Here is a 72,089-nt window from a genome sequence, read left to right on the forward strand (position 1 = left end):
ACTCTCCAAATGGTGCCTGAAGAGAAAGACGGGGATGTGCTGCTAAAAGGACAGAGAGCAGAGGCTTCCATAGAATTCCTCGATTGTGACATTGAGTTCCAGGCTAGAGTTATGCAGCTGACTAGGTAGGGAATGAACCACATTAAAGCAGAATGTGCCTCCTTTCTTCAGTGGGAATTGTGCAGGTCAGACTCAGCACTGGTCTGAAGTCTCTTTCTGTCTTTATCTATTTTCTGTGCCTCTTGTTCAGCAAGATGACATGATTCAGGAATGTTTATGCTTCCCAACGCAAGTCTGTTCACATTCACATTCTCAATATGCCGTGTTCATGGAAAAGGATGCTCAATACCAAGAAAATGTCAAAACGACACAATACTGTCTCTAAATACAATGTAATTGTGATCCAAATGACAAATTAATCCATTAAAGAAATGGGGAAAATAGTTGCTCATTTTATATGGAGAATCCTAGGATAATCAAGGGACCCCAAAAGATTGAGATCAAGGTAGGGGCCCACACACAGACTAACCTGAAAACTATTCCACAGTCACAGCAGTCAAAACAGCCTGATACTCATACAATGAAAGGTATGTCGACCAATGGAACAGAATAGAAAAATAACAAATAATCCATCCACACAATAGACAACTGATCTTCACCAAAGGCCAAAGGGATTTTATAAGGGAGAGTGTGACATTCTCTTAAACAATGGGACCGGCACAATTGGATCGTCACCCTCAGAAGCATGAAAGACAACTGAAACCTCAGCTCATGTACAAATAGGTCGAACACAAGATGACCAAAGACCTAATGTCAATCCCAGAGCTATAGAGACCATCGATAAGGAAGCAGGGACACACTTAAGTGGCCCCATTGCAGGACGTTCATACACCGTCAAGCAGAGCAAAGGAAGCACACACAAAGAAGACAGCATAGATGAGGGTGACCTTCTAAAATCAGACATTTATGTGCATCAGGAGAGTAAAAAGGGAACTCAAGCAATGAATAAAAAGCAAAAGGCTCTTGTAATTTTAAGCTGCAGAGTTGTATATTTATTTAATGTACAACAATAGACAACCAGGGAAAATATTATTGCATTTTCCTTGGACATATTTTGTATCATTTCCACCTTTCAGAATTTTGAGAGATACAGTGTACCTTGACTAAGTGATTGACCAAACCTAAACCAGGAGATGGGGGACCGCAAAACAAACACAGAAACCCGAGTCTAGAAGAGCTCAATGCGTTGCTTCTTTGGAGTGCAGGGAGCACTCAGGAGCTCATTGAGAACATGTGTAAAAAACCTGTTAGGAAAGTGATGTGCAGATGGATAATGTCATAAAAGTTGTCACTTAAGGAGACCCCTACTAACCTCTGCTATGAAATTATTTTGAGACAATCATGGCAGTCAAATTCAGAGACAGATGTTACTTGAACTCCTTGAACTCTTGCGCAGCTACATCACGGTCTCAAGCTTAAATCAGTTAGGAAACCACCAAGAGCAGATAGTGAGATGGGAGTTCAGTAAAATGAACAGGATCAAGTGATGCTCTGCCAGTGTGCATATGAAAAGGGAACTGACTCAATGATCTCCAAACGAAAAATGCTACAGTGTCCTGTGCTTGAACCCCCGGATTTTAGTGAAATTCATGTGTATTCGTTTCAAAGCATTTGCTTATTCCCTTCAGCAAATTCTGGCCTGAAGAAGTCCAGGTGACCAATACTGAGTGCTTGGATTTCCCTATTGAAAAATATATATTAATTTGGAGATATAAAGAGATTCTAATTCAGTAAATGAGTGGTGTCAAACCTTAGTCTGGGGAAAATATTTTAAACTTTGTGATTGAGGCAGATAACAAAAGAAATTCCATTTTTGTAAGCTGCTAAGTAACTTGCCCATTCCTCCCTCCCATCTCAGAAAGTTGACTGCTAATTGATCTTCTTGTTCTCCTTCCCCTTATGGGAAATCCTCTGCTGGTGATTAATTTTAGCATGTACTTCCATGTGTTCCTAGGTTCTGGACACTACAATTACTTTGGACTATTCTTCAATATATCATTTGTTCTGATTCAATATTGTTCCCTGTGATGTGATCATCTGAACGGTGTAGTTCATCTTGTTATGGTAACCAGGATATTATAGTCAATTTTGGTATTGTTTCTTTCTGATTAGGAACGTATCGTGTAATGCATACTTGGTCTTCTTGAAGTTACCAGAATGTTATAATCAATGCTGTACCCTGTAAGGCTCCCTAACCCTAAAGAATAGTAACATCAATTTTGCTTTCTGCTTCTATTCATGCTAGCTTAAGTCTTAGACAATGATAACTGAGTTTTTTCCTTTAAAAGATGGACTGAAACGTGGACTTAGGACTTCAACCAAGGACTCACTTTTATAATCTAGCAGTCCAGTTATAAGTGAACAAAGACTCTTCTAAATTATGAAGACATTACCGTGGCTGTCATATATTTGAACCTGCAATATTAACTAGAAAGAATCTGAAGGATTTTCCATTTTAAAACTGCATGGTTAGAGATAGTGTCACAGCTTCAAGAGTCAGAAATATGAACAGTTTTCAAAAATTAGACAATCCTTGAGTTTAGGGAATAAATGTAAGGTGAGATCCATGAGCATTTGTGATGGGGCTGTGTCCAAAACACAAATGGAGAGGTTGTCCTTGGTTGGAGATGCTCACACTTCGATTGAACCAGAACGCCCTGGGCAAGGGACATTTACAAGAGTGTCTGAGCTCATTCTCTAAATTTTGAGGATCAGTTGTATGGATGAACCTAATTTTAGTGGAAAGTGCCTACTGGGTCTCAAGAAAATATCTTTTTGTGGAAGATCTAAATCACTGCACGTGGCTTTTCTTCTTACTCTGATTATTTTCAGAAATGATTATTTTCCATCTACTGCTCTACTGAATCTTTATACTTGAAATCAGGACTCAACTTATTGTGCATCATTTTGGATATTCCAGCAAACAAAGGTGTGTGTGTGTGGGGGGGGGTGTCTGTTCAGAATCTTACTTTTTTAGAGACTACAGAGTTAAAATAGTAACTTGTCTGAAGACCAACTTTTCTTGGTGGCACGTTCTTCCCTGAGACCCTATGGCACTTGAATCTCTTTACTTACATTGAGGTTGACCTCATTCATCAGACTCTGGGATGTAGTGTGGATATTGCTTATAAGAGTGGTGGGATTGGTAAAGACTATGGCCCAAGGTCAGAAATATCCTGGCTAAATAAGATTAGTAGCAGAACAATGCCTACTGGAAACATTCTGTCAGGGGCTTCAGATCATGTGTGCATAAATAAAATGCAAAGCTAGGAGTGGAGACTGTTCTTCAGACACAGCATCTGGTTTACCCTTTTCTGAACTTCAGAATTTTGACTGAACAGAACCCTCAAACTTTCATGAATTTCTGTTGGATGCTGCAGTGATTCTCAGAACCCAGAAATCTGAGGGGATCTCCTCAAGGGTGGAGTGGGTAGGAATTGGAGCTGAATGGCTTCATTGAAGAGTTGGACCTTTGGGACATTATCAATCCTTGGAACAAATTTGGTATTCGTGTTTCTAAAAGATGTTGCTCTCACACAAGGAAAACTACTAAGGACTATGAGGAGGTTAATTAAGAGGTGTCAGGGCGTACAGGAAAAAATGGGTCTTAGAGAGTATTAAGACTGAAGATGCTTTCAACAAACATCATATAGAAACCCAAGGCAGGGCAGGGGCAACGAGGGGCTGGAAGGAAAGAACACTGGGCTCAGAAATTCTGGGCATTCTTTGACCTTTCCACTCACTTCTTGAGAAAAACCTTTCATTATAGATTAACATGCACATGAGTTAAAACAAGCAGTTACCCTACAATGGGCTCAGAAGGAAGATGGGAGTCTGATCTCCATTACTTTCTGCTTATAAGGACAGGGCTCCCTCACATGCAAGTTATCCTTCAGGCACTGAGGTCAAATTCACCACTGACCTGGGAAGGCTATCAGTTCTCTTCAGACATGGGTGTAGGTCTCTTGGGAAAGCCCGGCTGCGGTCTAAAGATGCTATTGCTGTGTGTTCTCCAGTACCTGGTGACAGTTCCCCAAGGCGGGAGATTCAGATATCTGACCTTGGTCTATGGGGATGTTTTTGACCGCAAGTGACCGACAGGGAACATTTGTGTTTGTTTGCCAGTGCAGCTTCAGGAGTCGGGTCCAGGACTGGTGAAGCCTCCCAGAAGCTGTCCCTCACCTGCACTGTTTCTGGTTTCTCCATCACAAGCAGTGGTTACAGCTGGAACTGGATCCGCCAGACCTCGGGGAAGGAGCTGCAGTGGATGGGAAACATATGGTATGATAGTGATACATATTATAACCCGTCCTTCCAAAACTGACTCTCCATCACCAGAGACACATCAAAGAATCAGTTCTCCCTGCAGCTGAGCTCCATGACTGCCGTGCAGGGAGTACAGTGAGGGGGAGTCAGTGTGAGCCCAGACAAAAACCTCCCCTGCAGGGAAGACAGTGGGCAGCAGGGGGCGCGCAGGACCCTCAAAGCACAGACACCCAGCCCTAGACAAGCCCAGATGTATGACAGGGAGAATTTCCTGTTGGAATTCCTCTCTTAGCTCTCAGCGTCCCCAAGGATGGTTTTTCTTTTTCTCTGAATTCTCTCCTCACTGAAGGCTTGAAATAAGGAATTAGCATTTTCTGTTGACAGTACAAATATTAAACCTGACTCTGATCCTTTATTGTCATCAATACGATCCTTTTTTTCTTGACAAACAGGTTAACATGGTCATTCTCATCCTATCTCTTTTTTTCTCTCTTTAAAAAATATTTTATTGGAAGCTCTTACATATATCATAACCTTCCTTCAATCACATGAAAAAGTATTGTACAATTGCTACCACAGTCAGTTTCAAAACATTTTCTTTCATATTTTTACATAGATGGGCTGAAGTCAAGTACTAGAGCTCCACAGAATCTAGACTCTAGATTCTAGAGCATCTCCATATTCAGAGGTTAGACAGTCCAGGACAGGATTTCACTGCAAGAGTTCCCGGAGGAAGACTGTGGGATGGGGAGAAAAGGAGGAGTATGGGAACACCACTAAATGACCCACTTGCTTGAGAAGTAAAGCAATTTATTATTTGCCTGGACAAGATTGCTGTCACAAGACCTCTCAGGACTCAATAATATATAGCTGTGAGCAAGTATTTGCATCAGGAGAATACAAAACAGGCCACACGATAAAGACACACCAATAGTTGGGTGTAATGAAGGTGAACAAATACATAGATAGGGTGCTTCCTCATGCTTCTGCTTCAGCATGTTTCATACCTACCATGTTATCACCAGTCTGCATACCCCACATCCCATTTCTTCTGCTGAAATCTGAGAGATCAGTATCTCTCACTATATATGGCGAGTACATTCAAACAGTAGTGGATGCGCATGATCATGTAAGCACTAGGATAATTCTAGAACCATGTTGAAAGAAAAGGCCAATATTTCTCTAAGAATGTATGATTTCCATTTTAATGCAGAGATCACTACCCCCCCCTCCTTCCCACTCTCCTTTCTGTCTTATGTGTTGTTTTCTGTGAATCTTGATCATCTGGGATATGTAATGCTTAGCCGTTGAAGAGTGCTTACCAAAAGTTGAGCTGAGAGCAGATTGTCTTTGGTTTCTTGAGGAGATGATAGGACAGAAATTAGAATCAAAAGGACGTAGGCATGCACATCATTAACTTCTACAGCATAATGGGCAATGGGTTGTATCTCAGGCATGAGAAATATAGTGCGTCCAGAGTGAAGGGTCTAGGACATCTGGAGAAAAAAACATATATGTTCAGAAGAACTCTGTGGACTGAGAGTTCATGGGAATATAGAGGCATTTTGTAAATAAGTAACGAATTAATTTAGTATTATATGAGTGTTGGCAGAGGGCAGGGGTTCTACTAAAGAATTAAAACTGGGACAAAGGTTGAAAGAAACAGAGCTCCTTTCTTCAGTCTCAAAGTTATCCATGGAACTTAGTACATTGCCCACCTTGCATTCCCTCATAGAAGAATTTGGAACAGAAAGCCTTGGGGCAGAATAGGTAAGTGCCCAACTTCTAACTGTGCTAGTTGCATAATCTGGTGCCAATTTGATGATTAAGAACTTAGGGGTGGAGTCTAGGTTGCCAATTAGGATATAGCAAATAAAGCCTCTGTGTGGACATGGCCTTCCCCTGAGGGTTCTGGGAATTCCTGTATTTCCTCCTTGGAGGCAGGAAGCATTCTCTCTCTGCTCACTCCCTGAGAGATGCTCTACTCACAAGATACATAGCACTGCACTGATAGATCCATGCCCTGGAAACTGGAGGAGCCACATGGAGACCCCTGACAGCACTGAGATGCTTACAACACCATTAGATCCACAAGACTTCCCACCCACTGGCCTGTGCTCTTCCTGTATTTGGCATCATAGCATGTGTTTCGTGAGTCTGAAGAGAACTTTATAGATTGGTATTGGACATATGGGCTAATATCGGGCTTATGAACTTGATCTAGACTGGGCAGGGATGATTCCTTAATGTACAATTACACTTTGATATAACACTCTCTCTTATACACATGTGAGTGTCCATGGATTTCTTTCTCTAGTCTACCATGACTAATACACTAACCAAAAGTTAGGCAATGCAAAGCCACTTGGTATCTCAGTTGGAAAAAGATCTGATGGCCTGCTCCCCTCAGGATCACAGACTAGAAAACCATATGGGGCAGCTCTCTTTCATGAACTGTCACTCTGAGTGTCTCCTAAAGCAATGTAGGGCACTAGGTTAATATATTTATAGTTTCAACAGCACAAAACATTCTTAAATGTTGTAACCTGGATTCTGTCCAGGATACAATTCTGGCTTATTTTTGTTCTTCTTGTTTCATGGAAGAAATATATATTTTTAAAATTGTGAACATCTATTTTACCACTTTATGAAATAGGAAATAAGTTTCATAATTATTTTAATAATAAAATCTCAAAAAGTATAATATTGCAGAGAAATCGGTTGGTCTTTTGATAATTATGAATAAGCCACTGATATCACGCTTTTTGGTAGGTGTACTGCAGTTGTTATTCCACGCATCACAACACCATCTGGTAGAGTACAATAGCTTGCCTCAGTGGAACAGAATCCTAGATTTTTCTAAGGAAAATAGCCTGGTGGATTAGAAATATGAACATTTTCCCAACAAGCAAGTGCATAAACTGCACATCAATGAGACCACTTGAAATAATATTAAACTTAGTATTATGTAATTGGAAAATAAGAAGGCTTGAGGTAAATATGAGTTTCTTTAAAATTTGGGTTTCAAAATAATGGCATTTACTTCTAGTTGAACAATTAGTTTAATTTAAATCACTTTCAATTACTTTGGGGATATATAGATATTCACATAGGATATCATTCCACTAAATTATTTTCAACAGTAATAGACAATGAAAACCAAAACACAAAAAATGATATAAATTATGTTTGTTGATATTTCAATGCAGTGAAATATTCTATAAGTCACTGTTAGGTTAGCTGAATTGAAAATGTTCTCAATAACACACACACACACATGCACATCCATACACATACTTATCTGAGTTACCCAGAGGAATAAACATGGTTATATATATATATATATATATATATATATATATATATATATATATATATATATATACACACACACAAAGATTGATATCAAGAAATAGCTCACATGATAAATGAGGACTCACAAGTACCAAATCCTTGGATTAAGTGGCAGGCTGATGTCTTGTGTGATAAACAACACGAAACAAAGCCTCACTGTCATCAAGCCAATTCTGACTAATAGCATCCCTACAGGACAGGCAGATCTGCTTCTGTGAGCTTCAGGGACTATAACTCTTTAGGGGAACACAAATCTCAGTCTTTCTTCCATGTAGTGGCTGGTGGGTTCAAACTACTGACCTTGAATATGATAGGGGCAGGTGGATGTCAGGCTGCAGGGCAGGTGATAATAATCAGAGATCAAAGTATGAAGTCCTGGTTATTCAGGAACATAGTTGTGAACTGAGGACCATGTATTATCTTTGTTTGCGGTCCTGATGGTTTCTGCTTCCCAAAGTTCTCCTTCAAGTCATGATCTACAGACTCTGAAGAAATTCCATTTCAGGGGAAAGGAAGTACTTTCTAGGCAGAGAGGTAAACTTAGGGCAGAGAGACAGACACATCAGCGGAGAAAAACAAAATCTACTTCATGTTGACATGGAGATATTGCCCGGCACAATAACTCTTAAGTGCACCTGACTCCAAAAGATAGTTTTGGTGCAGACTATTCGCCCACGTTAATGAATGTTTCAAGGTGCATGACAAATAGCACCTTGATTCCGGTTTCATCATGAGTCAATGTTTGGGGACCATTTAATTCCTTTATTCATACTTTGGAATATTTAATATTTTCAACAAGTGTGAATGGACATTTGTAATGATTAAAAATGTGAGCATTCAGGGAACCCTGGGGAGTTGGTGACTCTTTGATGTTTATTGGTCTACTTATCCATTTACCATTATCTGTCATTCTTTATGAAAAAAATCACTGCCATTGAGCCGATGCTGACTCACAGGGCCCCTATAGGGCAGAGTAGAATTGCCCTCGTGAGATTCCAAGACTGGAGCTTGTTAGGGGAGTAGAAAGCCCAGTGTGACTCTGATGTATGGGTGAGGATTTTGAACTGTTGACCTTATGGATCACGACTCAACATGATCCATGGTGGTGTAGTGAGTACGTGTGAGGATGTGTTCTTTAAGGTCAGTAGCTGAAAACCACCAGCTGCTGTGCAGAGAAAGATCAGGCTTTCTATTCCCATAAAAAATTATTCTCCAAAACTCATAGGGGCAGTTCAACCCTGTCCTACAGATTTGTGCTGAGTCTGACTGGACTGAACAGCAGTGAGAGATCTCTCTTTATATCTATTTATTATCTCCACATATCTAACATAAATTATTTATCTGCAGGTGTGTTCACCAATCTATCTTTTATGTTTGACACTATCTAAAAATCTATCCACACCTTGGAGTATAAGTTCATTTACCCTATTCCTAGGAGATTTCCTTGATCCATAACTATATCCGGATGCCTGAATATGTCCTGATGTGGATAAAGAGAACCCTGGACTAGTTGAAGTGAAGAACTCTGAGCCAGAAATGTCTTCTCTCAATGGTACGCTCAGCATCAGTCTCCCCGCAGGGTGAGTCTCTAAGCCAGGGACCTTCCTTCACCTTATTTAACCTCTACATACAAATGCATGTACTACATGCAAACCCCTCTTAGGCAGCCACATGAGAACACTGCACATGTGAACTTAAACTCGGGTTCCTCCTCATCCTGGAGAACAGTTCCTGGGCGTCAGAGACCTCACACACAGGGACATGAAACATGTGGTGGTTTTCCTTTTTCTGGCAGCAACACCTGGAGGTGCATGCTTCAGGGGTTCCCTGTGAAGTCCGGAATTCTACCTCGGAACAAATGGTTCGGTGGGTTCTCCCTGTGCCCAGGGACTCTGTCACAGGAGCAGCTGCAGGAGCCAGGCCCAGGACTAGTGAAGCCCTCACAGACCCTGTCCCTCACCTGCACGGTCTCTGGATTCTCTTCAACCAGCAATCATGTGCACTGGGTCCACCAGACTCAAGGAAAGGGGCTGATGTGGGTTGGTATGATATGGAGTGGGGAGAGCACAAACGGTGCTCCAACTCTCCAGTCCCGAGTCAGCATCACCAGACATATCTCCAAGAGCCAAGATGATTTAAAGCTGAGTTCTGTGAATTATGAAGACACAGCAGTCTATTACTGTGCAAGAGACAGGCATAGTGATGGGAAAACAGTGTGAGCTCAGACAAAAATTCCTTGTGGTAGCCAGCAGGGTGCTGGTGTGTTGGGGTCCCCAGTGCACACTCAGTTTAGTGCCCTGTCTTCTCAGCAGATGCTATGGAAAACAGTTAGGTGTGGGATTCTTCTCAGAAGCTGTGGTTTCCACATCTTGTCACCACCTCCCTGGGGACTCCCAAGCACAGTAACTCTAGGGAAAATTTGAGAGGGAACAATACTTTTTCATGGGGATGGATTTGTTTGTCTTCCACTGATCATCCCAGAGATTATTTTAAAGAAATAGTTCTTGGTGAGACTTTGGTTTGCAGTTCATGGAACTAAAAGGCGTCATTAATGGCAAAGTTTAGAAACAATGCAGAATTGGTTGTAACATTGATCATGTTAAAACTACATCTGGGGTGAGGGGGTAATGGAGGGAAAAAAGAGGAGCTGATAACAAGGGCTCTATAGAAAGTAAATGTCTAGAAAAGAACGATGGCAACATATATACAAATATACCTGATACAGTTGATATATGGATTATAATAAGAGTTGTAAAAGCTCCCAATAAAATTATCTTTTAACAATAAAGAAACTAAATCTTTCCCCAGCTTTCACATATATCATCAATCTTCTCATTTATATGAATACTCATCAATCTATGTTACTGCAATGTCATATTTAGAATAACCTGGGTAATGTTATGTACATTGATATTAACAATCTCACATTGCAGAGGAAATTTATTCTCCCAGAGATACCTTGAAATTCTTGAAGTTTATCTCAATTTGCCAAACCTAGGGAAGTTCTGCTGGCACTAGTAGATAGAATCCAGGGATTCTTATTTTAAAATCACAATAAATATATAACCCCAAATATCAATTATGCTAAGATTGAAAAACTGTACTATATAGCCTTAAAACTTACTACGTAAATACAAATATTCATCTGCAGAGTAAATTACAGTTTATGAAAATTACGCTTATGACCATCTTCACCAAATCAAATTAGAACCCTTAACCTTTTATAAATATTTGGTTATGTTATTAATAAAGTCAAAGTTCCAGTTATTCACACATTCATACATATTTAAGCCTAGCCAAAAAGAGCTATAGTTTATGTAAGAATTACGAAAGTAAGTTCTGCATTCATGTGTTTATTCCAAGTAAAACATGTTTAAACATGCCTCTGCTATCAGGGGATGGCTGTGGCCAAATTTTCTCACTAACACACTTAACTTGGTTTCATTAGGGTGATTTAAAATACATGTTTGTGTGGAAGTCATGAAAGAAAGAAAGAACGACAGACAGACAGACAGAAAGAAAGAAAGAAACTATGTCGACAGAAATTCTGTCTTCTGCACACAAGACAGTTAAAAAATGGATCAAGTGCTATAAGGAAAGTAGTGGAAACTTCACACATGGGTCAAAGAGGGGAAAAGTCAACTGCTACAAATGATGAAACTGGCAGACATGAAGTACTTGTGGAAGAAGACTGTCGAGTTACTATTCAGGAGGTAACTTATGAAGTGGGAATATCACATGGTTCGGTATTTTAAATTTTAAGTGATAATTTTGGTTTCTTGATTGGTGCCAGAAAGCTGTTCACACAGATCAATGAGCTCCAAAAATTGATATTACACAACTGTTTTAAAAGAAAACTGAAGTTAATGAAGCCAGCTTTATGTAATGAAACTTAATTATTGATAATTCTTAGATGTATCACTATGATCCAAAGAGAAAGATACCATGAAAACAGTTCTGAGGGAATCATCTAGGTTGATATTCAAGGCATAAAGTTCAATTCAGAATATGACAGCGGTTTTGTGGATTCTAACAGGTAGGTCTGGAGTGAAATTCTCATAAGACATAGAAAACCTAAGAATATTACTATGAATAAGTTTAAAGAAAATGAAACATGACATTAGTGAGAAAACATCCTAGAATATTGCACAAAGGATCTTTTCTATCTATCGTGACAATACACCAGCTCATTCTTCAAGAGTTGGAAAGGTTGTCCATAGAGGATTTTGTTGACAAACTTTACACCATGGACACTGAAGAGCTGACCTTCCCCTGCATATTTCTGGGTGTTCCCCAAAATCAGAGAACTTTCTTGAGGCTTGTGGAACTATCATTCTGACGTGCTGTCAATCAAGGGGGATAGAATTCTTTGGGGGAAAGTTTAGAAGAATAGCTTTAAATTTTAATTTTTTTCTTTAGAAAAATGTTTAAAATTGTAGAGAAACATATTTTGTGTATATATATATATATATATATATATATATATATATATATATATATACTATATCTCAGAGACGGAGCAATATGGTGACTGAGTAGCACACATGGGAGGGACTCCACAAAGACCAGTGGAAAATAACTTCGAGAGGGATATCCTATACTTCCAGAATGAAGGATTATCAGCATAAAGTAAACACAAATTTAGTAAAAGATCAGTAACCTTTGCTGATAGACTTCACGTTGATATCGACTCGCTGGCTGTGTAAAGATCCCTAAATCTCTAGACCTAATTTTCCCAGTCCAGGAGCTAGCTTGGATGGTGGAGCTGCTGAGATTCAGGGACATAGGTCTACAAGACCAGCATGAGGCTGATACATGCACAAATAACTTGGCTTGCAGAACAAGTCAAGAAAGCTCTAGTAGGATGCCCTGGAAGCCTTAGCTCCCCAATAACAGAGATAGTACAACCTATCTGTGGTAGTCAAAAAATCTGGTGTCAACTTGACACTGTTACGGGTGGAGGGGTAGAGTTTAACCTGTCAATCGGGTTGCAGCTTGATGACCTCATTTAGAGGTCCCATTGAGATTAATATCTCACTGGAGGCCAGACACATACTCTCTGCTTTGTCTTCCTACTGACAAGACATATAGAGCTAGGCTGATGGAGCCAGAGACCTGGAACTGGAGGAGCCACGTGGAGACCCATGCCAGCACTGAGAGGCTTCCACCACCACTGGATCCACAAGACTTTTCACCCATTGGCTTGTGATCTTCCTGTATTCAACATCATTGCATGGCTGCGTGGGTCTAAAGAAGAATTTATGCACTAGTATTGACATGTGGGGTAATACCAGACTTATGGACTTGATCTAGACTGGAATAGGATGTTTTCATAATGTAAAATTGCTCTTTAGTATCAGGTTCTCTCGTACACACAAATGAGTGTTTCAGGATTGTTTCTCTAGTCAACCCGGACTAACACACTACCCAAGAAGTGTGACAATCACTCTACAGTACAGCCTGCAGTGATCACAAATAGTGCTTAGAGTAACTCTCCACAGAAACTGGGGGAGGTGAGTTCCAGGTTAGAGATATGCAGGCAATTAGTTAGGGAATGGACCACATCATAGCAGAATGTGCCTCCCATAGGACTCTCATCTTCAGTAGGAAGTGTGCAGGCCAGACTCAGAACTGGTCCAAAATCTCTTTGTGTCTTTATTTATCTATTTTCAGTCTCTCTTTTTCAGTAAGATGACATGATTCAGGAATGTTCATGCTTCCCAATGCAAATCTGTTCACATTCTCAATATGCCACATTCATGGATAAGGATGCTGGATATAAAGGAAATGTCAATACTACCTAATGAGATATTTAAATACAATTCAATTCCAATCCAAATACCAACTTGATCATTTAAAGAAATGAAAACAGCAACAACAACAAAAACCTATGACTGACTTCATACGGAGAGTCCCAGGATAAGTAAGAGACCCCAAAGAATAAGAACACTGTAGGGGCCTCACAGAAACCAACCTTAAAATTATTACAGCCACAGCCATCAAAACAGTCTGGCACTCATACAATGACAGGCATGCTGACCAATGGAACAGAATAGAAAACAAATAAATAATCCATCCACAAGCAGGCAACTGATCTTCAATAAAGGTCCAAGGGGAATTTATAAGGGACAGCAACATTCTCTTCAACAATGGTGCCAGCACAATTGAATCACAACTCTCGGAAGATGAAAGAGACCTGAAACCTCAGCTCATTAACAAAAACGAACACAAGATGATCAAGGACCTAATGTCAATACCAGAGCCATAGGGTCCATCTATAAGGAAGCAGGGACACATGTAAGTGCCCCATTGCAGGGCACTCATACACTGTCAAACATAGCAAAAGAAGTACACACAAAGAAAACAATATGGATGAGAGTGACCTTCTAAAAATCAGACATTTGTGCATCAAAAGAATAAAAGGGGAACCAAGCAACAAATAAAACAACAACAAAAATTCTTGTAATTTTAGGCTGCAGTGTTGTATGTCTATTTCGTGTACAACTATAGACAACTGGAGCAAATATGATTGAATTTTCCTTGGAGCCATATTTTCATCATTTCCGCCTTTCAGAATTAAGAGAGATGCAGGGCACCTTGATTAAGTGACCGACTAAGCCTAACTCCAGGAGATGGAGGACTGCAAAGCAAACCCAGACCATCTGCGTCTAGAGCTCGATGTGTTGCTGTTTCAGAGTACAGGGAGCACTCAGGAGCTCACTGAGAACATGTGTAGCAACCCTGTTAGGAAAGTGATGTGCAGATGGGTCATGTCATCAAGGTGACATTTAAGGAGACCCCTATGAACCACTGCTATGAAATTATCTGAGACGATCGTTGCAGTCAAACTCAGACATGGAGGTGAGCTGAACTCGTGTGCAGCTACATCATGGTCTCAAGCTTAAATCGGTCAGACAAGCACCAAGGGCAGACGGTGAGATGGGGGCTTGGTAAAATGAACAGGATCAGGTGATGCTCTGCAAGTGCGCATATGAAAAGGGAACTGGCTCAATTATCTCCAAACAAAAAATGCTAGTGTCCTGTGCTTATACCCCTGGATTGTACTGAAATCTATGTGTCTTCATTTCAAAGCAATTGCTTATTCCCTTCAGCAAATTCTGGCCAAAATAAGTCCAGGTGACCAAAACATTGTGCTTGGATTCCCCCATTGTAATATGTATGTGTGTGTGTGTGTATGTATATATATCTATATATATATCTATATATATATATCTATATATCTATATATCTATATATATATATATATATATATTTGGAGATATACAGAGGTTTTAATTCAGTAAATTAATGGTGTCAAAGCTTAGTATGGGGAAAATATTTTAAACTGTGTTATTGAGGCAGACTAGCAAAAAAACTCCATTTTTGTAAGCTTCTAAGTGACTTGGTTTTGTAAGCTGCTAAGTGACTTACCAGTTCCTCCGTCCCATCTCAGAATGTAGACTGCTAGTTGACCTATCCTTTCTCCCTTCCCTTATGGGAAAGTATCTGCTGGTGATTAATTTTAGCATGTACTTCCATGTTCCCAGGTTCTGGACACAATTAGTTTTGACTATTCTTCAATATATCATTTGTTCTGATTCAATATTGCTTCCTTTGATGTTGTAATCTGAACGGTGTAGTTAATCTTATGGTTATGGTAACCAGGATGTTATAGTCAATTTTGGCATTGTTTCTTTTATGATAAGGAATGTACCTGGTAATGCATGGTTGGTTTTTAGTTGCCAGAATGTTATAATCAATGCTGTGCCCTGTAATGCTCCCTAAGCCTAAAGAATAGTAGCATTAGTTTTTCTTTCTGCTTCTGTCCATGCTTGATTACATCTTAGACAAAGGATAAATAAGTTTTCTGCCTTTAGAAGGGTGACTGAAAAAAGAATGACTGAAATGTGGACTTGGGACTGCAAACAACAAATCACTTTTAGATTCTAGCCATCCAGTTATATCCAAATAAAGACTCTTCTAAATTATCAAGACTTTATACTGACTGTCATTTATTCGGAAATGATACATTATGAAGAAAGTATTTGAAGGGGTTTCCGCTTTAAAACAGCATGGCTAGAGATAGTGGCACAGCTTCTAGAGTCAATAATATGAACAGTTTTACAAAAGTAGACTCTCCTTGAGTTTAGGGAATAAATGTAAGGTGAGACCCATGAGTAGTTGTGATGGGGCTGTGTCCAGAGCACAAATGGAGAGGCTATCTTTGGTTGGAGATGCTCCCATTTCAATTGAACCAGAGCCCCCTGGGTAAGGGACATTTACAAGAGTGTCTGCGCTCATTCTCTAAATGTTGAGGATCAGCTGCATGGATGGACCTAAAGTTAATGGAGAGTGCCTGTTGGGTCTCAAGAAACTGTGTTTTGGTTCAAGATCTAAAACACTGTTCTTGGTTCTTCTTCTTATTCTGATTATTTTCACAAACGATTGTTTTCCACCTACTGCTCTTCTGAATCTTTATACTTGAAACCAGGACTCAACTGATTTGACATCATTTTGGGTATTCCAGAAAGCAAAGGGGTGGGTGTGTGTGTGTGTGTGTGCGCGCGTGTCTATTCAGTATCTTGCTTTTTTTTTTAGAGGCTACAGAGTTAAAACATTATCTGTCTTAAGCCCAACTTTTATAGGCCACATGTGCTTCCCTGAGACTCTTTGGCACTTGAATACCTTTCCTTACACTGAGGGTGAACTCGATCATTAGGCTCTGGGATGTGGTGTGTCTATTGCTTCTAAGAGCAGTGGAGTTGTTGATGACCATGACCCAAGGTTGGAAAAACCCTGGTGGATAAGCTTAGTAGCAGGACAATGCCAACTGGAAACATTCTGTCAGAGGCTTAGGGTCAGATGTGCATAAATAAAATGCAAAGCTAGGAGTGGGGCATATCTTTCTACCCAGTGTCTGGTTTAGCCTCTCCTGATCTTCAGAATTTGGACTGACCAGACCCCACCACCACGTGATTCATTCCTTCAAGCGTTCATGAATTTCCAGTGGACGCTGCAGTGATTCTCAGAACCCTGAAGCATGAGGGGATCTCCTCAAGGGTAGAGTGCCTAGAAATTGGAACTGAATGGCATCATAGAAGAGTTGGACCTTTGGGACATTATCAACCCCAACTCCTTGGGACTGATTTGGTGTTAATATTTCTAATAGATATTACTCTCACACATGTATAACTTCTCAGGAATATGAGGATGTTAATTAGGAGGTGTCAGGGTGGACAGGAAAAAAATGGGTCTTGGAGAGTGTGATCTGAAGATGCCTTGGTGTCCAATGGATGTTTTCAACAAACCCTGTCCTGCCCACTCTCTGGGACACAGGACTTATAGAAGTCCAAGGCAGGGCAGGGGCAATGAGGGGCTGGAAGGAGAGAACACTGGGCTCAGACATTCTGGACATTTTTTGTCCTTTACCACACACCTCTTGAGAAAAACCTTTCATTATAGATTAACATGCATATGAGTTAAAGCAAGCAGTTATCCTACAATGGGCTCAGAAGGAAGAGGGGAATCTGGTCTCCAACACTTTCTGCTTATGAGGACAGGGGTCCCTCACATGCAAATTATTCTTCAGGCACCAAGGTAAAATTTACCATTGGGCTGGGAAGGCTATCAGTCCTCTTCAGACAGGGCTGTAGGTCTCTTGGGAAAGCAAAGCTGTGGTCTAAAGATGCTATTGCTGTGTGTTCTCCTGTGCCTGGTGACAGTTCCCCAAGGTGGGGGTCTCAGATATCTGACATGAGTCTATGGGGATGGTTGTGACTTCAAGTGGCTGACTGGGACCATCTGTTTTTGTTTGCAGGGATCCTGTCCCAGGTGCAGCTTCAGGAGTCTGGCCCAGGATTGGTGAAGCCCTCCCAGGAGCTGTCCCTCACGTGCACTATCTCTAGTGTCTCCATCACCAGTGTTTAGAGCTGGAGCTGGTTCTGCCAGCCCTTGGGAAAGGGACTGCAGTGGATGGGAGATATAAGGTATGATGGTAATATATATTATAATCCATTCTTCCAAACCGGACTCTCCATCACCAGAGACACACCGAAGAATCAGTTCTCCCTGCAGCTGAGCTCCGTGACTGCTGAGGACACGGTCGTGTATTACTGTGCAAGGAGCACAGTGAGGGGAAGTCAATGTGAGCCCAGACACAAACATCCCCTGCAGGGAAGACAATGGGCAGCAGGGGGCACAAAGGACCCACAGAGCACAGACACCCAGGTCTAGACAACACAGATGGATGACAGGGAGAATTTCCTGTTGGAATCGGGGTTCCCTCACTTAGCTCTCAGCATCCCCAAGGATGGTGTTTCTTTTCTCTAAATTTTCTCCTCACTGAAAGCTTGAAAGAAGGAACTAGCCTTCTCAGTTCGCAGTACAAATAGTCAACAGATTAACATGGTCATTCTCATCCTATCTCATAATCAGTTTGTTGAAGGGTCAGGTCTCTGGAGATGTCTCTCTGCATTGCTCCCTGTGTGCTGTGGGTAGTGATTGACTAAAGATCTCTAGGTCTGAGAAAATAATTGTGGTGACTTCTGGGGCCAAACTTGTGGCATGTCTTCAGGGATGCTTGCTACCCATTGTCTCTCTTGATGCACAAACAAAGCATATGGAGACCCTCGACACCGGGAACAGGTGCACTGGAGTGGCCTATCTGCTTGGCGGCGTCCTTTGTGAGATTCCTCTTTGGAGTTATAAAGAGTCCACATTCTTTGGAAGGACAGTTTTGATTTTAAAAATAGCAAATGTGTCACAAGAGGAGGAAATTCCAGACTAATATCTAAGAATTCTCTTTAGAATTGAGAATAGTGAGACCTCACATATTTTGAACATGTTATTGGGGAACCAGTCCCGAGAGAAGAACATCCTGTTTAGTACAGTGTCAGCAAAACAGAGGAAAATGCTCAGTTAGATGCACAAACAGAGTGGCTGTAAACATGGTCTCAAACTCAGGAGCAAGTGAGGATGGTTCAAGACGTGGTAGTTTATGTGTTTGCTCTCTGGTACACAGTTATTGTGAGTAAAACTGACTCAAAAACATCGAACAACATCCCTGATGAAGTGAGGTACATAACATTTTAGATTAATTCTAGTTAGCCAAGTAACTACCTAAAATAACAATATATTACAGCTTTTTATATTCAGAAAGTGATAAATTATTTAATATTTAAAATTAAATACATATACCATTCCTTATTAAATTTAACTATATGGCTATCATAATCAGGAAAATAAAGTTTAATAAATAAGTAATAAACATGGTAGACAAATATACTCTCCCTGATACAACATTGGATTTCACATTGGAATGCCAAGTACAAGATCAGCAGTTCAAAATCACCAGCCAATCCAAGAGAGAGCGTTAAGGCTCTAAAAAGATGTGCCGGAATTGTAAATTGTATCATTAAAATCCAAAAGGGGGGATAGTATCAGGGCGTAAATTGTGAGATTATGGTGTGCAGAAAGCTGTGGGTGACACTGAAAACTCAAAACACACTTACAGGAAAAACTCAAAACACACAGAATTTACACCGGTTATAAGCCTCTGGAATTTCCCTCGAACCATAATTGAGGAATGGGAATAACCTGGTGCTCAGATTGAGAGCATTGGAGAAAGGACTTAAGTAAATTAAAATGGCAAATCTGACTTCAATGATTAAAACTTTATCATTTGATCTCCCTTTTGATACCCTTTGTGCTTGGTTTGGTTTTCAATATTTTCTGTGGGTTATTTTTCCAGATACACGTTTATTGCTCTTGTATTTTGTCATTGCTGGTAATCTTTTTGAATCCTGGTTAGGTATTTTTCAAAATTTTTAAACCCCAGGATGGGTGAATCTACAGAGACAATTAGAATTAGGGTTCTGAGGGCTATGGCAGGGGATGTGGCAGGTAAAGGGAAGTTAACATAAAGGATTTCAAGAAGGAAGACAATGTTTTGAAATGGATTGTGGTAGTGATTGTACAACACTGCTTAATAGGACTGAATTATAGAATAGTATGATGTCTGAAATAGATCATAAAATGTTTTTAAGACAATATTAAAGGATCTTAGTTGATAAATGTTTCAGAAAATTTTTATTTTGAACATATTTAAAAATTACTTTTATAAAGCACAGTTGCACATTCAAAGGGGAGTCTAAAATTGATTATCTAATACATATTTCATAGTAAAATGTGTCAATTTCTCAATGAAGGAAAAAGATCTCTGGCAGCTGAAACAACCCTAAGGAGCAGTCTCCTCGGTCCTAGAGGGTCACTGTGAATGTGGGTTCACTTGGTGCCAGTGGGTTATGGAAATTGTGTCTCCAATTTGTATCTTATTTTGGTTGCGTTTCTCCAGTAGTTTGTTTTCTGTGTGTTCTGTATTTTGTTTAACCATATTTATTATTATCAGGAATTGTTCTATTTTTCCATTACCTTGGTCTCCACAGAATTTTCTTCATGGCATTCTTATTTTAATTATGCCCTTTCATCTGTGACATCACTTATGATATCATTTATAATATCTTTATTAAGATGTTAATGGTTTGTGTTGTTTATTTTATAGTTTATTTACTCAATCCTGTCACGGAGAATTTTACAATCGGCCCCACATCAATTATAGAGCATCGCCCCCCTGCCCTGCCATAGGTAAATTGTCTCCAAGAAGATTTATACAATCACAATCTGTCCTAGTGCTCCCTCCCCCCTCCTATCTTCATTAGTTACTCCCCAAATCCTGTTTCCCTCCCGATCTCCCCCTACCTATTCCGATAGACCCTTATAGACGTTATTATCAATATGCATCTGCTCTACCTGTACATCACTGCGGGAAGACTGAACAAAAACAAACAAAAATTCGCTAAGGGGGTAAGGGTAAAAACATAATAGTATAAAGGCAAATGTGTAAGAAGGAAAAGACCACCAAAAATATTCAAAAAGCCAGGGAAGAGGTTTCTGTCATCGAACCAGTAAGAATTGCTTGCGCTCAGAACCAAGTCAAGTCTCATCTGTTTGGCGGTCCCCTGGCCGAGTGTTGAATTCAACCTTGCATAATCAGGATGACCATGGTCTCTGTCTGATAGTAAGGTTGATGGAGACTCTTTTCTGTGACTAGAGCCATCTGCCAGTGGATCCGTCTGACCAGATGCTCTGCAGATGGGTTTGGGGCTCTCACCATCCCCAAAGGCCTCCCCAAATTGGGTGTTCACAATTTGTGCTCTCATGCTTTTCTCCTCACTGTACTGATGGTTTGTAATTGCCATCTTTGGGTCACATGAGCTGCTGTGCTTTCTCAGTGTGGAGTTAGCGGACTCCTTGCTTAGATGGCTGCTTGTTTGAATGCAAGCTTTTAAGACCTCAGACACTGTTCTGATTGATAGTCAGGGACCATCTGGTTTCTTCAACACTTTGCTGAAGCACCCTTATATCAAGTGATCATTTCATTAAGCCGAGGATCAAGCAGGGCCATGATGTAAGAACTGATTGTTCTTAAATTGGGGCTAGGATTTAGTGCAAGCTCCAAACCCATTCCTTGATCTATTCCTTTATTTCCTTTTATTTGATAAAATTAAAATGATTTAACTTGGGAACCACTGTATAGGTCATACAGTTTCAATTCTATCGAAACTGTGCAATTTCTTGCATACTCATACATGTTTTCCAAATGATAGGGTTCCTTCCTAGACTTCTGGAAATCATCTCCCTTTTGTCTCCTCCACTCTTCAAGCACCCACCCTAAACCCTTGTTATACTTTCTTTCTCTGTGGGCTCAACATCCCTAGGTTTCACTTTCTGAAAAATAATAAAACAAATTACACAGCTTCAAAACGGTGAGCCCCAATGGCGGCACACCTCTGAGACACAGTCTAATGTAGATGAGTATAAGCAGACTGCAACAGGACAGCCATCACAGGGTTGCCAGGATAATACGTCTTAACACAGCACACTCGCTGTACCAAGACTTGTTTGACAACCAATAGTACACAGCTCTTGGTACAGCTGTTTTCTTCAACCCCAGACACCATGTGTTTTCCTGCTTAAATCCTCAGGTTAGAGAGTCTGGGGTAGAATCCAGTTCCCCCAGTGGAGTTCCCATTTGGGGATCTCACAGATGCAGCTCTGCAGCATGACTTGTACTCTGAGAGTCAAGATTCGATGTCCACTGTTCTGTGACATCTGGCCTGGCTTCCCAGGTAACCCCAGAGCCCTAAGTCAGCTCTGCTCTCTGAGTGCAAGTCATGAAATACCCTCCCTACCTGTTGATCTCAAGAGCACCTGCAGTCCCTCCTTCCCCCACTTGGCTGTCAGCTCTCCTTTCCCACACCCCAACAGACACGCACTTATGTTCACCTAAAATTGACTGTTCCATCTCCCCTCTTCAGTGCTGTCCACTCCCTATCATCACTAAGCCTCACCCCTTTGAGAGGGCCACCACCCTCTCCAGGGGACCTCACCCCAGATCCATATTGCTATCACTCAGCATCCTGCCCTCTTTCCCCCCACCAATGGATCCCAGCTATCAGGAAGTGCCCTCTGGCCAAATGACCTCCACTATACTTACCTTGACCAGAGGATTTGTGGTTCATTGCCTGGTCCAGCTCTTTCCCAGCCGATCTAGCTCCCAGCCAGAAGACCAGATGGCCTGCAAACTTGAGCTTGTGCCCTTTCTGCCACTTTTCCCAAGTGCAGTGGACTTAGATAGCATTTGTCCTTTTGTGCTTGACTAACTTCACTCAGCCTAATCTCTTCCAGAGCCCTCCACGAGTTGAGGTGTTTCAATGCTGCTTTTTAGGGATTCATATTACTTAATTGTGTGTATCAGAGTTTTTTAAAAATGTATCCACTCTTCTCTTGATGGGAATTTAGGCCGCTTCCAGCTTCGTGCTATTGTGAACTGTGCTGCAATGATCATGGGGGAACACATGTCTGTTCGTCATCGCTTCCTTATTTCTTTGGGGTATATGCCCAGTAATGGTATTGGTGAGTCAGATGGTAGTTCAATTTCCATGTTTTAGGTATCGCCGTATCTCCTTCCATAGTGGCTGTACAGATTTACATGTCTACTAGCAGTGTGCAAGAGTCCCTATCCCACCAGACCCTGTCCACCCTTTATTGTTGTTTTGCTTTGTTTTTAAATTGGGATACAGTACTGGGCTTTAGTTGGTATCACATTCTTGTGTTGATTTCCAATTCCTGGATGACTAATGACCTGGAACATTTCCACATGTGTTTATTAGCCATTTAAGTGTCATCTTGTGTGAATTGTTTGTTCAGGTCTTTTGCCCATCTTATCAAAAGTTTGTTTTTTCCTTGCTATAAGCTTGTAAAATTCTGTGGATCTCAGTAATTACTCTTTTATCTGATGTGTCATTACTAAATACCTTCTTCAGACCTGTGGGCTCTCCTTTTACTCGTTTAATAAATAAACCCTTTTGATTTACACAAGTGTTTTTTTCCATAGGTCCCACTCATCTGTTTTACCTTTTATGGAGTATGTTTCTTTTGCTAATTCTGCCAGCCCATGTAGTCCCTGAACTAGGCCTCCTAGCAATGACCCGATCTTCTGATGATCCTGCTAGCTCTGGATTTTACATATAGGTCTTTAATCCACCTGGAATTTGTTTTGGTGCATGGAATGGGATATCTCATTTCATTCTTTGGCAGGTGGATATCCGGATTTTCCAGCACCATTTGTTGAGGAGGCACCTGCTTCCCATTTAATGTCTTTTGGGCCATTGTAAAAATCAATTGTATGTGGATGTTTTTATTGCTGGGTTTTATCCTGATTCATTGGCCTGAGAATATTGGTCTTAACAAAAAAATCATATGCTGTTGGATTCTATTGGCCAGGACTTTGTTGAGGATTTTTTGCATCTATATTCATGACAGATACTGGTCTGCATTTCCAGAGGTTATTGTGGTTTGGGGCAAAGAAGGAGTATAAACAGTCTACTAGAGTCCCTTATGGACTCTCTGTATTATTTTTAGAAGAGTACACTTTTATTTTTGCTTATAACAGTGATTTCCTATACAGCTCAGAATTATCCGCTGTTTACGCGTGGTCCTGGGGTTTCAATTTTCTAGTACAGCGGATGGCTCGGGAAGGAGGGGTGTACATTCAGAAGTGGATCATGCTAGAGTCTGGGCACCAGTTCTGAAAGGTACCTGGCCTGTAGCAGGAAAACTGCTGGGAAACCTGGAGGTGCCAGGTCCCATTTCTACTAGCAGGGTGAGAAGCTTTGTGATTCCTTTCTCAAAACAAAATAGAAACACCTCCACTGACACCTAGCCCAGCTCCTGGCAGATTCCAAGCACTCCTGTTTCCCCAGTGCTGAGCCTCTCTCCAGGTAGCCTGATCTAATCATCTGCAGGAGGGAGCTGGGCATAGCTAGGAATTATCACCAGTGGGAGCTCTCCTCCCTCTGCGGACCTTGTGGTTCAGCATCAAGCCTCCAGATGCCTCTACAGGCTTCTGTGGGATGCTCCTGAAGTATCAACAGCTCGGCCGGGAGTTGCCACAGCACCTGCAAGGGAAGCAAAGCACAGGAAGGTGCTGTGAACTGGGACGGCATGACTGAGAGCACAGCTGTGCTCTCTGTGGGTAAACCAGTTTAAAGGACACCCGGTATTATATCCCAGTCTCCCAACCCAGCTACCTATCCGCAAATTTGGCGATCCCACAGCAGTAAGCTGTACACAGGGGCGATCCAATACTTAGTTTTCCTTTTAAATACATTTTTTCACTTGCTGTGCTTCAATTGAAAGGTAGATGTATAAAAATAGCCTCATTCTTCCTTCCAACAGTATTCCCCTCTATTGCAGTGTAAGGTCAACTTAACAGCATAATTCTGTTAAACCATTGTCTGTGGTCACCAGCAAAAGCAGTTTACCTACAGACATTGCAACAGTACTTTGCTCACACAGAGAAGAGATGGAGCCGGCTCATGATCAGGAGTGGGTCCCACTCCCCACAATCAGCGGTCTCATTTTGCGGCCAGTGCAGGGATGGTGGTTTATAAGCATCCCTCATTTGTGCTGCTAAAAGAACAGTGTTCCCTCCTCACCAGCAAAGATGACAAAATAGGGCTGTGTTATGGGGAGAATCTACTGGAAGGCAGGGAGTTAGTTTTGTCGTTGTCATCTGTATTCCTTGTAATATGTTTAACAATCAGTTTGGGGAATGCTAGCATGTGTTCAGTCAAAGGTACAAGGGGCAGGCTGTAGGACACCAGACCTAAAGAGTATGTTTGAACACAGAAGCCCTGGAAAGGCAGTTATCCAGCAAGGTCACCACATTCCAGGAGCCAGACTGACATAATTGATCCTAAACACATCTGGCTCAGTCCTGGACTCCAGGGAAGGACAGAAGACTACACTTGGACTGCCTTCTTCCTCAACTTCCAATTCCTATTGGGGTTCATCTTAGATGAATTTTGCAACTGGGGGTAATACTCTTGAGTTTTGTTATGTGTTTTTCTGTTTAACAGTATATGAACCCAGAATGAACGTATAGAGGCAGCAAGACAAACAAGGGTTTCTTGGAGGTACAGTGGGGTAGCGGGTGGGGTAAAAGGGCACCGATATTAAAGAGTTCAAGAAAGAAGAGGATGTTTTCATACTGATTGTGGTAGCAATCAGAAAATACTGCTTGATGTGATTGAACTGTGGAAAGATACGACATCTGTGTTACTCTGGGTAGACTAGAGAAACAAATTCATAGACACTCATTTCCTTGAGAAATAGCTTTATATACAAGAGAAATCAAATATTGAGAAAACATCCCAGCCCAGATCAAGTCCTTAAGTCCAATCTTAGACCATGTGTCCGATACCTATTTTTAAAGTCTTCTTCAGACTCACAAAACACATGCAATGATGCCAAATGCAGGAAAAGCACAGGCCAGTGGGTGGGAAGTCTTTTGGATCCGGTGGCATTGCAAGCATCTAAGTGCTGGCATGGGTCCACGTGGTTTCTCCAGCTCAGGGCATTAGCATACTTCCATGTGTCTTGTAAGCTGCAATGTCTCCCAGGGAGAGAACAGAGAGAAACAGGGACAGAGAAAGAGACTCCGACATCCAAGGAGGAATGCAGGAGTTCCCAGAATCCTCAGAAGGCCATGCCAACACAGAGGCCACATTGGCTATGATCTGATTAACTGACTAGACTCCACCCCTTCACTCTTAATCGTGTCAAACTGACAAATTATATGATGACCACAGCTAACAATAAAATGCTTTGGGCAAAAAACAAACAATAAAATAAAATAATAAACAGACGATTTCATTATGAATTTTTTTCTTGTAAATTCAGTTATTGGTTTATATCATAATCCCTTTTCCTGTTCAATATTTTAAAGTTTTAGAAATGTTGGACTGGCAAGAATTTCCATGAGTTTCCAGCTATGTGTGCAAAACTTTCTGTCATGTATTTGAACGTATTTTTCTCATGAAACATGCAACAAAATACTATTTGCAACATTCTTCTCAGGTGTAGTTCAGTGGCATTAGATTACTGTTTTCAACAATTACAAACACCTGCAAAATTTCCTATCAAACATAACAGAAAACCACCCCCAAAATAGTCTGCCTAGCAGGTTTCCCCATAACGTCGAATAATTAACTAAAATTTTCCTGTTTCAATTATTTTGTATAGAAGCCTGATTTAAATACTTCCCCGTTACTCTCTAAAAAATGCAGCCTAAATCCTGTAGAATATCTCTTTGAGCCAGATTTTTTTACCAGTATTTTATTGTGGTATATATCTCAATATCAAAATCTACATAAATAGCTATGTCTGTAGATCATACTTCCTTTCACTGTATCCAACTCACAGTGTTTGAAACTTGTAGCACTCTCTAACTCTAAAGCTTTTCACACTGAGGGACTAGAGATAAAAATAACCTCAAGGATGGGGAAATAGATCTATGTGTCTATATTTATAGTTTTAGTATTAAGGTGGTGGAAAGACCTTGGGCCTCTACTCAAGCACTTCCTCAATGCATGAATACTTTATTCTACTAAACTGGCATTCTATGGTGCTCACCCTCCCGACACAACTGCTGAAGCCAAAGCAGGTGAACAAGTAAATACGGTTAAGGAAGCTGATGGTGCCCGGCTATCAAAAGAGATAGTGTCTGGGGTCTTAAAGGCTTGAAGGTGAACAAGCGGCCATCTAGCTCAGAAGCAACAAAGCCCACATGGAAGAAGCACACCAGTCCGTGCAATCACGAGGTGTCAAAAGGGATCAGGTATAAGGCATCATAAAAAGAAAAAATCTTACCATAGTGAATGAAGGGAGAAGTGCAGAGTGGAGACTCAAAGCCCTTATGTCGGCCACTGGTGATCCCCTCACAGAGGGGTCTAGGGGAGATGGGTCAGTCAGAGTGCGATGTAGCACCAATGAAGAATACAGCTTTCCCCCAGTTCTTAAATGCTTCCTCCCCCCAACTACCATGATCCCAATTCTACCTTGCAAGTCTGGATAGAGCAGAGGTTGTACACGGGTGCATATAGGAGCTGGAGGCACAGGGAATCCAGGGTGGATGATACCTTAAGGACCAGGGGTGTGAGGGGTGATACTGGGAGAGTAGAGGGTGAGTGGGTTGGAAAGGGGGAACTGATTACAAGGATCTACATGTGACCTCCTCCCTGGGGGACGGACAACAGGAAAGGTGGTGAAGGGAGACCCCGGATAGGGCAAGATATCACAAAATAATAATTTTTAAATTATCAAGGGCTCCTGAGGAAGGCGGGAGCAGGGAGGGGGAAAAAAAAGACCTGATGCAAAGGGCTTAAATGGAGAGCAAATGCTTTGAAAATGATTAGGGTGAAGAATGTACAGATGTGCTTTATACAATTGATGTATTTATATGTATGGATTATAAGAATTATATGAGCCCCTAATAAAATGTTTAAAAAATAATAACCTCAGGGAGAAAGTTGACTTGCAGGGGTGCTAAGGCCCCACAGGAGGGTGGATACAGACTGCAGTTAGAGCTGCTGTGCTGACCACTATGGTAGCTCCACTGCCCGTGTTTGGAAATCTGCAGAGACAACTCCAGGTAATACTCCTGACCAACCGTCTGAATGCTTATGACCAGAGAAAATGTTACTGTGTGCCCCACAGAAGTTGGAAGACAGCGTAAGCCCAGGAAACACCTCTCCTGTATGTGATGGGTTGCTGTCAGCAGGGGGCTCAGAATACCCATCACCCACATAGGGTACTAATCCATGGGAAGAAAAACGACCTTCTTATGATTTCTGTGGGTTCCTGTAACCCCACAAATAAACTTGTTGTTAGGAAACACTTTTATTCCAATATTAAATATAGAATATAACAAAGTGTCTTTTATCCCTTCCCAAATATTCTGGAACGTTATAGGGGAAAGGAGTTTTAGGGATGACATATACTTGTTTCCCTACATGGTCAAAGGAATGACAAGATTCAGGTAGGCTTAGTCTTGATTCCATTGCTTGGTAAGGATAGAGACTGTCTTTAATTTCACCAGATCATCTGTGTACTTCTGATGGTAAAGGATGTAAAGCTACATTCAACTTAAAATCTGCACAGCTGTCCGCATGACTGGTAGAGTGAAGACCTCAGAGAGGGCGGTGTTCTCCCAAGGACTCCACCAGCATCGCTTTTCTAGTGTGAGTGCCAGAGGCAGGGGCCCCATTCAGCCCTTTCTACCTTTACATACCATTCACCTCCCACACGCAAATGCCTGACTAGAACCCAAATGAAACCACAGCACGCATGGACTTAAATTCATATTCCTTCTCACCAGGAGAGCATTTTCTGGGTGTCACGGATCTTATCCACATGAACAAGAAGCATGTGTGGGTTTTCCTCTTTCTGGCAACTCAGGGAGGTGAGTGGTTCAGGGAGTCAGACATGAAGTCTGGGAGTGCAGTATCCGAGCACATGACTCACTGTGTTTCTATCCCCAGCTGTACAGGCCCAGGTGCAGCTACAAGAGTCAGGCCCTGGACTAGTGAGGCCCTCACAGACCCTGTCTCTCACTTGTGCTGTCTCTAGATTCTCTTTAACCAGCTATCATGTAACCTGAGTCCACCAGACTCCAGGAAAGGGTCTGGAGTGGATTGGGATAATATGGGAGAATTGGGGGCACGAAGTATAATCCAGCTCTCCAGTACTGAGTCAGCATCACCAGGGACACTGCCCAGAACCATGTTTATTTAAAAACTGAGCTCTGTGAATCCTGAGATCACAGCCATGTATTACTGTGCAAGATACACAGTGATGGGAGGTCATTGTGAGCACAGACACAAATTTGGTTTCAGCAGAGACAAGGGAATGAAGGCAGTGAGGCTTTACTATCAGAAATTGTGGTTTCCCTACCTTGTCAGCACTTCTCCAGGGACCACTGTGCATAGAGTCTAGGGAACCTTCATGCATCTGACCATGCCTTCTTTTCATTGGAATGGGTTTTGTCTATCTTTCACCAGGCAGATTTCAGAGCACTATGTATTGCTCAGACCTCAGTTTACAATCCAGATACTACCTATTGCCATTTGTTTTCAAAGTTAGAAATATTTAATGCAGTAAAAAAATGATCATGTTGAGTCTCAAATTTTGTCCACACCCTCAGATATATCTTGAATTTTTTCATTCTAATGAATACTCACTAGTGCACATTGTACAATAATTTCCTCTTAGAACACCCTAAAAAATATTGTCTATGCCAATACTAGTGTTAGGAAACAAATAATTATTAACAAATTCTCAAAAAACATGAATTCAAAAGAAAAAGTACAAAGTACAAAGTGAGGTAAAGGTCTTGCTTCATTTTTCTGCAGGTAGATATCCATTTTTTCTGGCACCATTTATTGAAGATGGCATCTGCTTCCCATTTAATATTTTTGGGGCCCTTATCAAAGATAAGTTGCCTGTATGCTGATGTTTTTATTTCTGGGTCTTCGGCTTTTTTACATTGGTCTGAATATCTGTCATTAAGCCAGTACCACTCTGTTCTGACTACAGTAGCCGTAATGTATGTGCAAAGTTCAGGTAGAGCAAGCCTTCCGAATAGCCTGCTTTAAATACTTCCCCTTTCCTCAGTAAAGAAATCAGCCTAAACCCTGTGGAATATCTTTATTGTCTTTGAGCCAGATTTTTTTACCAGTATTTTACTGTGGTATATATCTCAATATCAAAATCTATATAAATAGCTATGTCTGTAGATTATACTTCCTTGAGCTTGTGCCCTTTCTGCTACTTTTTCCAAGTGCAGTGGACTTAGAGGTTAAAATCCTAATGTAGTTTACTGACAGAGAGAAACCAAGGAGGTATTTTCGAAGTCACTATATTGCCAGAGATTTCCTTCTGCGTGACATCACTGGTATGTGATGTCATATGACTACCAGTGGAGAGTTTCCCATCTTGACTGAATTTAAGGCTTTTACATTTTGTAGATTTACGTCAAGAAAACTTAGAAACACAGGTAAAAGTTTGTTACACACTCATTACAGCTACCTGGTAACTATCCTACAAGAAAGCATTGATGAGACATGAGCTCTTCATTTTTTTAAAAAACTTTTTTATGATTCAAAACTTTACAGAGTAAATTGAAGAGAAACCACATGTATGTGGTTGCCACATTCATACATTGATTGCAATTCCCGAGACATACCAACCTTCTTCCCACTTCAGCCCTCCTTGTGTTTTTATATTATTCATCCTTCTTCCCTATTCCTTCTTGTTTTCAAAAGTTCTTATCCATAAGCAAATGCTGTCCTTTTAATTTAGTATCATTGATTGTTCTAAGGAGTGTATACCTCTCAGATGTAATTCTTTCCCTCTGAGCCTGTAAATTGTTGGGCTGAAATCTGAGTCAGAGGAGTGAGTACAGATCCAAGAGTGAAGAGTCACCAGAGGACATAATCTGGGGATTCCAAGTCTACATCAGATCAGTAAGCCTGATCTATTTTATGATTTTGGTTTGTTCCACTTTCTTCTCCCACTCAAATCAGGACCCTCTTTTGTGATCCCTTTAGAGTAATTAGCAGTGGAAGCTGGGCACCATCTAGTTCTTCTTATCTCAGGGTTGTGGAGGTTGAAGCTCACTGTGGTCCATTCATCCTCAGGATGAATTGTTCCCACACATCCTCTCTTTTCTTTATTTTTATTTTATGGTAATTCTGTGCTGTCTCCAGCAGGAGGGGGAGGTAACAAAGAACATGCAAGTGCGGCAGACACAACTGGCAACTAGGTGGGCACTCTACTGGTTGGTACATCTGTTATCCAAAAACACCAGGTTCAGCTCTCTTTCAGGCACTGAAAGCTGGAAGAGCATACATTCTGTGGAAGTCTGGAAAGTCATCTGCCCCCAAAATGGTGGGCCATGTCAGTAGAGGGACAGCAACACAGAACATGGGTACCCATGTGGTAAGCCACAACTGTCCGTTCACACACTTGGCTCAGGACAAACTCCAGCACCTCTTCCTTTGTTTTGAAAACTTTATTACACTAACACCAATGAAAGGTTTTCTTGTTGAAAATTTCTCATGTTTAATGAGATCTGACGTCCACATATAAGATGTTCCATTTGATGTTCCATTTAATTCAAGCAAAGGGCTTCTTTCCTTGTGAAATCTCTGATGTGCTGTAAGGCATTGTGTCTGGCTGAAAGCTTTACCACACTCACCACCTACATAGGGTTTTTCTCCTGTGAATTTATAGATGAGTTTTCAAATTTCCTTCATGAATGAAGTTTTTGCCACATTCACTACTTATATGGGGTTTCTCTCCAGTATGAGTTCGCCGATAAACAGTGAGTCCATCCTTCCTGAGAAAGGCTTTTCCACATTGACTACATGCATGGGATTTCTCACCAGTATGAGTTCACCGATGAACAGTGATAGAAGTCTTCTGGATAAACCCTTTGCCACACTCACCACATACATAGGGTTTTTCTCCTGTGAATTTGTAGATGAGTCTTGAGATTTCCTTTACGAATGAAGCTTTTGCCACATTCACTACATTTATGTGGTTTCTGTCCAGTATGAGTTCGCTGATGAACAGTGAGAGAAGGCTTCTGGATAAAGCCTTTTCCACATTCACCACATACATGGGGTTTCTCTCCAGTATGAGCTCGCTGATGCTCAGTAAGTTTGCCCTTTCTGATAAAAGCTTTTCCACATTCACCACATACATGGGGTTTCTCTCCAGTATGAGTTCGCTGATGAACAGTGAGAGTACACTTCAAGGTAAAGGCTTTTCCACATTCACCACATACATGGGGTTTCTCTCCAGTATGAGTTCGCTGATGAACAGTGAGAGCAGTCTTCTGGATAAAGCCTTTTCCACATTCACCACATACATGGGGTTTCTCTCCAGTATGAGTTCGCTGATGAAGAGTGAGACCATCCTTCCTGAGAAAGGTTTTTCCACATTGACCACATACAAAGGATTTCTCTCCAGTATGAGCTCGCTGATGCTCAGTAAGTTTACCCTTTCTGATAAAAGCTTTTCCACATTCACCACATACATGGGGTTTCTCTCCAGTATGAGTTCGCTGATGAACAGTGAGAAAAGTCTTCCTGATAAAGGCTTTTCCACATTCACCACATACATGGGGTTTCACTCCAGTATGATTTCGCTGATGAACAGTGAGAGAAGCCTTCTGGATAAAGCCTTTGCCACATTCACCACATACATGGGGTTTCTCTCCAGTATGAATTCGCTGATGACCCGTGAGACCATCCTTCCTGAGAAAGGCTTTTCCACATTGACCACATACATGGGATTTCTCTCCAGTATGAGTTTGCTGATGAACAGTAAGCATACACTTCCTGATAAAAGCTTTTCCACATTCACCACATATGTGGGGTTTCTCTCCAGTATGAGTTCGCCGATGAAAAGTGAGAGAACTCTTCTGGTTAAAGCCTTTGCCACATTCACAACATACATGGGGCTTCTCTCCAGTATAAGTTTGCTGATGAGCAGTGAGATCACTCTTCCTGGTGAAGCCTTTCCCATATTCACTGCATACATAGGACATGCCTGCCACATGAGATTCCTGATGTCCCTTGAGGTATGACACACTGTGGAAAGTTTTCCCACATTGCAAACATTTATATAGCTTTTGTCCTTCGTGACTTTTTTGATAATGCTCATTGAGTTTGAACACTTTCTTGTGTTTTTGCCCACGCTGACTGCATTCAGAGTCCTCGATGGAGGTTGTCCCACATTTATCGCCTGCGTGTGGTTTCTCAAGTTCATCAGACTCCTGATGCTGAATGCATTGTGACTTCATGAGCCTGGGTGGTTCACACTCAGGGAATTTTCTTTCAGTACAAAATGGCTCTTGTTCAATTTGGAGAAAAGTTTTCTCATCTTCACTGAGCACAACTGACTTCTGTATTTTGTTGCTTCTGTTCTGATTTAATTCTAGAATGATTAAATCTGATTTTACAATTTTTTCATGTAATTCAAACATCTCATAAGCTTCCTTTGGAGGAAAATTATTTTTATGCTGAGAATAGGTATTAAATTTATAGCATTGTTCTATTCTGTCCATGCATCTTTCACATTGCAAGTGCTCAAGCAAATGATCATCATCTTCCTGGATTTCTATAAAAGAACAGAACATTGACTCTTTTCAACATATTGGTTTACAATACAGCCCTTAAAATACGCATTGATACAAAGTAGATCTTTAGTGACAACCCTCTTATATGAATATAAATAAAACACTATGCTTAATGTTTATAGCCCATTGGATGAAATACAAACATGTAAACAATCCAAATGATAAAAATAGCTATTATAGAAATCAGGTTGGATATGAAAGTGATAAATGGACACAGGTTTGATATTTGCTTAAAGAGGTACATGAATACATACAACAAACATAACAGAAGGAAGACATGAGACCAATAGACCACAGGAGTGATAAGACTTGCTAATTCCAGTTGGTAGAGGTTAGATGTATTCATTGCATCAATCTAACTGAAAAACAATTAAGTACTAGACAAAATTGGGAATGTGAAACATGCTGAATATTCTACTTGGGAGAAAACCATTTTTACAGGTATATATGAAAGGGATTATGGAACAGACACACATTCTTTATGTTTGTGGAGCCTGTATTCTAGCTCACAGCACTCATCTTACAGTGCTGTCCTGTGGTGGCGTGCAGGTTGCTGTGATGCCAGAAGCACTGCCACCCAGTGTTTCAAAGACAAGCAGGGCCATCCATGGTGCACAGGTCTTAGTGGAATCTCCAGAAATAGGGACTGCGAGGAAGACCTGGTGACCAAACATGGACCCCTCAGGTTTGATGGCAATGAAATAACACTGAGGAAATACTAAATCCTCAAAGTACAGTCAACAGTAATGATGTGGATGGAGGAAGAGCTTTGGGGACCTTCAGTACTTGACATGGGATAACTGAAAATGAGAAAAAATAGCTGCAAATATCCTCTAATAATTGGAAAATGGCATACATGCAATATTATAATGAAAAATTTGCAAGTTGTCAAGACAAAACGGAATGGTAAAAAATTGATAGTGTATGTATTATTCAACTTTAATAGACTGGTACTAGCTCTTCTTAACTAGATAATCAAGTGGTTTATAAGGCTGAGATTGACAAATTCAAGAAGATTGGCATCACATTCATTATCCAAAAGAATACTGCAATATCTTCCCTGATGTATAATTTTGTCAGTGGTAGGCTAATATTCATATGCCTGCAAGCAAGACCATTTAGTACAAGTGTTATTTAGTTTTGTGCACCAATTAAAGCAAATGCAGAAGCATTCAGATTTGTAAGTTGGAGAAGAGTCCCAGTCACATTCTCTTAATTAAAAATCATCCCCACAATACCCTCTCATTATAGTGCTACCTTAATGATACTTCATACAAGCATATGACTAATTACTATCTGCCAACAGCTTTAACTACGAAAGCAGACATATTGTTGTTATTGTTCTCCCTGCTCAGGAGACAGTTACTCTACTCCAGCTACCCTCAGCACTGGTCTTAAGTTGCTCATCCAATTATTTCAGGGATCCCCAGGGTAAAGATCCCGCCTACCTTGTTAGGTAGGTAGGTGTCTGCCTGTGTGTGTGTGGGCGGGGGTGGGGGGGGTGAGTGGGGATGGGAGCTGCATGCCCTGAGTTTACATAAACTGGTGAAAGAATACAAAGCATATTTATATCTGCCCTTCAATTACACAACTGTCCCTTAAGACCAATCCAGGGGGCATTAAAGAGACAAAGGGATAGTTGAGTTGATTCCTTGAGTGACAGCAACAAAGGGAACCTGATTGCTTTTAAAGCTAGGCATCTTTCAGCTGAGTAGCAAGAAGTCAGGCGCCTGTAGCAGCTGTACACTAACATCTTACTGGAGGACAGTTCTGGGGAAAACTCTATCTGAAGATTGTGCATTAGCAGTTCAAGCTTTGGAGCTTGTGGAAGTTTTCTTCCAACACTAGTACTGGTCTCCCAAGCCCTATGGTCAGGAGTGTAGAGATAAGGCTGCTCACACTTTCATCCAGGTTCTGTTTTCCACAATAAAGAAATTGAGGGGAGAGGGGTTAAAGGAGAGCTGACATCAAGGAATTTAAGAAGAAAATGTACTGTGGTAGCAATTGTACAGTACTGCTCCATGTAATTGAACTACTGGAAGTTATGATATCTATAAGAGCTCCCAATAAAATATTTTTAAAAATATATTGCAAAATTTACATGAATTTTTCAGCCTGACATTGATCAACCATACAATCATGTACACTGATGAATGTAAAATTTGGGGAAACTATCAGTAGTTGGAAAATGTGATCTTAGTAATAGAGATGACGCGCAAGTTTACTGATAAAATTTTGAGACTACTGATGAATTCATAGCAAATTCCTTATTAAACACTAGAAATGGAAACTACACATATGGATCTTTCGGAATGGAACAAATGAAAATAAAATCAACCACACCTAAAGAAAAAAATGGTGGAGACGCTTATTAGTCAAAACACGCCCATGGGTTAACTATGGAACAGATCATAAATTTCTCAAATCCAAGTAGAAGCTATCCAAAGTAGCTAGAGCACAAAGCTTAGAGACTCTGTAAAGAATAAACTTGGGGAATAAAAGACTGACTGAAGACTAATGACCGAGACCAGATGGGATGTGGGATGACATGAAAGCCAACTTCCATATGGAAACCAAAAGGCTACTCAAAAGACAGAAAAGAAAAGAGAGCAATATTGAATATACTATGCATTGTTTGAATAACTAATAAAATCTATTGGAATATCTTGCAAAAATGTTCTTTACAAGCAGCAACGGTCATCTGTCGTGTATTGGACCTGTTAAGAAGTAGTGGGCCTAAGGAAGGCACACTGTATACTAAGGGATCTATAGCAGACATGTGCGTAATGAAAAAAGCAAGAATACAAGATGTTAAAAATGCCCTTTCCACTTAGAAAATTACTAGAGGTATAGACAACTTAAAATAAAAATCTTACAGGTACAAAAATATTGAAGGTACAGTGCTAAAGTATGTTCTAAGCTGATAACAATTTTCTTGCTAGGAAGACGATTTTAAATACCTAAAAATAACAGAAGTCATAAATGTGTTTTAATAAGAGGAATAAAATATGGAGAAACATGTCTGTTAAAGAATTCCAGCAGAGAAGGCAATTTGACCATCTCTCTAAGAAAACAAAAAAAGAACTGATATCATCTACATGAAGAAAAGTTTAAAGGAACAGGACAACGAATGAGAAAATGGACACCAAAACCTTTAGAGAAACTCCAAGGGGGGAAGCTAAGGAAGCACAAAGGACACCCGTTTATGGTGGGAGCTCAAGATCCAAGACGGTGCTGCATACTGCAAATGGCAATCCATTCTGACTCAGTAGGGGAGGAATGTGCTGTATTCAGAGGACAGTTACAAATTCAGAGTTCTCTGTTTGGAGAGGCATGCAAGAAAGATTTTCATAGTAAAGTGGAAACATAAAAGAAGGGAAAATTTCAGAATGTTAAAGAAAATTATGGAAGCAAATATACAATAGTACAAAACAAGAATATGGAAATCTAATCTCATTAGAGCTACAAGTGTACTTCCCTCAACATCTTGGACAAGTGAACTCTCACATTCAAAGTAGCACTTTCGGACCCCTACCATAGATAGGAGGCCTTCTCCCTGTTCAATCAACTACCCCAGCCAATTCCCCTTAAGGTATTTTGACCACGCATCTGAGAAAATTCCACTATAGTTTGCTTCTAATACCAAACACAGTTCTCTTGTTCCAATTGAGAGAAAGCTTCTGGGGTGACAAGTAGATAACCTGTTATGAGAAATTACAGAATCCTACACACCAACATTAACGTAAAGTTTGCAAAGCATGCACTTTTGTATTTCTAGGAAAATAACGTTCAAAGGAACAAAGTAAATAGTGTTCTCTCAAGGGTAGAAGACCTAACCCACTAACCTAGGATGAGACAATGCAATGAGAATCTACCTCTTTGAGAATACCACAAACACCGCAATGTTTTTAAACACATAAGACAGGAAAAGCCAGTGACGAGGTCAATGACTTGAGACTTCTTCTCACCAATGGAAACCAGGTTGTGATAGTTCTCCAACATCACATCCTTATATAGGGTTTTCTGAGCAGGGTTCAGGAGCTGCCATTCCTCCCGGGTGAACTTCACAGCCACATCGTTGAATGTCAGTGGTTCCTGTAGTAAGGGGAGTTTATTTAATGGAGTATTTTACATTTGAAGATTTTAAAAATATATCTTACAGTAAAGAAAGCAAAACAGTAATAAAAACTATTGTGGTAGCTCATTCCATAATGTGTCATTAACTGAGGACATGGTAGACAATATACTTACCTTATTTCTACATTCACGACCATCGGCCCAGAAAACTAGGCCTATTTTTAGAAAGATCTCCAGTGTTCTGAGAAATAAATGTTTTCAAATATACATTCTCCAGGTCAAATACTGTGCCCCCAACAATAGCTAGCTCTACATTAAGGAGCAGATTTAAAGAAGCTCCCATAGTAGATGAATCATTTCTGTGCCTGGCTACTTAATTATGCCTGAAAGTTATCTGTAGGTCTGAACAATCAGGCTCTAGAGCCAGCCCAACATAAATGCAGGAAATCCCTGGAGAGGGCACAGGGCCGGTTTGAAGTCAACTAACACTACGTCAAGATGGTAACTCAGCATCTTGCTTGTTTATAATCTTACCCGCTTAAGATATGACCCATTAACTATGTACATGCTAACTGCATGACACGAACGCCTTATGGAAAGGTCTGTAAGCTCCATTATATATACCCATTGGAAAATATATTCACTCTCTCAGGCCTGACATGGGAAGAGAGCCCCTGTGTCCGGCTGTCTGCTCTCTGTCTTTTAATATTTCCCACAAGTGCAATGTCACTCCTGAGGATCACTTTTGGAGTGTTGGGGACCCCAGTGTCCGAAAATAATGCACCCACTCATAAAATTAGAATTTTGAGCTCCAGTGACATTATCGGAATGTTCTAGCAATAGCTCAGCATTATAATCACACAAAGTAGATAAACACCTGCTTGTTAGTAAATGGAATTAGGGTTTCTACCGGCATCACCATTATAAGAGGCTTGGTACCTTCAGTGGCAATAAGTATCAGGAACAGGGCAGATGGCGGAGGTCAAACATACCTCACCTCTCCAACATTTTTTGTCAACACTAAAAAAAGTCAGTCCTTCCACACCACTCTGTCTCACTTACGGGTTTGATAATCTGTTGCTGTGGTCACACAACACTCAATAGATCAAAGTGGTCTATTAATGAACAAGGTACAACTCGGGATCAGGAACAAGAAGCCATAACTCAGAACCAAGATCAGAATGTTCATAGACATAATCTCCCTTCCTGAGTGCAGAACAACTTTCTAAGCTCTTAAAGGCCACCTTAGGACAAGCTCCTCTTGACAACCTTAGGACAAATTCTCCTCAGCCACCTTTGGACCGAATTACCTTAACTTTAATTACAAGGTCCTCTTGAACTTGCCATCTTTCACCACATGCTCCCCAAGGGGCCCCTCCTAGTTCTGTTGGGTGGATCTCTGGAGCCTTCCTAATCTTGCCTAGGCAGGGAAGGTGCTAGGTTGGCCCAAGAAGCCATCTTATTAAGAGGGAGAGAGAGAACTGCCTCCAGGCAGGGTTTGAGAGGAGACAGTGAGGCATTATCCTGTCATCTGAGCTGTTGATTTGGGTTTGTTAGCCCCTGCAGCCACACAGTTCAGAAGGAACCCATGGATTAGGGATTTGCAGCTTCCAGAAATTCATGAGCCATTTCTTTGAATGACAACTGTGAGCCGCCTGTGTGAACTTACTTGAGAGCTTCCTCCACTCCATCAGTCAACAGCTTGCTGTGTGACCTTCCCATTTGGGTTCCTCAGCCCCTGCAACCTATTATCTGACCAGATTCAACAACTTCACCTTTGAGGCTGTGGATTGTTGTCTGACCTGATGATCTGGTTCATCAGCCTTCGCAAACACATCAATGAGGAGAAGTTTCCAGAACAGCGGTTCTCAATCTATGGCTCTCAACCCCTTTGGGGGTCGAATGACACTTTCACAGGGGTCGCCAAAGACCATTGGAACACACATATTTCCAATGGTCTTAGGAACCAAGATACCACTCCTCTATCGTTATTCAGGCAAGTCCACTCACATGCAGATACGCCCACATATGAGTACCGGGTGTGAAGACTATTACCCATGGTACACATGCTTCAAAACAAAATTTCATTTTTTGTCATTAGAAAGAAATATTTCACAACATATAATTACATATTGTTTTGTGATTAATCACTATGCTTTAATTACGGTCAATTTGTAACAATGAAAACACATCCTGCTTACATTATGATTAATAACTGTAGCAAAATTATACTTATGAAGTAATAACAAAAATAATTTTATGGTTTGGGGTCACAACGTGAGAAATTGTATTAAAAGGTTGCGGCATTAGGAAGGTTGAGAACCACTGCTCCAGAGTGATACCTGACCTATGGATTTGGGACTCACCAGCTTCCACATCTTGAAGAGGGATTTATTTAATTGATGGCTATTTAGTTTTGTGAGATACAGCAGGGCAAATCATGGAGCATCCTGAAGCTCTACCTCACAGGGAAGGTCTACTGCTGGTCCTGCAAAATGAAATGTAATATTCATGGATCAAGATCTATACCAATGAAGATAATGACCAGGGCACATGGGACACAGTGACAGAGCCACAAAGAGCTTTCCAGCCAAGATCGAGGAACAGGCCGACAAGATCAAGAGGACAATCTCAATAACGAGCTGATATAGATGAATTGATAAAGATGGAACCAAGAAATGAGCCTATATTCAGAAGGCACAATGTCTGAGAGGGACACAGAGAACAGGCCTGCTCTGAAGAAGAGCAAATCTGCCTACATGTTTCCTTAACATGAATCCCAATGTCTATCTTATTGATTCTGTTAGCAAGTTACATTTTGCTACTTAATAAAACTTTTGCCTGTGATTCTGGCCTGTAATTTCTATGTGGCCACTGCAAAAAATAATGATCTGCGAAGGAGAGAACTATGAAAAGATAACTGCTGTCAGAACTGGAAAACCATTGAAGGGAAGATTTACGTTTAAGTTCTGCCTCACATGAATCAGGGCTGATGCTGATGGTTGGTTCGCTCTCCTACATCTCTAATTAGAGGAAGTGAGAAGCCATCAACCATTTTAAAATTAGTATTCCGACAAGGCCCATTCCAGAGGCATTAATGAGAATGCTACAGTTTGGGATATTATTCAACACCACCTTCAGAAAGAAACATTACGGAAACTCACTCAGACAAAAAAACCCATGGAATAATGGACTCTCCTAAAAAAGTGATCTTATTTCTCCTTAAAAACTTAGCATAGTGTTAAATTTGAATGATTCTCATGGGTTGGCCATAAAATAATGAAATATCAGTTGAAAGCTAATATCATCCAAAGAATCCTTAGTGATGTATTATGTTCAATGTCAGTAGTTTAGTGTTATTCCTGTGATCAACATATTCCTAATCTTCTCCATCCCAATGTTGAAGTCAGAGTCAAAGTTCATCTCTAACTTCTACTACTTCAAATTTCCACTTTCCAGTGAACTGAATCAGTACTACACAGGCGTCTACACTTCTAGTAGGTAATACAGAAAAGGAAAAAATGCATCAGAATTACCTGAGTCTTGGTCATTTTCTTTGGTCCTTGTAATACGCCAGGAACTGGGATGTTCTATGTTTGTCTTATCTGTATCAGCTCCAATGATGCTCACGAATTTCAGCCTCTCAGGAGGACATCCCAGAAATAATAATACCCAAACCAGGCACTTCTTCCTTCTTCCTCTAAGCTGCTGGTTGGTGAAAATCTGCAGGCTGATGGGAGGATACAATGTGAGTAGTTTAGGTCCAGATGCTGTAAGTGTTCCTGTCCGTCTTCTTAACACAGTCCCCAATACTGTTAACGGTCTCCTTATTGAGTGACAGAAAACATCTTAATACCATGAGCAATAAAAGCTAAAACTCATAATTTTCAGACCTATGTATAAAAGATGACTTTATAATAAAGAGATTGCGTAATCAAATACACATGTCAAAAATAAGAAACAATAAACCTGGGCCCCTACCTCAAAGCACATGAAATATCAATTCCTTACTGTGTGACTCTCAAGGAGAATGACAAATCAATGAACCTTTATGATGATTGAAATGGGCTATATAAAGAACTATTTAAAACTGAATGCTGTTTTTCTAGAGCTGTTAATTGTACAATCACTTTAGAAACACTTTAAAACTCACCATCGAGTAGAGTTACACATATAAGCAACGATAGGACACAGAAGAACGGTTCTATAGTGTTTCCGAGACTACAGAGCCACTACAGGCAGCTAATGGGTTAGCAGTCCAACACTTAACACTTGTCAAAAACCACAGCTCCATATTAAACACATATATCACCTATTACACTTTGAAATTCATATATATGTGTATATATATATGTAGAAGTATACGTCCCCCCATAATGAGTGCACTTTTGAACTCCAAGACAAGTAACATTTTATTGTAGCACTATTTGCAGTAACCCAATGCAATTAGTTGCCTCTAAGTCTTCCTTGCGATGGCCCCTTAACTCCTTCCAAATGTTTAGGTGGGTGTGTCATCTGACAATGTGAATGAGGAAAAGGAGATCTGGTGGCATAGTGGTTACTGTTGGGCTTCTAACAGCAAGGTCAGCAGTTGGAAACCACCAATTTCTCCTAGAAAGTAAGTTGGGGATTTCTTCTTTCACGAGTGACATGGCTTTCTAGTCCACTGAAGAGTGACAGTCTTGGAAACCAACATGGGGCACTTGTACCCTGTCATACAGGCTCGCTATGAGTCAGTGTTAACTTGATGGCAGTGAGTTTGGTTTTTTTGGTTTAAGAGAATTGTGAAAATTGCCAAACAATAGATTGCTACCCTTGAGACTTGGGGCTATGCAAATAAACTGCCTGAAAACCCAACCTGGAAATGAGTCACATTGGACGTCTGTTAGGTTTAACTGAGGCATTTCTCAGACAGAAATTGGGATCTCACTACCATCAAAAAAAAAAAATTAGAGAGAGCCAGAGAGCCAGGAGTAGGGGCTTTTGGATCTCAGATTCTTGCATTGAAACTCTTCAATGTAGAAGACAGAGAGCTGTGACACAAAAGAGGAAGTGATGGGGAGAAGCAGCAACACAGACATGTTGGCAGCAGAACCAAGAGACTGAGACAGAGCAGTGCAATTCCCAAGGCACGGAACAAGAGAGCTGAGTGCCTCTGGGCAGGAGGTTAATACATGAAGTAGTATACATCTGAGTATTTATCTGGGGAACCAGATCTGCCAACGTACACAGAGGTCTGTGAGGCTAAGGGACAGAGTGGGCACTTATCTGCAGAACTAAAAGACCTTTGTAACACTTGCCCATTCAGGACAGAAGCCAAGGGGCTGCAGGGCCGCACTTTAGCTGCAGGTATGGCTGTCAAGATGCTGTCCCAAAGTTGAACTGTATCTTGAGTCATTTAGGATCCAAATTGTGTGTTAGGGTACAAAAGTTACCCCTATGTCAAATATAATTTAAGGAGAAAATTTACTGAACTTTAAGAGAAAACAAAAGACACACACACACCGGATGGATAAGGGAGACCACTAGCAGGAGGTCAAAATAACACCTGAGGATTCACAGCCTGGACCCTGGATAACAGGGCAAAGAACAAAAGGCATGTCACAGATCATGACTGGTGGCAGATCAATACATCACAGGTACAGGTGGGACTTCAGAAGCAGGAAAGGGACCATGACTAGGACATGTACCTTATTCAATAGAAGAACTTACAAGACTACTCCAGGACCTTTATACAAAGCCAGTCAAGCAAGACTCGACAATGTCCCTTGTTCTGTCCTCAGTAAGGTGACCTCCATCAGGCATACACCGAGGGAGGCGCTAGGAGAGGGCGGCTGCAGAGGAGTGCAGGCAATGTACTTTCTCATGCATTCTCCCGGAGGGGGAGATGATCTATATCCTTGGTTAATGATCAGAGAGAATTTAATGGCGGCTTAATCAAAGTGAGGACCCAGCAAATGGACACTGAGTTATCACTGTCACCAGCAACCCAAACCTAAAACCCCACTGACTGCCATCGAGTGGATTCCGATTATAACGACCCTTTAGGAGCAGTTGGACCTGCCCCGGGTGGGTTCCCGAGACTGTAACTCTTGACAAGAGTAGAAACCCTGCTTTTCTGTCCAGATGTGTCTTGTATTTCTGAACTGCTGACCTTGCAGTCAGCAGCCCAATCTGTAACCAAGGAGGCCACCACTTTTTGCAAATTGGAGCGCTCAGAATTTAAGAAGCTCTAATACAATTATAAACGGTTGTCCACCCAGTGAATTCTGTCGTTCAGGGAGAGGTGCAAAGCCCTCTGGCCCTGATGGGCAGGACAGCCTAGCGATTGTGCGTGGGCGCTCTCCCCGTTGGACCCCAGAAAACATAGCTCCCGCCTGCTGCCCACCGAGCTCCTCTGCTCCGCCTTGCCCTCAGAAGCCCGGGTCCTGACGCCACACGTCTGCGAGTCACTCGCCCTGTTTCAGAGACAGAAACGCACTTGTTCTCCAATCACCGTCGTCCTGACAACTTACACTTACTTCCCAAAGGCTCCACTGCCCCGCTGGTGCGCAGGACCCTTGTCAAACTCCCGCCACAGCTCCCAGCGCGACGGGAACGCAGCGCGAGACTACGGCGGCCGCAAAAGGCCCAAATACACGCACTTCCGGCCCCGCCCTTCACAGACTTGCTGGAGGCCGCCATGCTTAGATCCTATCCGTACAAAATGCAAGCATGTGTGTTACTTTCCGTAAAAGAGTAAAAGGTGTGTGTGTGTGTGTGTGTGTGTGTGTGTGTGTGTGTGTGTGTGTTCGTCCCTCCCCCACTTGTTCTAATTTCATACACCCTATTTGCATAGCCTTACCCATTCTTTTATTGGGAAGGACAAAGCAGAGGACAGAAAGGCCATATAAAAGCAATCCATCACTCCACACGGGTTCATGAGGTTAGTCACTCACTTTCAAATATATATACAATCTTTCTGCTGTGTAATATCAACTAGTTTTGAAATTTTATTGTCTGGGATCATTTAAATGTTGATTTCACAGATTTTCATATATTTTTCAACATATATGTATATATATACACGCACATAAACAATTCTCATTATACTTTACATTTCTCATTATATAGTCATAGCTATAAAACAGGAAGTCTTGGTCATTATCTCTGATGTTCAATTTGGTAGGGTGGTAACACATGTCTAGGTAACACATGAAATGGGAGCAATATAAATAAAAAACTGGGTTGTAAATTTTAAGGTTTGTATTTTTAAATCGTAAAGTAGTGCCATCAAGTTATTGCTAATTTATTTAGGAATAAAAACTCAAAAACATTTAAGGAATTTGTAATAACCTGTGGGGACATATGCATTTATGATATAGTTTAATTATTTGAGTAATTCACAATGGAATAAATTTGCAATCAGCATAAAGGTGATTACTATAAGCTGGAGGTCAGATATACCACTACTGTTCTCCAACTCCTTCACTATTTCTAAACTCAACAGTTCCCTATACTTCACTCCCTGCTCAGCTGGGTTTGACAACCCCATCCACTAGCTGTACAGACTCACACCACACTCACAGGTATGTAGTTAATTGGAGGCTGGAAACGGGTTATACATTGGGATGAAAATTAATTTGAAATCAGGGGCTCAAGTGGTAAGAGAATCCTTTGAAAATGATCATGGTGGCATTTGTGTAAATGTGCTTGACACATTTGAGGAACATATGGATTGTGATAAGAGATGTAAGAGCCCCCAAAAAAGGTATTTTTTAAAAGAAAAATAATAATTTGAAAGTAACAAGATACAAATTGTATGTAGTTTGCTAACCAGGGGAGCTTTCGAAGCAGATAAACTTGGAACAGAAATATTCTCTGTTGATACAATTCTTGATCAGAGCATTGGACAGTTTTCTACCAGTGGGGTCTCTCTGCTGCTCACTGGTCTAACTCCAGGTTGGTACAGCATTTCTGCATTCGGTCTCTGCACTAGCAAACTCTCTACTGCTGTGTGACCTACCTCACAGGCAGTGGATAGCAGATTTCTCAGCCCTTACCTGCTATCTACATTGGGTAGCTCAGGTGCCAGAATCCCTGCCATCAGATTCTCTGCTACTAACAGGCCTGGAAGATCTTCTAGTCAGACCTCTCCACTGTACTACCTCTTGACTCATTACCTTTCTGCAATCACAGGATCAGATCCTAAACAAATGTTTACAGACACGGTATCACATTTGTGACCATTCTGCTTACACACGTATCTGCGTTATATTCAACCTACTTCCCAGCCAGCATGCTTTCTGTCATTCAAATGACTCAACCACAGCCATCACCCATTTGTTGTTGTTACCTGCCATCCAGTTGGTTACAACCCCATAGCGAACTGTACACAACAGAACAAAACACAGCACGGTCCTGCACTTTCTTAACAAATGTTCCCATGCTTCAGCCCATTGTTGTAGACACTGTCAGTCCAGTTCCTTGAAGGCCTTCTTCTTTCCATACCCCTTCACTTCACTCCAAGTTATACAGTCCCCAGTACTTTCAACTTTCCTCTTCAGGACCACAATTCAAATGGATAGATTTTTTGGGTCTTCCTTATTCAATGCCAAACTTTTAAAACTCACACATGCAAATCATTCTCAAGGCACTAGGTTAAAATTTCACTCTTGGGCACTGAAGGTTGTCAGTTCTCTTCAGAACTCTAGGTCTCTTGGCAAAGCAGAGCTGTGGTCTAAAGATGATATTGCTCTGTTCTCCTGTGCCAGGTGACAGTTCCCTAAGGTGGGAGATTCAGATATCTGACCTGGGTCTATAGGGATGGTTGTAACTGCAAGTAATTGACAGAGACCAATTATCTTTATTTACAGGAGTGCAGCCTCAGCAGTCGAGACCAGGACTGGTGAAGCCCTCCTAAAAGCAGTCCCTCACCTACACTGTCTCAGTTTTCTCCATCACCAGTATTTCCTGCTGGAACTGGATCTGCCAGACCTCAGAAAAGGGACTGCAGCGGATGTGAGTAATATGCTATGAGGGTAGTACAAGTTATAACCCATCCTTCCAAAGCCAACTCTCCATCACCAGAGACACACTATTAGGAATCAGTTCTTCCTGCAGCTGAACTCCATCAAAACTCAGGACACAGCCATGAATTACTGTGCAAGGAGCACAGTGAGGGGATGTCAGTGTAAGCTCAGACACAAACCTCCACTGAAGGGGAGACACGGGCAGCAGGGGGCGCACAGGACCCACTGAGCACAGACACAAAGCCATAGACAGGCACAGGTGAATGACAGGGAGGATTACGTGTTAGAATTAAGGCTTCCTCTCTTAGCTCTCAGCATCCCCTGGACTGTTTTTCTCTAAATTTCTCCTCACTGCAAGCTTGATAGGACAAACTAGCATTCTCTGTTTGCAGTCCAAATATTAAAAGTGACCCTGACCCTTCATTGGCATTCCATATGATCAATTTTCCTTCTTAGCATATAGATTGTCATGGTTATTATCATTCTATCTGTTAATCAGAACTTGCTGAAGGGTCAGATGTCTGACTGCTTTGCTCCCTCTGCAATGTGAGTAGTGACTAATTGATTTTCTATGTCTGAGATAATTAATGTGGTGACATCTGGGGCTGAACTTGTGACATCTCATTAGTGATGCTTGCTACTCATGGTCTCAGTGTATGCAGACACAAGTGTTTCAGGCAGAGAGAGATCTCTAACATAGGGAACAGGGGAACTGGAATGACCTTTGTGGTTGGAGTTACTCTTTGGAGTCATAAAAAAGCAAACATTCAATGGAAGGAAACTTTGATAAAAAAATAGCAAATTTGTCACAAGAGGGAGAATTTGCAGACTAATATCTCAGAATGCTGTACAGAATTGAGAATAAAGGGACTTCTCACATATTTTGATCCTGTGATCAGGGAATCCAGTTCCTAGAGAAGGACATCCTGTTTGACAGAGTGTCAGCAAAATAGATGAAAATAGTTAATTAAATACACAGAGAGTGGCTACAAAATTGTTCTCTAGGAACAAGTGGGGATGGTCCAAGATGTGGCAGTGTATGTATTTTTTCTGATGTACACAGAACCATGATGATTAAAGCTGACACAAAAGCACCCAACAGCATCTCTGATGCAGTGAGGTGCAGAAAGTTTAGATTAATGCTGTTTAGTCAAGTAATTACCTAAAATAATAATATAGTTTTTTTACATTCACAAAGTGTTAAATTATTTAATGTTTAACATTCAATACATATACCATTCCTTATTCAGTTTAGCTGTATGGCTATCAATCAGGAAAACAATGTACAATAAATACATAATAAATACTATATACCAATGAATGTAATTGGGGATTCCACTGTCCTCCACAGTTTCCTGCAAAACAGAATCTCACCATTTAGACAAATGCAGTCCCTTCTCTTACTTTCCAGGCATCTTTGGGAAGTGATTCACTAGACTTTACTCTCAGGCACCTCTGGGTAAGTGTGAATCACCTGTCATTTGGTGAGCAGAATAGAGTGTAATCCTTCACAGAGGAACTCCATATAGACCAATGGAGTAAATTTTAAAGTAAAAATTATATGCTTATACAACTGAGGTAAACTTATTTAATATAAGAGTATTAAATCCTCTTATGTGAAATAACCATTAAATAAATGATTCTGTAAGAATTAGATTTCCGGGACTTCCGGGAAGATGGCGACGGAGTGACACATACCAGGAGGACTCCGCAGAATCCAGCCGAGGAGAGTTGCTTAGAGGGAAATTCAACGCTGCAGGATCGCAGGAGGTGCATCATAAAGATAAGTCTGTCTGGAGGGGGGACGGCGGGACCAGCCTTTCTGGAGGGACTTGGGATTGGGGGAAGGTACGGGGCGGGGAGGTGGTGTTGACTGCTCCAGGGATGGGGGAACAACATGAGATCCAAATTGATGGTGAGGGGGGAGTGGCAGGCCTGTTAGGGAGTGATCAAGGGTGAGGTAACGTGAAGAAGAGGTGTAGCGGTGGCCCTGGTGGGGATGGAGCATGGTAGTGTGGCAGGAGGAAAGTCAAGGGAGGTGGAGAAGGGAGCTGGGAGGCAAAGGGCATTTATAGAGGTCTAGACAAAGATGTGTACATGCAAATATATATATGAGGATGGTGAAATAGATCTATGTGTCTATTTTTATAGAATTAGTATTGGGGTGGCGGAGGGACCTTGAGCCTCTACTCAAGCACTCCCTCAATGCATGAATGTTTTCTTTTATTGGATTGGCGTTCTGTGATGCTCGCCCTCCCGACACAACTGCTGAAGCCAAAGCACGTGAACAAGTAGGTGTGGTGAGGAGGGCTGATGGGGCCCGGCTGTGGAGGGGGTTTGGCGTCTGGGGTCTTGAAGGCTTGGGGATGGACAGGCGGCCATCCGGTTCAGGGGCAGTGGAGCCCACATGAAAGAACACACCAGCCTGTGTGATCACGTGGTTCCTAAGGGATCAGTTATCAGGCATCACAGAACAGAAAATCATATCATTGGCTGCACACCTCCATGACACGATCGCCGAGGACAAATGGGTGCATAAGCAGGTGTGGTGAGGAGGGCTGATGGTGCCCGACTATCAGGGGGGATGGTGTCTGGGCTCTTGGAGGCTTGGGGGTGGACAGGTGCCATCTGGATCGGAAGAAACAAAGCCCACATGGAAGAAGGACACCAGCCTATGCGACCATGGGATGTCAAAGGGATCAGGAATAAGGTATCATAAAAAAACAAACAAAAAAAACCTTACCATAGTGAATGAAGAGGGCGGTGCAGAGTGGAAATCCAAGGCCCGTTTGTCAGCCACTGGAGAACCCCTCACAGAGGGGTCTAGGTGAGAAGATGAGTCAGTCAGGGTGCAACGTAGCACCGATGAAGAATACAGCTTTCCTCCAGTTCCTAAATGCTTACTCCTTCCCCCGACCCTCCACTACCATGATCCAAATTCTACCTTGCAAGTCTGGATAGAGCAGAGGTTGTACACTGGTGCATATAGGAGCTGGAGGCACAGGGTGGATGATACCTTCAGGACCAAGGGTGTGAGGGGTGATACTAGGAGAGTAGAGGGTGAGTGGGTTGGAAAGGGGGAACCAATTACAAGGATCTACATGTGACCTCCTCCCTGGGGGACGGACAACAGAAAAGGGGGTAAAGGGAGATGCCGGATAGGGCAAGAATATGACAAAATAATAATTTGTAGATTATCAAGGACTCATGAGGAAGGGGGGAGCGGGGAGGGAGGGGAAAAGCGAGGACCTGATGCAGGGGGCTTAGGTGGAGAGCAAATGCATCGAAAAGGATGAAGACAATGAATGTACAGATGTGCTTTATACAATTGATATATGTATATGTATGGATTGCGGTGGGAGTTGTATGAGCCCCTAATAATAATAAAAAGAATTAGATTTCCACGTGAAGAAAAATGAATCCGTGTATCAGATCATGTCCCCCACCCGCCACACACAGACACACAACTAAAAATATCCAAAGATCTAAGCATGAACAATGAAGTCATTTTTAAGTAAGTATAAGACTGTTATTTAAAAGTTTTATTTAATGAGAAATAAACATATGAGAGCAGAAGCAAGAAACATAACGACAAAGTAGTTTAAAGTCTGTCTTATCACAAACCTGGCTTGTGACCCAAGACCAGAGGCACAAGTGTGGGTAAAAGTACCAATAATTAAGGCTAACGGGGGCTGTATAATCTATCTGTTGGGTCAGTTAAATTAAAGACATAAAAGTTAACTCAGAAGCTCATGATGAGTAAATTTTGTTACAAATCATTAATCTTCAAAGACTTTTTTTAACTAAGGAAATAGAACATGGAACATATTATGAATTTTTAAGAAAATGGAAACATGCAATGATGGGAATATGGGTGGATAGAAGAATTGAGGATTTATTCCCCACTGGGACATTGTGCTCACCTATTCTTTTAGGTAAGAAGAGTTGTCCTCTGATAGTTTCATATGAAAATCTTACAAATTTCACCCTATAGCACTGAAGTAGCTTACCTCAAAATCTTAGTTTTTTTCCCCTAAAAGCTCAAAGAACATGGACAAAGAGCATGAGGTGAGTCTCTGGGGGATACACAGCTGAAATTTTAAGAATTTCATTTGTAGTTTCACACCTACAAAGTTGAGATGGTAACAGTGTCTCTACCAACATTTTGTCTATTTATTCAAAAATGCAATAAATTGATGTGTTCTCTCCATTTAGTATAGTAAAATTATACATGCCTTATTTTACCCAGAATGTAGTGTCCTTCCAAAAGCACATCCAAAAATCATCACTGCCATTGAGTCATTTCCTCTCAAAGACACAAGGGGACAGAGTAGCACTGGCCCTGTAGGTGTGTTAGGTTGCAAATCTCAGTGGAAGTGGAAAGCCTCATCTTCTTCCCAATGAACCACTGGTGGTTCAAACTGCTGACTTTGTAATTAGCAGCCCAACTCATCATAAACAACACCCCTGAGACGCTATGCTGAATTAAAGCAGTTCATCTCAAAAGGACAAATATTGCATAGGACCACTATCAGCATAAACAACGGAGTCTGAGACCTGTTCTCAGATTAGGTAATCATTTCATATGATGCCCCTGACAATGTTGTTACATGACTCTAATGTTTATCACTCTATGACATTTCTACCTCAAAAATATAAAATGAATATAGTGCTTCAATGGAAGCTCCACCTTGGATGGGGAAATTTTGGCATTTAGCAGGAAAAGGGAAAGACCAAATAACTCTTACAATGCAGCAGCAGTCTAGGGTTAGCTCAGCTCAATTTAATAGTATAACTTATTTTGCTGTTATTAAAGGAATGGAAATATTCCATTGGACTTAAAGCTGGGATATCCTGGTATGGGAGGTGCAGATGACTGCTAACCCAAAGCCCCGGGCTTCAGAGTATGACCCAAGGATTTCAAATGGTAAAGCCAAATTCAGAGGAGGGAATGTTATTAGAGGTTCAATTCGTGGGTATCAGAGTTGAAGTTCTTTCGTTGCTTCTTTTGCATAGCTTTGCACTCTCCAGAAACAAACAATAAAAAATCCCCCAAACCCCACTTGCCTTTCCAGCACTATCAGGTGCATTCAGGGTTATTATATTTAATGATTGTTAGTTTTGTGATGGGGCTTTGCTAAAGGGAGTGGTGATTAATCTAATCTTCTGAGTTTGCATCATTTCTAAGGGAGCATCGTGAACCAAAGTCTGGGTTGGGACCTTAAAAGTATCCATGTCTCTCCCTCAGGGGAATTATGTGCCCAGGAGAAATTTCTGACCCTTACCAGGATAGAACTTCTTTTTCTTTTTTTCCCTCATCCTCGTCCACCCCCCACCCCCACCCCACACACACACACACATTTATCCGCCAAATTACAGCAGTTTTCCACGTGATCATAACATCCTGTTTTGGTGTCAATCGCTTATACACTTAGGCAATTATCTTATGGATGACAGGAGCTGTGTTATGGGGGAAATATTGTTCCCTCTGTTCCTCTTGGTGTCTTTGTGGATTAATCAGTGGAGTAAACTCGTACAATCGGCTGTCATATTTTTCCAAACACTATAATTAGCAGCTATATGCCCCAGGACACTCACACCTTCCCCTCAGCTATCTTTATAATGAAAGCATCTCCCAAACAGCGCATTAGTCTGCTGATGAAGAGCAGCCTAGCCTAACCCTTAAACTCGAGGAACGAGAGTGCACAGCCATGGGCTGCCCAGGTCTCCCCATTCACTGAGCAGGTATGATTATGCACAAGTCCCAGTGGAGTTTGCTGACCTAAGGTTACCTGGTGGCAATTATAAAAAAGGAAGAAAAGATGATGAACTAGACAAAAAGTGGATATGTTTGATAGTTTCCTAGAAATAGGATGTCTTTGTGTTTCCAGATGTCCAGGGTAAAGGGCAGCTGGTAGAGTCTGGGGGAGACCCAAGGCCGACTAAACAATGTCTGAGACTCTCCTGTCTCTCTTGTCCTGTCTCTGCATTTACCAGCAGCAGTTATGACATGGATTGCATCAGCCAGCTCCAGGGAAGGGCCTGCAGTGGGTCTCAATTACTAGTACTAATGTTGGTACACATCCTACATAAGCTCAGTGGGTGGCTGACTGGCAGTCCCCAGAGAGGACAAGAACATTCTCCATATTCAAATAGTCAGGCTCAAAGGTAAGGACATAACCTGTATCACCAAAACAGAGACACAGTAAAGGGAATCATTAAACGTTTATACATAAATCTCCCTACAGTGGGATACTGAACTACAATGATTGCTGACAACCCTCAGGCCCAGGGCTCAGTTCAGCAGACCAGAGAGGAATTAAAAGCTGGCTTCCTGTCTGTGTGCGGGGCTTCCTCTCTAGCTCACCATTTCCCTTGAGGATCTCTCTAGATGTGTGGGTTTGTATCAAACACTAAAAGCCACACATGGAGGCACATCATGCAGAGGGAACGAGGCAAAGCTGAAGGACCTGTCAGCTCTGATGCAACCCTGTGCCCAGTAACTGATATTAGGAGGAGAGGATATAGGATGGTTTCCCTGAATTTTGCTCAGTCCAGGGTAGACCAGAAAGAGCATAATGGTATCCTCAAGCCATAATTGCTCATCAGAGCTGGCAGGTGGGTCTAAAAAACTGGTGGCCTAAATCCTGCTTCCATCCTAAGCCACTGACTGGGAATCAGGGCAGAAGAAGTGATTGGTTTCAGAGGACACATTTGGGGCCCTTGGAATAGTGTGCTCCTGTGCTTGAAGCAAGGAGAGGTGCTTATTCCTGAGTAAAACTCAACACTTTCCCTTGTGGGGCTGAGTGTATATAATTACCCAAAGTATTTATAATGTGTCAACTCTTAGAGACCATGTTAATTTAAATAATTTCATTTCATATCTTTAATTTAAAAAGAAGTGAAAATAAATTTTAATGTAACTTTCATTTTATTTAACTCATGACTTTCAGGAGACACGCAAGCACCATGTTGAGAGGAAGCTTAGGCCAAAGGAGATCCAGGTGCTAGAACAAGGTCCTGGTCCTCAGCCCTGTATGCATTCCTAGCTTACAACCAGGCCAGCTGGCCAGACTTAAGACAAAGTCATCTTGGAAGAAAGGCTCCATTCATCTGTTGAGCTTTTCAATTGGGCACTAGATAAGATATGGAATGGGATCTTCTCCTCCATGCCATCTCTTAGACACAGTCAGAAAAACAGAAACAAAATTAGAATTTTTAGCTTCAAAACTTTATTATTTACCAATTAACTGAACACAGCCAGTTTAAATTTGATTGTATATTCCTTTGATCATATTTTAGATCATTTTGACATTCCAGAATATTGAGGTACTTAGTGCATCTGAGTAAATGACTGACCAAATCCAACCCCATGTTTGGTGCACTGGAAAACAAGCCCAGTACATCTGAGTTCAGAGTCCAAAATATTCCTGGATAGTTCAGGGAGTACTCATGAGCTCATTCGGGATATGTCTAGTAGAGCCGACAGGAAAGTTATGTGCAGACAGATATATACAGTTATGTGCAGACAGTCATCAGGTGACACTGAAGCACTCCCATACTAACCACTGTCATGAAATGAACTGAGATGACCATGGCAGTCACAGTCAGACAGGAAGGTGACTTGGACTAATGTGCAGCTTCATCACAGGATGGAACTTAAAACTGTTGAGCCAAGAAGTACAGATGCTGTGAGATGGGAGTTTGCTGAAATGACGACAAAGTGATGCCATATCAGTTTGCATTTGAAAAGTAAACTAACTCAATGATCTCCAAATGATCAAAGATAATGTCCTGTGCTTGAATTCCTGGATTTTGGTGAAATTTATGATTCATTTTTGCAAAGCAATGGCTGATTCCCATCTGCAAATTCTGGGCCAGAGAGTTCCAGGTGACCACAAGCTTGGACTCAGATCGTCACACCATTGATATATATATATTTATACAGATATCTAAAAATATTATAAATGGCCAGAAAAATGAGTGTGGCCAATCCTAATCTGGGGAAAATAATATTTGTTATGATGGAGAGGAATGAGGAAGGAATCTGAATGGGGAATGGCTTGGTAAGCTGCATGTTTAGAGACAGTCCCACTGATTCCATAGTCAGTAAGATGAGCTATTTTCCTGAGTCTAGGGAATAACCTCAAAGATCACATACCCGAACAGTTATCAGGGGGCTGTGTCCAGGGAACAAATGTAGAGGTTGACTTTGGTTGGAAATGCTCACATTTTGGGAAAGGGACATTTTAAATAGTGTCTATGGTCATCCCCTAAATTTTGAGGATTAGTTGCCTGGATAGAAAGTATTTTAATTCAGGGTGCCTGCTGGGTCTCAAGCATATGTCTTTTTGTTCCAAACCTGCAACATTGTCATTTTTATTCTGCCCCCGATAGCTTTGATTTTCCACTCACTGCTCTGCTGTATCTTTCTACTTGATCTCCTGACTGGTTTTGCCCGAATTTTGCATCTCCTCTGGCAAACCAAGGGACTCTCATCTTACAGTCTTGCATCAATTAGAAGTTATAGAGTTGAAAATATTCTATTCTATTCTGGGGCCAACATTCTCCAGTTGGAAACCTCCTCGCTGTGACCTTCTGACACTTGAATCTCTTTACTTACATTAGGATTGGCCTTAGTTATCAAAACCTGAGACGCGTTGTTTGTAGGAGTGCTGGAGTTGGCGATGGCAGGGGCCCAAAGAAAACCCTTGAAGACTGAGGAGATTGATAAGGAAGTGTTGGAGTGGAAAGAAAAGATTTATGGAGACTGTATGTGATGACAATACCCTGGTGTCCATCTGATGCTTTCAACAAATGATATTCTGTCCACTCTCTGGGGCACAGGACATACAGGAGTCCAAGGCAGGGCAGAGATGTTGAGGGGCTGGAGGGAGGGAACATGGAGCTCATAAATAACTGGTTTTCCTTTGATCTTTAATACACACCACTTCGGTCAAGTGCTCTCTCATTACAGACTAACAGGAATATGAGTTCGAACAAAGAGTTCCCCTAGAATGGGCTCAGAAGGTAGAGGGTTGTTTGTTCTCTATCACTTTCTGATTATAAGGACTAGACTCCGTCACATGCAAATCATTCTTCAGGCACTACGGTAAATTTCACCCTTGGGCTGGGAAAACTATCAGTTGTCTTTAGACAGGGCAGTAGGTCTTTTGGAAAAGTAGAGCTGTGGTCTAAAGATGCTATTGATATGTGTTCTCCTGTGCCTGGTGACAGTTCCCCAAGGTGGGAGTTTCAGATATCTGACTTGTATCTATAGGGATGGCTGTGACTTGAAGTGAATGACAAGAACCATCCTTTTTTGTTTGCAGGTGTCCTGTCCCAGGTGCAACTTCAGGAGCCTGGTCGAGAACTGGTGAAGCCCTCCCAGAAACTGTCCCTCACCTGCTCTGTCTCTGGTTTCTCCATCACAAGTAGTGGTTACTGCTGGAGCTGGATCCGCCAGACCTCACGGAAGGGGCTGCAGTGGTTGGGACACATATGCTTTAATGGTAATGCATATTTTAACCCGTCATAACAAAGCCGACTCTCCATCACCAGAGACACATCGAAGAATCCGTTCTACCTGCAGCTGAGCTCCGTGACTGCTGAAGACACAAGCATGTATTACTGTGCAAGAGTCACAGCGAGGGGAAGTCAGTGTGAGCCCAGACACAAACCTCCCCTGCAGGGAAGACACTGGTCAGCAGGACCCGCTGAGCACAGGCGCTCAGCCCTAAGCAGGCATAAATGAATGACAGGGAGGAATTCCTGTTGGAATGAGGGGCTCCTCTCTCAGCTGTCAGCAGCTCCATGGACAGCTTTTCTTTGTCTTACTCTAAATTTTCTCCTCACTTCCAGCTTGAAAGGAGGAACTAGTATTCTCTGGTTGTAGTAAAAATAGTAAAGTGACTATAATAGTTCATTGTCATCCTGTTGAACCCATTTTCCTTCTTGAAAACAGGTTATCATGGCAATTCTCACCCTATGCACTACTCAAAACCTGTTGACAATGAAATGCAGCATGAATCTGGATTCACACATTCAATGCATGATTTAAATGTACTGAGCTCAGTGACCTCCTACTGCCCAGGTTCAGCGATTCTTTCTGAATTGCTCTCTGAGCACTCTTGGCAGTGAATGACTAATGATTTCTATGTCTCAGAAAATAGTTGTGATTTCTGGGGATAACTTTGTGACATGTCCTTAGTGATGCTTGCTACACATTGTCTTCCTGGATGCAGAAACAGTGTTCCAGGCATAGAGAGACCCCTGACACCAGGAACAGGTGAACTGGAATGACTTGTCTGGTGGGCGGAGTAATTAGTAAGATCATTCATTGGAGTCAAAATGAAGGGAGAACTCATTGGATGGACAAGTTTGATCCCAAAAGATAGTAAATGTTTCACAAGAGGAGGAAATTGAAAACTACTTTCTCAGAATGTTCTTTAGGCCCTGTTTTCAGCAGATGCCAGGGAATGAAGTCAGTGATGCTTTCCTCTGAGCAGCTGTGGTCAGAAGCTGTGGTTTCCCCACCTTGTCAGCATCTCTCTAGGGACACCGTGCAGTGACTCTTGAGAAACTTCCTGCATTGGAACCTGCCTTCTCTTCATTGGAAGGGGCTTTGTCTGTCTTTCAGCATCTATCCAAAGGCAGACTTCAGAGTAGTAAGTATTAATGAGATCTCAGTTTACATTCCAGGATACTAACTAGTGGCATCTGTAGTCAAAATTATAATAGTTAATGCAAAAATGTATTCTCATGTTGACTGGAAATTTTCTCCACACACTCTAATGTATCTTGAAGCTTTTCATTCTAACGAATACTCACAAATGTGTATTATTCAATAAACATCCCTTAGAATGACCTCAAAAACGTTTTCTATGCCAATATTATTGTTTGGAAGCAAATAATTATTAAGATTTTCAAGGACAATGGAAAGAATGAAAAAAGCTAATCCAAAAGAACAACAAGTGCAGAGTATAAAGAATTACAAATAATAACAAAAATTAAGAGAAAACATGTAAAATGAACTGAGAGCAGAAAAATTCAGGGAAAATATCAATAATTCCACAAATGGCGGATAAAACAAGAAAGATAACGCAAGGCATAATGACAGCAATAAATGCAGACACATCAATAATGACATGGAAGGTAAATGGATTCAATGCACCTCTAAAGTGGCAGAGACAAGCACAATGGATAAGGAAACTTGACCCATAATTCTATGCTTACAAGAAACACATTTGAGACATAAAGACAAATATAATCTAAAAATGAAAGATAGAAGAAAATATATCAAGAAAATGGCAATAAAAAAGCAATATTAACAAGTAACAATTTTAAAAAGGAGTACTAGCAATAAAAATTAATAATAAAATAGACTTCAAGGCCGAATCCTTCACGGAAAACAAATGAGGGCATTATATGACAAAAGGAACAAAAGAGCAAGATGAAAATATATATATATATATGCACTCAATGGCAGACCCTCAAAATATATTAATCAAACTCTTATAGACTTGAAGACAGAAAAACATAATTTTACAGTATTAGAGCTAAATATGCCCCTCTGAGTTTTACACAACAACTCAAAAGATCAATTGGATAATAAATCTTGATAACACAATTTACTGACCTTATAGACATATAGGAAACATACTGTGTAAGTCTGGGTAAATTAGAGAAACAAATTCACAGAAATCCATACGTATAAGAGAGTTTTATATAAAAGGCAAGTAAGTGTACATTAAGAAAGCTTCCCAACCCAGTGCTGTCCAAGCCCACAAGTCCAACATTAGCCCATATGTCGAACACCTACCTACAAAGTCCTCCTCCATCTCACAAAACACACGCAATGACGCTGACTGCAGGAGGAAATCCGAATCAGAGAAGAGTGTAGGCATCACAGTACTGGCAGGGGTCTCCACATAGCTGCTTCAGCACCCAGGGGTGCATCAGGGTAAGTACATGGGGCTTCTCCTCAGGGATGTCTTTCAAGCAGTGAACCTTGACAGCTGAAGCAGGGAACTGGTAAGGCAGCTGCACCTTGGTCCAACCATCAGAGAGCAAGATACCCAAGAACTCGAAAGGCGAGGCTCATGGAGCCATTTATCTCTCTGCTCTTCATTGTGAATCCTCAGAGGTACTACTGCCAATCCTTGGATTGTTTGGTTACCAAAATAAACTCTTTAATTTTTAACAGAAACCCTTTTGCTATTTGACAGGAATGAGGGAAGATGAGATAGTACGCACATTTTTCTCAAGGCTGTTTATCAATTACTGCTACATCCAGAAAGGAAGGAAAGAAACAAGGGCGTGAGGGAAGGATGGAGGAAGGGACAGAGCAAGAGGAATATAAAAGCAACAATACATGGAAATAGAGTTGCCATCTTAAGGAAATTTTATTTTTATTAATCTAGTAGCTAATCTTTGTTGAAAAGTATCTATTTACTACCAATAAATTAGTCAAGAAGAATCAGATTCCAAAATAAGAACAATGAAGTCATTGGACATTCTGTGTGAAACCACTGCCCAACCTGCTTAACCTTGTGCAACACTCTAAATTTCACACTTGCCCATGGGACCTCCCCTGGGATATGGCATATTGACACACGATGATGAAATATATATATATATATATATATATATATATATATATATATATATATATGTCATATAGTGCCGATAATTATTCTGTATTTTCCTTCCTGATACTCTGTTGACACATTTATTTCTGGAAAAGTATACCATTCCACCAACCTAATATCAGTTATATCTAAATATACTTGGCAAACATGCAGAGAAAAGAGAGTCCCAAGTTCAGGTCAACATGGAACAGAAAGACATCTCCACATCAAATCAGAAGACACTTAGAAGGAGAAATTATGAAAAATCCATCTCTTTTTAAAAGTCACAACCCCACCCTGATGCATACTCAGGAATGTTGCTGTGAAATTGGTATATACCCACTATCCCCTACATTTCCTTCGTTGTGTACATACCTACAACTATAAACCACCCTCCTCACTGTTTTTCCCTTAAGCAGCTTGCCTTTGGGATTCTTCTGGCTCACTCCTTGCTTATTCCAAGTAAAGCTTCCCCATTTCATTTTTTTTCTTTTGTTTTTAACAATTTATTAGGGACTCATAAAACTCTTATCACAGTCCATACACATACATGCATCAATTGTATAAAGCACATCTGTACATTCTTTGCCCTAATCATTTTTTTCTCCTCTTTTCTTTTTTTACATTTTATTAGGGCCCCATTTCATTTTTGTACAGCCCCCCTGGCTTACCTGGATTGGTAACTTGGGACCCACTTCCTCTTGCTGTGTATTTATTCAACGTGACATTACATATTTATCTGCCCCTGCCTCTCAGACTCTGAGAACTGTTATTCTACAAGAGCCTGTGAGGAGTTCCGTTGTGTGATTTGACATATTTTTGTTTATTGAGTTACCTTTGGGTTTGTTACAATTTATACCAACCCTGTGTCCAACAGAACAGAGCATGGGCTGATATTGCACCATCATCACCCTGGTTATGCTTGATCTCATGGCTGCCCCTGTTGTATCAATCCATGCCACCGCGGAGCTTCCTCTTTTTCACTGACCGTCAACTTTACTGAGCATGGAGTCTTTTTCCAGGTACTGCTCTCTCCTCATAGCATGGCCACAGTGTGTGAGGTGAAAGTACCACCACTCTTACTCCTAAGAAATTTTCTGGCTGTGCTTCCATTTAAGACAGATCAGTTTATTTTTATGACACTCCATGGTATCTTCAATATTCTTCACCCACACTATCAAGGTCCATGAAGCACTACTCCAGTCCTCCTTCAACACAGGCTAGCATTCACATGCATATAATGTGATTGAAAGTCCTAACCAATGGTTAAATTCATGGTCTTCTTAATCCTCAACATGACAGCACAGTCCCATGTAATATAGACCCATAGGAAAGAGGTATGCATACATGAGTGACACTTTGAGTTAAGTGTCTGGTTATTGAATGAAAGTTCATGGATTTAAAATAACTAGTTAGTCCTTGTCAGGAATAGGAGGTTATCTGACCCAGCGACTATTTATAAAATGTGACACTCTACCAAAAATCCTACAGAACAGTTCTATTAACCATACAGGGTCTCTGAGATTAAGAAAAGATTCGATGACAGTGAGTTTGGTTTGGGAGCAAATATTATTTGCTTGCTTGTTGAATTGCTTCCTTGATTCAATGATTTGTCCTCAGTGGAGAGGATTCCTGGTGTGTGAATAGCTCTCAGATCTCACAATGAAAGAAGAAATGTGAATGAAAATTGGATATGTTCTCCTATGCAGCCACATTTCTCAAAACTGCATGGTATTGGTACAATGACAGATTCTCAGACTCAATGGAAAAGAACTGAAAACCCAGAAATAAAAGTATCAGTATACAGACAACTGATCTTTGATAAGGGCCCAAAAAATATCAAATGGGAAAACAGATGCCCTCTTTAACAAGTGGTGCTGGAAAAAATGGGTATCAACATGCAGAAAAATGAAGCAAGACCCTTATCTCACTCATGCACAAGAATAAACTCAAGGTGGATCACAGACCTTGAAGTTAAACCCCAAACTATTAGGGCCATCAATGAGGGAATTGGGACCAACTTGAGAACATTGGCACAGGGAATACACAGGCTATCAGAAATAGGGAAGGACAAAAACACAGAGGAGGAACAAATTGACAAATGGCATATACTGAAGATAAAACACTTGTGTACATCCAAAGAATTCACCAAGAGAGAAATAAGAGAGTCCACAGACTGGGAAAACATCTTTAGCAATGATACATCAGACAAAGGCCTTATTACTAAATTCTACCATATTCTGCAAGCTTCCAAAAAGAAAAAAACCAATTGTCCACCTGAAAGGTGGGCAAAGGATTGAACAGAAATTTCACAGGGGTAGAAATCTGAATGACCAACCAACATATGAGAAAATGTTCCCGATCTTTAGCCATAAGAGAAATGCAAATTAAAACAACAATGATGTATCACCTGCCACCCTCAAAGTAGCCCAACTAAAAAAAAATCAGAAAGCAACAAGTGTTGGAGGGGCTGTGGAGAGACAGGAACTCTCATCCACTGCTGGTGGGCCTGTAAGTATGTACAGCCACTATGGAAATCAATCTGGTGGTACTTAAAGCAGATGGAAATAGAATTACCATATGACCCAGCAATCCCCCTACTGGGCTTATACCCAGTAGAGGCAAGAAACAAACCAAGGCCAGACATCTGTACTCCAATGTTCATTGAGGCACAGTTCACAATTGCAAGGAGCTGGAAGCAACCCAAATTTCCATCACCTGACGATTGGATTAAAAAACTGCGGTATATACATACAATGGAGTACTACGCATCACTAAAAAGCAGTGAGGAATGTATGAGGCACATACCGGCATGTGAAGAACTCGAGGAAATCATGCTAAGCGAAATAAGTCAGACACAAAAGGACAAGTACAACATGAGCCCGCTGAGGTAAGTATTAAAAAAAATGCAAAAGTGGCATAGGGGAAAAAGCTACTGTATACAAACATTCTTGGGGTGAAGACTGTGTACTATGGCACAGACCAGATCAAAACCAGGGATGCGCATGGTAGTCAATGGGGGAGGAGGAGGGGAAAGGAAAATAAAAGGATGAATATAAGTAAGAAAAGGGGAGCGGGGGCATGGGACACTAACCCACTCAAGGAGAGGGTATTGTTTGTATCTCCACAGGGAAAGTGGGACCAGACTTCAACCCAGTGCCGCAAGGTGTGAATTCAACATTCTGGCGTGGAGTAGGGAACCAGTGGAGAGGTCTGGGAGGCTGGCCCCAACACCAAAAATTAAGTGGATTCCTGCCCCTCCCCAAAAAATAATTTGTTTCAAAGGATGACATTGATTCTGCAGCTTGGGCAGGCGGACATATCTGATCAGGGCACATGGGAGCAGATGAAGGGGCAGGAGGAGAGAGTGGAACACAGCCTGGCCCACCAGGCCGTGAGGATGATGTTCCTGAATAGAGCAGCCAGTCCACAGAGAGAACAACAGGACTGGCCCCACTATGAGACATGATGCCAATCAGTGACTAAGGGCGATATAGGGGACAGCACCGGAGACACAGTGTGAGAATCACACCTGAACTGATCCCACCACATCAAGGCAAAGCACTGGGGGAGTGTAGCGGAACAGCAAGGGAATGGAGTGGCAAGGCCCCCAGGGAATCCTGAAAGTGGAATTTGGGGCTAGGGCGTGGTGCCCCAACAGACAAGACTGAAAAACACTCCTAAGGGCCAACAAACATCCTTGAACTAACTACAAGCTTTTCTTTCGTGAAGTGTTTTGTTTTGTTCTCTGTCAGTGGTTTGTTTTTGTTGTTTAGTTGTCTGGTTGTATACTTTTGCTTTGCTTTCCTCTCTTGGTTTCGTGCATGTTTTAGTGCCTCCACAGGTCTGCCAGAATACGACCAGCTGGATGAACAATATGGAGGAAAAACAATGGGACTGACAGTTTCGTGGGGACTTGGGGTAGGGGGACGTAGGGGGGTAAGGAAGTGGTGTTAACAAACACAGGGACAAGGGAACAATACGGTACCCAAAAATGATAGTCAGGGGGGAGTGGCAGACCTGGGGGAATGAGCAAGGTAAGGTTGCATAGAGAAGAGGGATAGCTGTAGCCCAGGTGGGGACGGAGCATGGTGGTAGGGCAGGAGGAAAGTCAAGGGAGATGGAGGAAAGAGCTAGGAGTCAAGGGGCATTTATGGAGGTCTAGACAAAGACATGTACATGCAAATATATATATGAGGATGGGGAAATAGATCTCTGTGTCTATATTTATAGGTTTAGTATTAAGGCAGCAGAAGGACTTTGGGCTTCTACTCAAGCACTCAGGCAATGCATGAATACTTTCTTTTATTAAATTGGCACTCTATGATGCTCACCCTCCCGACACAACTGCTGAAGCCAAAGCGGGTGAACAAGTAAATGTGGTGAAGAAAGCTGATGGTGCCCGGCTATCAAAAGAGATAGTGTCTGGGGTCTTAATGGCTTGAAGATAAACAAGCGGCCATCTAGCTCAGAAGCAACAAAGCCCACATGGAAGAACACAGCAGCCTGTGTGATCGGGTGGTCCCGAAGGGATCAGTTATCAGATATCAAAGAACAAAAAATCATATCATTGGCTGCACACCTCCATGATACGATCGCCGAAGACAAACGGGTGCATAAGTAAATGTGGCAAAGAAAGCTGATGGTGCCCGGCTATTGAAAGAGAGAGTTTCTGGCGCCTTAACAGCTTGAAGGTGAACAAGTGGTCATCTAGCTCAGAAGCAATATAGCCCACATGGAAGAAGCACACCAGCCTGTGCGATCACGAGGTGCCAAAAGGACCAGGTATAAGGCATCAAGCAAAAAAAAAAGAATGTGTGTATGTATATATATGTGTGTATATATGTGTATATATGTGTATGTGTATATATATATATATATATATATATATATATACCATTTTGAATGAAGGGGGAAGTGCAGAGTGGAGACCCAAGGCCCATTTGGCAGCCACTGGAGATCCTCTCATAGAGGGGTTTAGGAGAGGAGATGGGTCAGTCAGGGTGGGATGTAGTACCGATGAAGAACACAGCTTCCCCCCATCCTGGATACCTCCTCCCCCCAACTACCATGATCTGAATTCTACCTTGCAGGACTGGATACGGCAGAGGTTGTACACTGGTGCATATGGGAGCTGGAGGCACAGGGAATCCAGGTTGGACAATACTTTCAGGACCAGGGGTGTGAAGGGCGATGTTGGGAAAGTGGAGGGTGAGTGGGTTGGAAAGGGGCAACTGATTACAAGGATCCACATGTGACCTCCTCCCTGGGAGATGGACGGCAGAGAAGGGGGGAAGGGAGACTCCTGATAGGGCAAGATATGACAAAATAACAATCTATGATGTATCAAGGGGTCGTGAGGGAGGGGGGAGCAGGGAGGGAGGGGAAAATAAAGAGGACCTGATGCAAAGGGCTTAAGTGGAGAGCAAATGCTTTGAAAATGATTAGGGCAAAGAATGTACGGATGTGCTTTATAAAATTGTAGTATGTACATGTATGGATTGTGATAAGAGTTGTATGAGCCCCTAATAAAGTGTAAAAAAAAACCAATAAAATGATTTATTTTTTTAAAGTGAAATAAAAAGAAAATTGGATATGTTCACATCAAACAATACAGATAAACCTGGACCCTGACCATCTTAAGACAGCGAACACTTCCATCTGGGAAGACACTAAGCTGAGCCTATGTGTAGGCGTCCAAATACGTCCACTCTGCTGTCTTGGTCCCACATGTACAGGTGCGAGTCTTGGAGAAAATAGCTTTTGGAGTGATAGGACCTATGTTCCCATGAGCTGTTCACAGTCTCCAGCCCTTATCCAGCCATTGACACTCATAGGCAAATCCCTCACGTGATTTCCTGTTTAAATGCTGCCTCGCCCTCAGGGGACACATGCAACTGCTGAATCAGGGTGAGTTTTCTCCAGAAATGTCGGCTTCCTTTCTCTTTATTCTCATGGTGCTAGGTCTCCCATCGGGACAGTGTCAAGGGGATATGGAATCCTTCACAGCAGATTAACTGACAGATGGTGTGTTTAATATTTATTTCCTATGTCTTCAGGTGGCCTGTCCCAGGTGCAGCTGCAGGAGTCTGGTCCTCAAATGGCGAGGACTTCACAGACCCTCATTCTCACCTGTCCCACCACGGGGACTCTGTTTCCAGCATCAGTGCTACTTAAGATTCGATCAGGCAGCACCCTGCAAGAGGTCTTGAGTGGCTGGGAAGGACTTACTACAGAACGAAGTAAAACAGAGATTATGCACCATCTCTAAATGATCATCTAGTCATCAACCCAGACACATCGGAGAACCAGTTCTCCATGCAACTGAGCTCTGTGACCAAAGAGGACATGGGTGTGTATTTTTGTGCAAGAGACACAGTGAGGGAACATCAGTGTGGGCCCTCACACAAACCTCCCTGAAGAACAGGTGGAGGAACTGAGATGCAAGGGGTGTTCAGACCAGAAGGGGGAAACCATGCATAAACAGCACAAGCCCAGGATCCTAGAGCAGGTGTAGGAGTGAGCCCAGATGTGATTTTCTGCTTCCATAGATATTCAGGAATAGCTATTTCATAGCATTTTGTAGCTTTAATATTGCTTGCATCAGATTCACCTTAGTCCTGGATTTGACTACGTTGGTCTTTAATCCTTAAAATCTGTCTTTTGTAGAAGTGCTCTCTCAATGCAAAAACACTTTGGTATATAAAACTGGCATTTCATGATGGTCACCTTCCCGACACGATCAATTAAGACAATTGTGTGCATAAGCAAATGTGGTGAAGAAAGTTGATGGTGCCAAGCTATCAGAAGATATAGCATCTAGGGTCTTAAAGACTTGAAGGTAAACGAACGGCCATCCATCTCAGAACCAACAAAGCTGACATGGAAGAAGCACAGCAGCCTGTGTCACCACGAGGTCTTGAAGGGATCAGGTATCAGGCATCAAAGAACAACAACAAAAAAAAATCTTATCATTATAAATGAGGGGGAGTGAAGAATGGAGACCCAAAGCCCATCTCTAGGCAATTGGACACCCCCTTACTGAAGCATTGTGGGGAGGAGATGAGTCAGTCAGAGTGCAGTGGAGAAACAATGAAACATACAACTTTCCTCTAGTTCTTAAATGTTTCCTCCCCCTACTATTATGATCCCAATTCTACCTTACAAATCTGACTAGACCAGAGGATGTACATTGGTACAAATAGGAACTGGAAACACAGGGAAACCAAGACAGATGACACCTTCAGGACCAGTAGTGAGAGTGTTGATACCTGGATGTTGGAGGGAAGGTGGGGCAGAAAGGGGTAACTGAGTACAAGGATCTACACATAACCTCCTCCCTGGGGGATGGACAAAAGAAAAGTGGATGAAGGGAGAAGTTGAACAGTGTAAGATATGACAAAATAATTTTTGAATTATGAAGAGTTCATGAGGGAGAGGGAGGGGGAAAGGAGGGGGTGGAATGAGGAGCTGATATTAAGGGCTCTAGTAGAAAACAAATGCTTTGAGAATGATGATGGCAACAAATGTACAAATGTGCATGACACAATGGATGTATGTATGGATTGTGATAAGGATTGCACGATTCCCCCAATAAAATGATTGAAAAAAAATGACTAGTGACCTTGAGCTTAGCAGCCTCGGTGTAATGAACCACACACACACAGGATCTGCAAGATATCTAGAATATACTTATATACTCTTGAAATGACCCTCTTAAAAGTCATTCAACTTCACTTATGGATATATATGCAGAGGGTATGCAAATAGAGCCCCTCCCCTCCCCGCTTGCTGATGAGAACCACCCAGCCCCAACTCTGAAAGTCTTCCAGAGGTGCCCCAGCACTGGAATTTCCAGTTGTCCCCATTCAGAACTTAACACATTAAGTCACCATGGAATCTCCATTCAGCTGACCGTTACTTTTGGAGTTTTAAAAGATGATTTGATGGATAGCAAGTGTGTGGTAAGTGGGCATGAGTGAGAGCCAGTGAATATGTGTTACAGTTTTGGTAACCAGGATGTCTGTTTGCAGGTGTTCAGTGAGAGGCGTATTCACTATCTGTAGCTGTCATATGCACTGGGTATGTCTACCTCCAGAGAAGGGGCTGCCATGGGTTTCGTATCTTTATAGTATTGGTAGGACATCCCAAACAGAATGAAGGGCCAATCCACCATCTCCAGAGACAACGGCAAGAACATACGATATCAAATGGACAACCTGAAATTCGAGGACACAGCCATGTCTGACTGCAAAAAACGCACAGTGAGGGGAACTAGAGGTTAACCCAGGCACGAATGTCCCCTAGCAGGAGGGGCTGGACTGCAGGGAGCTCTCAGGACCCACACAGCACAAGACCCAGTGGTGGAGCATCACCACTGGCTTCCTGTTGTGTCTGGGAATTCGTGTCCCTCTCAGGAAAATTCTTGACCCTAAGGGAAATTGTGGATCTCCTCACTTCTGTCAGCAGTATGAGCCAACCTCCCTGTAATGATATGATGATTTTGAACTTAGTTTCTGGGTTTATTTTCACCTTAAATCCCCTAAACTTCCCATATTCCTTGATAATTCCTATGTTTAGGTTGAATTCTCTTCATCTCATCTGCTTCCTCAATCACATTATGCCTTGCATTCAGTTCTGCTCCTGTAATACTTCCTTACCTGGGACAACTGTCCCTCTGCTGCGCCAGATCTAACTTTATTATTATTGTTATATACTTTCAGACAAAGAACACTAAAAGAGCTTATGACCAGTAGACCTGTCCAAAGTCAAGTCACCCTATCTCCATTCATGCAATCAGGAGTTTTCCTCTCTGAGTTCATTCATTATAATAATTCACAACACCTGTTTGTCCCTGTTCACCAGACTCATTTAAGAGTCAATCATTTCTCTGAATTCAAATTTGTCTTATTTTTGTTTCATTTAGTAGTTGTAAATATTGATACAGGTGTGGGAAGGGAAAGGCAGACACCTTTTATTCTGAATCTCAATTTGCATCCACAGAACTCACCTCCCTTCCAGTCCTGTGTCCCTTTCCCACGGACTATACAAGTCCTATTCGGTTCAGGGCATCCAATGGTTACCTACATGTTCAGTGGATGGCAGGACCTCCAAACATCACTCCAGATCAGAATATCCTTCTCTAGAGACATGCCAGGGACTGAAATTCCCTCTGCTAGTTCTATGACTGGTATAGTTATGATCAGATATTTCTGAGTCAGACACACACAGAAGGAAAGGCAGTCAGAGCCTAGACACAAACCCCAATGGAGGGAGAGGGCTGGGCTTGAGGGATCACCCAAGATCCAAAGACAACAGGGACCCACAGGGGAGAAAATGAATAGGAGCATAAGAGGAATTTGTTTTTGTTTTTATAAACAAAACCTATTACATTTTCTGCAGAGAAAATTTCTCTGCCACTGGGAGAGTTAACAATTATTGTGCCAACCTGGCTGATAAACACATGTGAGCTTAATTGAAAGGCGGAGAGATAAAAGGCTCAGAGAACCTCGCCTTTCCAGTTCATGAGTCTCTTGCTTTCTGATGGTTGGACCAGCGTGCAGCGCCTTAGCCAGTTCCCTGCTTCAACTGGCAAGGCTCACTTCCTGCAAGACATCCCCGAGGAGTGCTGCAGCAGCCACATGCAGACCCCTGCCAGCTCTGAGATGCTTACACGCTCACTGATTCAGTTGGCATCATGAGGACTTTGTGGATTGGTGTCAGATATATGGACTAATATTGGTCTTGTGGGCTTGGGCATCATTGGGTTGGGATGTCTTCTGGATGTGCACTTACACTTTATATAAAACTCTCCTTATACATATGAGTCTCTGTGGATTTGTTTCTCTAATGTACCCAGACTAACACAGCCACCGACCTCCATATTCTTTAACTACCTCTCTGCATATGATCTGCATGTAATTTATGTCTCTGTGTTTGGTTGTGCTAATTATATGTGCTACTCTTTAATATGTAATGCTATGTGATAGAACTTGCAGTCTTGTCCGCATTGTTTTTAGTGCTTTGATTCTAGTATATTTTATGGTGTGTTTTTTTATCTTTTTATGTAAATGCATATGAATTTATTATTCTGAGTGGGTACTGTATGAAGGGTTGATAATGCTAGTGTGCGTGCATGTGCTAATTTGTTCAAAGTATGCATATGTATGTTACTGCAACTGTTAAAATACAAATATAAATATGTGAGTTTCTGTGCATGTGTTGACATTTAGCATATATGTTATTGTGTGTACGATAATATGTATACATTAGTGTTTGCATATTTTGCTACAGGACTTTTCTTGCTCAAGCAGGAAGACTTTAAACAAGATACATAGGCACACAGTTGCAATGTTGGGCTCAAATCTAAGAACAATTGTGAGGATGGTTGAGGACTGGGTGGTGTTTCACTCTGTTTTACATAGGACCGCTGCATCAGAACTGAAACATCAGCTAGCAACAGAAATATTTTATCCCATGTGTTCTCCCGTGACTTCAATAAAGAAAGGGTCTTAGTGTTTCACCATTGACTTTACAGTGAGAATGAAAGTTCTATGGCTGCAATCATCTGCTGGATAAATCTCTGTTCCAGTTTTATTTTTTTTAATGATCTCACTGGTAATTGACATAGGCAAGCCACAGAAGCTCCTGTGTAGGCCACAACATATGCACACCTGTGTGATCTGCACAACTGATCACAGAGTTTTCATCCCTGATTGGCCACTCTACACAATCTCTCCCAATCCTGATTCCAGGAGAGGTCAGTTAGGACTTCATTTTGTAATAGTATTACACAAACTGGAAGTTGAGTGGTCTCCCCACAATCTATTTGGTACCAACTAGAACACCGTCCAGATAGGAATCATATTAATAATCAGCACCCAGAAACCCCCAGGAGTGTCTCCTTTGATGCTCCATTTGTTGACTTGTGAACAGAAAAGGGAATGTACACAAGGATAGAAACAGTAACTAAATCATGCTTTTATTGTAACTGAGGTGTGTGTGCTGGTGGTGTTGAGAATATGATCAAGTTCAATGTTACAGAGTATGGCCATGGAATCCACAAAAAATAATGTCACCTTTTGTGATGACCTCAGACACATCATCAGCAAGATGCCACCAGTGTTTATACCATTTTAGGTAAATTGTTGCCAGGTGACAGCAGGATTGAGTAAAAGTTCGTTTTTAATATCGGGAACATTTTCAACCACTTTTTGCAATGTACAGGAAGGATCATAAAGAGGTCCCTGAAGGTCAGCTTTTCATGTAATATTATAGGAGAAATCGCATACTGGTAATATGATATATGGACCAGCTAGTACAGACATGGTTTCATACACAGCGGATTTCCTTTCATTAACACAAAACATTTAGACAGTAGCTTACAGCGCTAACTGAGGCATAGACTACAGTTGGCTGTTCACTTCCTCTATTCAGCCACTTACTGGATTTAACTGGTGATATGCGCTGATACCATAGAAGGATTTCGGCAGTGGTACATTCTCTCTCTTGTTCACTAGTCAGCAATAGAGATAGGCACAGCCTGGGAGTTCTCTGAGTTTGTCCTTCAAAGTCATGGGAATTTGCCTTCGCTGATTATCTCCCCTTTTCCTATTTGAGTGTTCTGTTGACATTTGTCCTCCTTTCTTATGCTTCCTGCCCTCTATACATAGGTTTGGGGAGGAGCAGCCACTGCCCTTCAGCTCTCATGTGGTCCATAGAGCAACAAGCAGAGTAACTCTGAGCATCAGGTCTCAGGAATCCATGGGTGGTGGCTCATAAATGTCCACTGGAACAAAAAATTTGCAAATGCAGTCCCTCCTCCTCTGATCACGAAAGGCACTTGATGCTCTGTGTGCAGGTTCTTTCAGAGCATCCCTGGTCTGTACTCATCCACATCATGTCGACAGCTTTGATATGTGTTTCCCTTCTGATCACTGTCAAAGGTAATTTCCCTCCTATATCAGGCCTGGTCTAAGTGCTGTGGTTTGGATTGAGCTTAGCCTCTGTTCTCATTGTTCAGGTGTCCTGTGTGACATCCAGCTTGTGGAGTCTGGAGCAGATGTGACACAGCCTGGGACTTCTCTGAGCTTATCCTGTAAAGCCTATGGATTTACCTTCACTGATTATCACATGCACTGAGTTTGGCAAGCTCCAGGGAAGGGGTTGGAGTGAGTGGCAGGAGGGAGTAATCCAAGTGGGAGTACTCAGTGGTACTCTCCATCAGGTTGAAGAACAGTTACAATTTCCAGGGACAACCAAACAAACACAATCACTCTAAAAATGACAGTCCGGAAAGCAGAGGACACAGCCATGTATTACTGTACAAGGGACACAGTGTGTGGAAGTCACAGGGAGCCCAGACACAAACCTCCCCAGCAGGAATGGGGTGGACCTGCAGCTGGTGCTCAGCTTGCATGTAGTAAAGGAAGCCTGCAGGGAGCAGCTGCAGAGGAAGTCCAAGCTTTCCTTTTTATCTTACTCTTCACTGTTCACACTCAGCAAAAACCTTAGACATGAACATTAGTGCTTGTCTTTTGTAAATCCTGATTATTCTCAGATAAAGAGAGTTATCACAGGACAGTGATTCAGTTCATTATTTAAACCTTCATTTGTCATACTTTTTCTAGCACTAATTTTTTTGGTAACATTTTACTGGTTAGGAAATCACATTTCTTCAATCCAAACCAAGTAGTTATGTGTCATTGAATTTGCTCCTAATTATAGTGTTTCTCTGTACATCAGAATAAAACACTGCCTGATCCTAAATCTTCATCATACTTGGCATGTCTTATCACATTGTTACAGTTTCAATCCACCTCGTTTATCCTCTAATAAGAAAGAAAAATATCATTCTCCAGGGACTGGCCCCTCCATAATCTTGAGCAGTTTCTGATCTGACTGTCAACATTCAAATTTCTAAGGATTATTCTTATGGTACTTCTTCCAACACAGAAATTTATCACTATCCTGGTAGTCAATGATATCCTCAATATTCCCCCAACACCTAATCATAAGGATGAACTCTGTATCAGTCTACTTTAATCATTGTACAGATTTCCCACGCATATGAGATTTTCCATGCAG

General features: G+C 41.6%; 1 protein-coding gene across 1 annotated transcript; it reads right to left on the bottom strand.

The window, feature by feature from the left end:
* Positions 1-30,293: 30,293 nt before the first annotated feature.
* On the bottom strand, positions 30,294-33,023 carry LOC142443360 (uncharacterized). Its single transcript, XM_075544781.1, has one exon. The coding sequence runs from the start codon at positions 32,948-32,950 to the stop codon at positions 31,586-31,588; it is 1,365 nt and encodes a 454-aa protein (XP_075400896.1). The 5' UTR covers positions 32,951-33,023; the 3' UTR covers positions 30,294-31,585.
* Positions 33,024-72,089: the final 39,066 nt, after the last annotated feature.

This window comes from Tenrec ecaudatus, chromosome 3, assembly GCF_050624435.1.
Source record: "Tenrec ecaudatus isolate mTenEca1 chromosome 3, mTenEca1.hap1, whole genome shotgun sequence".
Taxonomy (NCBI): domain Eukaryota; kingdom Metazoa; phylum Chordata; class Mammalia; order Afrosoricida; family Tenrecidae; genus Tenrec; species Tenrec ecaudatus.

Excerpts from the sequence above, each read along its gene's own strand:
- LOC142443360 (XM_075544781.1), bottom strand. The coding sequence starts at position 32,950 with ATGAAGTCACAATGCATTCAGCATCAGGAGTCTGATGAACTTGAGAAA.